This window comes from Nicotiana sylvestris, chromosome 11 (assembly GCF_000393655.2).
Source record: "Nicotiana sylvestris chromosome 11, ASM39365v2, whole genome shotgun sequence".
Classification (NCBI taxonomy): Eukaryota; Viridiplantae; Streptophyta; class Magnoliopsida; order Solanales; family Solanaceae; genus Nicotiana; species Nicotiana sylvestris.
In genome coordinates, this window is record NC_091067.1 from 158,219,800 (window position 1) to 158,287,538 (window position 67,739).

Here is a 67,739-nt window from a genome sequence, read left to right on the forward strand (position 1 = left end):
TCTCTGTTTCTGATTGTTTGGTGTCAATTGTTGTAGGCAATCGGTTAATTAGTTTTCGTCGATTAATTCATTCTTGTTTGTAGACCAGTAAGTTCGTCAAATGGTTGTTGTGTGTGCTGATCTGTGGACACTTAGTTTCAGGGCATTGTCAATAGGTTGACAATGATCCTGCATTCATGTTGATTCTGATTTTATTATTCAATTTCAGCTTTAAGGATTCTGTTGAGTTCTATGTTGTGTTAAGTCTGGTTTTGATTTAATTTCAGTTCATTTGTTCCAATTGAATTCTAACCTCAGTCATTCAGTTATCAGAAATAAGTTTGGTTATAGCTGTCAATCAGGTTTAATCTTCAAATCTTTGTTAGTTGAAAACAGATTTCAGAATTACTTTAGTATAGTTGAATAATTGTATTAGGGGCAATAATATTAAGGGGTTTCAGGGGTAATTTGGGAATGAAACAGTTAGGATAATATTTTAATGTTAGTGGGATATTAATGTCTTTAAATTAATACACTAATGGGGAACAAAAGGGAATGAGGGGCTGAAATTAAGGAAAAGCTTTCCTTAGTGGGATTTTAGTGAAAAATTCAGATTTCAATAAGAAAAGGGTCGGGCAGTAGGTTGGAAGGGGGCAGACTTGTATAAAAGGGTGTTGAGGTTGGAAATTGAGAAGAAAAAAAAGTTTGAGAGAGGGAGGAGAGATAATTTTTCCAGAGAAATAGAGTGCATATAGGCTAGATTTTGATTCTAAAAGGTTCAGAAAATAGTTTAAGTGCTAAGGCTAGATTTTTGAGAGAAAAGTCCAGAGAGAGATAGAGTGTTAAGGCTGAACTTTTACATTAAGAGTTTCAGGCTGCTTTTCTTGAGTGTTTGACAAATCAAAAACTACTGTTTCCTTGCATCTGTCTGTGTTTTATTTTGGTACTGCTGGGTTTCAGTTTAGTATTCCATGGGTTTCTGTTGGTGGAGTACTGATTACATTGAGTTCATGGGTTTTCCTGCTTGGTTTTAATCTTTCCTAGGATTTCTGCTATTGTTGGCTACTGGTTTACTGGTTGTTGTTGTACTGTTGTGTATGCTACTGCTGTTTTCTGCACTGATCTTCCTCTTCTTCTCTTTGCTTTCCAAATACCAGGTACACAAATTGATACACTGGTTCTTGTAGGCTGAAACTTGAAGCATGAATACAAAGAAATGAAGAGTTGAAGTTTTAAATTCATTGTAGTTGTCTACTTATTTGTATATACATTAGAATACCTCTTTCATTAGAATCATGTAGGTGTTTGTTTATGTATAACTGGACATGCCTTTTGTAGTAGTTTAGTGAGAAAACTGCCCATGTATGCTTAGTTAGAATGATTGATGGTATAGTAATTCCTGTTCTGTTACTTCAGTATTAATTGTTAAATAGTATATATCAAAAACATGTTAGGCCATTTAGATTATTCTTAAACATTCAATAGTTATCTCATTGAACAAATGGCATGTTTCTGAAATTGGTTTGTTTAGTTAGATACCATTGGTTAATTTCATGCATGTAAATGGTTTAGGATAAAAAATTAGATTTCCAAATTCTTTCATTCCAGTAGAATGCCACTTTAAATTTGCAGAAATCTGCTAACAAAATGACACCATTTTTTTGCAAGCTATGAATATGTGTAGAAACCATTAACTAGACCCTATTGGATTAAGGATGGCCCGGGTCCAGTTTTACCCAGTATACGTTGGACCTAGGCCCATAAATGGCAAACGGATCGCCCTTATTGCATCATTTTCAGAATTAACGAATCGTATTCGAAACTTAACTATAATAACCCGCAAGCATGTAAATAAATTAGGTATTTTTCTTCTTTTATTTTAGAGACGGTCGGAAATAGAAAAACATAGTTACTATAGGACAATCCTTTGAAATAAAATGAGGCGTGCCTCGCCAGAGAAATCACAAGTTGCGGGGCCCTCGATAAAAAGACATAATAAATGGATAGACTTCGGGATCGGCCGCTTAGTGAACTCCATGGTCCTTCCCCAAAAATAACAATACGCTAGTCTCTTTAGGACACGTCTTTAATAAATTACGCCCTTAAATACGAGTGTGCATTTATGTAACCCAAATCCAAATCTCAACGGAGTTGAAACGTGTCAATAACCACGGGTACATTGATTATGACGAGGTTCGAGATACGTTTTCACAACTTTGCAATTCCTTGTTAAAATAACAATAATAATAATAAAAGCGGTAAAAGAGTCATAACTTGCACCAAGTGCATAATTGTTAAAATCAGATAAATAAGCCGAATATAACAGTTGAGCAACTGTGCTAGAACCACGGAATTCGGGAATGCCTAACACCTTCTCCCGGGTTAACAGAATTCCTTATCCGGATTTCTGGTACGCAGATTGTAATATAGAGTCATTCTTTTCCTCGATTTGGGATAAAAACCGGTGACTTGGGACACCATAAATCTCCCAAGTGGCGACTCTGAATTTTAATAATAAATCCCGTTTCGATTGTACTTTAATTGGAAAAACTCCTCTACGCCTTTGCGGGTGCGGGTAAAAAGGAGGTATGACACACACTACCTCAAAAATACCCTATGGACTTACTCATGCGATCAAATTGCCAAAATAACATCAACAACTATGATTTTAGCATCAAAATCATGAAATCACTTAAGAACTTCAAATTTTTCAATTTTCTCAAATATGGTCCGATTCACGTCATTTCAAGTCCGTTTCTTACCAAATTTCACAGACTCAACTTAAGTCACATACAAGACCTGTACCGGGCTCCAGAACCAGAATACGGGCCAGATACCATCAAATTTTAAACACATTTCATTTCAAAAAACTCATGAATATTCTAGAAAATAATTTTCTTTAAAAATTTATTTCTCAGGCTTGGGACCTCGGAATTTGATTCCGGGCATACGCCCAAGTCCCATATTTTCTTACGGACCCTCCAGGACCGTCAAATCATGGGTCCGGATCCATTTACCCAAAATATTGACCGAAGTCAACTTAAATTTATTTTAAAGTCAAAATTCATCATTTTTACAGATTTTCACATAATGGCTTTCCGACTACGCGCCCGGACTGCGCACGCAAATTGAGGTGATGCTGAAAGAGGTTTTTAATGCCTCAGAACACAAAATTTATTTCTAAAACAAGTGATGACCTTTTGGGTCATCACATATACTATGGCTAAAAGGAAAAATAAAAGTTTTATGGTTCAAGGAATCTAATCACATGCATTACTTTGGCACACATAGTACTAGCTGAAAAACTATTAAAATAACTGTATAATTTTACTTTTGGCTGTATGTGTTGAGGTAAATTATATGATTGCTGTTCAATAACATGACATGTGTCTTCGAAGCTGCACTATTTTGCGGAAGCCGAATATATAAAGAGTGATTAAATCATAATTACTATATCTAAAGGTAGCTAATAAATATTATATGAGACAATAATAAAAAGAACACCAGAAATTAACGAGGTACGACAAAATTTGATTTTTGCCTAGTCCCCGAACACAATCAAGTCAAACATTATTTTACTCCAAAAATACAAGTAAAATACTATAAGAGAGAAAGAAGATTCAAATGCCTTAGGAGATAAGAAGGCAAATGAGAGATGTTTTACAAATGAACAAAAACCTTGCTATTTATAGAAAGAAAATTGCCTTAATAATGTCATGCATGACATCATATTAAGTGTGATCATGCAATGTAAATGTATCTACCAATTTCTTCCAAAAAAGGAAGCTTCAAATATTCACACTAGTTCACATTAATCTTGTCAAATTCAACAAATCTCCACCTTGGCAAAACTCCACTTTTTCAATTTTCTCTTAGTGATAAATTTTGATCGTGTCTTCAACTTCAATTTTCAAAGTTCAACAATGTTGATCAAGTTCAAACAATGTTGAAACTTGATCACAATTACTACTTTTGTTAGCATATCAGCAGGGTTATCCGTAGTCCGAATTTTCTGCACCATGACTCCACCTTCTTCTATTATATCTCGTACAAAGTAATATCGAACATAAATGTGTTTCGTCCTTACACGATAAACTTGGTTCTTTGCTAGTTAGATAGCACTCTGACTATCACAAAATAGTGTGATGCTTTCATGACCAATACCATGCTCTCTAAGCAACCTTTGAAGCCAAATTGCCTCCTTTACAGCCTCTGTAATTGCCATGTACTCTGCCTCCATAGTAGACAAAGCAACTGTTGACTGCAAAGTAGACTTTCAACTAACTGGTGCATTTGCAAAAGTGAAAACATAATCAGTAGTTGATCTACGCTTGTCCAAATCACCTGCATAATCCGAGTCACAATATCCAACCTGATACTGACTATCTTCCTACTCAAAAAATAATCCAACATCTACAGTATTATGAATATACCGTAAAATCTATTTCACAGCTTGTCAATGCTCCTTTCCTGGATCATGCATATACCTGTTTATAACTTCGATAACATGTGAAATATCAAGTCTTTTGCAAACCATTGCATACATCAAGCTACCAACGACATTCGCATATGGCACTCTTGACATATCCTCTCATTCAGTTTCATTCTTTAGCGACATAACAACACTAAGCGTAAAGTGAGGAGCAAGAGGAGTTCTAACCGACTTCATATTCTCATTCATGCCAAATCGATCTATTACTCTCTTCAAGTATTCTTTCTAAGATATAAAGAGTTTCTTTGAATGTCTATCTCTTTTTATCTCTGTGCCAAGAATTTTCTTCGCATCACCCAAATCCTTCATCTCAAACTCCTTCCTTAGTTGAATCTTCAACTTCTCAATTTCTTCTTGACTTTTGGAAGCTATCAACATATCATCAACATATAGGAGAAAATATATGAAGGATCCGTCTTTAAGCTTGTGCAAAATACATACAATGATCGTATTTGCTTTTTTTGTACTTCTGCTGGAACATAAACTTGTCAAATCGTTTGTACCATTGTCTAGAAGATTATTTCAATCCGTACAATAATTTTACAAGTTTGCACACCATATTTTTCTTTCCAGCAACTTTGAATCCTTCTGGCTGAGTCATATAGATTTCCTCTTCCAAGTCTCCATGTAAAAATGCATTTTTTACATCTAATGTGCTACCAAACTCTAATGGATGAGTGTTTCACGACTGAAGAAAATACCTCATTATAATCAATTCCCTCCTTTTGAGTGTATCCTTTTGCCACCAATCTTGCTTTGTAGCGAACATTTTCTTGGTTAGGAAATCTTTCTTTCTTTGCAAATACCCATTTGCACCCAATTGCTTTCTTTCCCTTCGGGAGGTGGGCCAATTTTCATGTGCGATTCTGATGAAGGGACTGCATTTTTTCATTCATGGCAATCCTCCACTTATCTTCTTCTGAACTTTGGACTGCATCTTTATAAGTGGTAGAAACAACATCAGTTACAATTGAGGTCACACATGCCACTGTCTCAATAAGATGAACAAGTTTCTTTATTGTTCTTTTTGGCTTGCTGGTTGCTATTGATTCAAGTTGTTATTGAGGTTCGTGAGTTGGAATCTCCCTCTCTACTGGCTCTACTTCCAGAGGAAAATCTTTTGTTGTTTCCTCGTTTTCTCCCTGTGTTGGAAAAATTAATTTTACTTCAAACTCCACTTACTTTGAAGCACCATCAATTTGTTTGACATCTTCAACTGTCACCTTATCTATTATGGCAGATTCATCAAAAGTAACATCTCTGCTGAATATAGTTTTTCTTATCTCTGAACACTATAAGCAATATCTTTTGACTCCAGAAGTAATCCCTATAAATATAGCTTTCTTTGCTCTCGGATCCAATTTTGACTCTTTCACATATAGTATGCAATTGAGCCAAATACATACAAAAAATTATAATCTTCAGTAGGTTTTCCATACCATTTTTCAAATGGTGTCTTTCCTCTAATAGCGGTTGATGGTAAACGATTAATAAGGTGACATGCATATGTTATTGCCTCAGCCCAAAATTCTTTGCCCAAGCTAGCATTGGACAACATACACCGAACCTTCTCCAGCAAAGTCTGTTTCATGTGTTCTGCCACTCCATTCTGTTGTGGTGTATTTCTGACGGTGAAATATCTCAAAATGCTATCATCTTCACAAATCTTATTGTAAAGATCATTTTTGTATTCTTCACCATTATCTATGCGGAGACACTTTATCTTTCTGCCTGTTTGATTCTCTATCATCGCCTTCCATTTGAGAAATATTCTAGTACCTCATCTTTGATTTTCATAGTATACACCCACACTCTCTGGGAAAAGTCATTAATAAAGGTTACAAAATAGTGTTTCCCACCTAATGAAGGTGTTTTAGAAGCACCCAAACATCAGAGTAAACATAATCCAAAAGACCTTTATACAGAGTTATATATTCTATGCTAACTCAACTATTCTGGTATTTTCTTAATGGGAGTTTTTGGTGTTGCTTTATACGGTTATCATGAACCAAAAATAAATTTTGAAACATTAGTTAATCAGAAATATCTATAGTTTTAACTTGGAAACACACTAGTGTTACTTATGGAGAAAAGGTTATATCAGGGTTAAAAGGTTTTTTTATGCTCTTTCTCTCTCTCTTTTGAGTATTTGCATTATTCAATTTAAACAAATAGTCTTGCATATGTTCCATAATCAAGTGTAGAAAACTCAACAACTTTTTAAGAGAACCTATGACTATCTTGGATTTTGGTGATTGTATGGGGTTATATATTCCTCTTGAACCAAGTATTATTCCCAAGTAATTAATTCCTATTATACCTCTCGTTACTACAAGCAAGCTTTTCATACGGTTTTCTTGTGCACACTGTAATCTTATCTCTGGTTTGTCAGTACGATACTAATATTCTAGTCTAGCAAACTAGAAAAGATTTCAGTCGGCAGAAAGTAATCACATATGATGGTGTCATCCAGTATGCTTGCTCGTGTACCTCTCTCCTAGCTAAAAGAGTAAGATAAGGGGCCGGGGGGGGGGGGTTGGAAGGTAGAACTTGTTATGATATACAACTCCTTTTGTGAGAATTCTCACAATTACCTAGTGCATACAGTACTTCTCAGAATTCTCACAATCAGGTAGAATCTATATATGTTAGATTAATCAAGTGTGGCATTTACATGGTATCACGAATCAAGCTAATCCAAATCCACCGGCACCACGCAAAATAAATAGTATGGAAATTACCAATAAATTAAATTCGTGAGTTACCTTAGCTAACCATTCAAAAAAAAATCTGCTATAACACAAATTGGTTTGTTTATAAACCCAATGTTTTCCATCACTAAGAATCTTTCTAATATTAGGTTCAAGTGCAGGGAACACTTCAAGAAGCTTGAAAGCAAGATTAATTAATTGTAAGGGAGAGAATCAGTTATTTCAGTATCTTGTGGAAGATCATGTTCAATACTATTAAAGAGTATTTCAAGAAAATGAATTGAAAGAATTTGAAGGGAGTGAAAATTTGAGTCTGTCGAATTGAAGAGTTTCATTTTTATATTTTATACGTTCATGTAAATAGAATACATGTTTCCTCTCTTTCTTATGTTTAGTGAAGTGATGATAGGTAGAATGATGCCTATTTCTTTTGTTTCTCAAAATTTTAGTATTTATTAAGATTTTAATATTAGAAAAACAGAGACCTCTGTGCGGCATGGTAATAGGTGGTTGCATGGCGATACACTGTACAAGAGTTTTATACGATATATATATATATATATATATATACATACTAGTGCGGCTATGTCCGAGCTAAGCCCGGGCCCAATGGCAATGTGAGTACTTTGTGTCTAAGTATATTTTTTGATTTAATTTTTTCTTTGTTGAATCCTACAACTTGTTTGGATGCTTGTTACATGTTGTATTATATCGTATTGTTACTTTAAATAAAATATTTATTTTGATTGTTACTTAAATTTTATTATATCGTATTATTTCTCTGTTGATTGTTACTTAAGTATGCTTTATTTACCATAAATTATTTATCATAATAGTTTAATTATTTATTAGTTCCTTTTTCTGTTGATTCTTACACCATACTGGTACCATTCAGATACTTTTTAAGTATGCTTTATTTACTATACATTATTTATCATAATAGTTTAATTATTTATTAGTTCCTAAGTAAATTATATTCGAATTTGTAATTTTAAATTAGAGATAATTTGAGTGTTTTCAAATTTTAATTATTTATTTCATCTATTCTAAGGAAAGACAAAAGAAACTAAGAACAACTTTATAATAATTAAAAGTAAAAAATAACTTAACTCTAACATTTTTTCAAATGCTATTGGTGTCAATTATGCGTACACTCAATTATTTTTATTTTTTAAAAAAATGATTGGTGATGTTACTTCATTCTCTTTCAAATTAATAAACCATTTAAATTCTTCAAGTACAGAGTATTTAATATAAAAGTTAGCATTTTGCACTCAAAAATGCCCTTATCATGTTTGATTATAAATGTAGAGCACGCTGAGATTTAAATTTTCCTACTATGCTTTTTTTGATGAAAAATCTTAGTATTTTAGAAAGAGATAGTTGACTTACTCCCTTGTTTTAGTAAATAATGTTATGATTAATATGATATTTCGCATTAAATAATTAGTTTTTGTGTATACTTAGTGATTCTTCCTTTATCAGATTTTCTAAGCACTCAAAAATGCCTTTATTATGTTTGGTTATAAATGTAAAGCATGTTGAGATTCAAATTTTCCTACTGTACCTTTTTTAAGGAATTTTTACTTCCTATGGCAAAGGTTAACACCTTATTTATTTTAAATAAATTATATTCTATAGATACCTTTTAAGGTTTATAGCAAAATATTTAATTTTGGTTACCTCCTAGCCCTAAGCCACTAAATACGCTAATCAGTTACAATATTTTCTTTCTCTCTCTACTTTGATACATCCCATTTTCTTCCCCCATCACATTAAAAATTTCGATTCTCTCCCTTTTCTCTGTCTAGCCAACGATTCTTTCCCTTTCATAAAATAACCAAAATCCTTACGAAATATTCGAAGACCAAGAGGAGTAAACAAATTTTTTGACAGATGGAATATGGAGAACCCAATGGCCATACACGGGAACCCCTCCCTGGAGAAAGAAAGTGACGTTTGTGGGCCCACGGCTTGACTTTGAAGGATCACTATATGATGATTATGACTTAGTTGAGCCTTCTACCAACTTTGATCTGGATGATGATGTTGCTAAGAAGATAGAAGAGCTCATACGTGATATGTACGGGAAGACCGTTGCTCTGCTTAGGCAGCACAATGCGATAGTGGCGGCAGGGATTATAACCCTAAAGAAGATATGCAGATGCTCATCATGAATTTGAAGTATTTGAAACGCAAGACCCATCCCCTCCACCAGATTGTTATCTAAAATATTTTATTTCTTATTCATCCTTTTCTTTTTGCTACTGTTCAAAATCATGCTCTAAGATTCTTTTTTCATTGTAATTCAATGTATCTCGTTGTATTCCATGTATTTCATTGTATTCACTGTCTTTTTTCTCATTGTATTTCAATGTATCCCGCTATATTCTATGTATTTCATTGTATTCACTGTCTCGCTATATGCCATGAATGTATTCATATATTTTTTAATTAATATAATTTATGTATTCAGATGTATTATATAATTTATCTAAAGATTGCTATGTTTTGGGGTATTTTTTCGGTTGAAAATCTTTTTTATAACTGAAAATACAATTTTTGTGTGTTATAATTGAGTTTGTTGAGTTATATTAGGAGTCTATTATGTTAATTGATTCACTTTCCCTTTTAAAAATAGTGTAATCCCCTATTTCACGCCATGAATACAGTCGAATACAATAATATGTCCAACTGTAATTTCATGTTTCACTCCATTAATACAGTTGAATACACTCGAATATAACAATTGATTAGCTGAACTTCCCTGATTCACGCCTATTTTTGCTACTGTATTCATGAATACAATAGCTTAAATACATCAAATATATCTTATAATCACATAAAAGGTATCTATAATCCGTAATATAACAAATGGTATCTATAGATGACTAATTACTACTAAAAGATAGTGCTTTATAAAATTTTTCCCTTTTTTAATGAAAAATCTTAATATTTTAGAAAGAAATAATTGACTTACTCTCTTGTTTAATAAATAATGTTATAACTAATATGATATTTCGCATTAAATAATTATTTTTGTGTATACTTAGTGATTCTTCCTTTATTAGATTTTTTAAATTTTCGCCATCCTTTATTCCATTAACTTTGAAAAAGGAAAATACTTCTTGTTGCATTATCTTTCAAACTTCAATATAAAATTAAATGATCTCTTCGTCGTAGAGCTTTGACAGTACAACAACAACAACAACAACGACCCAGTATAATCTCACAAGTGGGGTCTGGGGAGGGTAATATGTACGCAGACCTTATCCCTACCACGAAGGGTAGAGAGGCTGTTTCCAGGAGACCCTCGGCTCAAAAAAGCAACATGAGCCGATATATTAGTACCATAAAAATGCATAATAAAATAATAACAATATAAGAGATATGAAATACAGAATACGAAATACGAAATAGATGGCTGATATAGTAAAACTAGAAGGTAAAGCCCTGCATCAATAGACGACCAATGACATTCTTAGTCTAACTCCTAACTGGCTAGTCTCACTCTATTGTGCTGTAGAAATATTCACAACTTTCCCCTAACCTACAACCTTAATGCTCGACCTCCATAATTCCCTGTCAAGGGCCATGTCCTCAGTAATCCTAAGTCGCGCCATGTCCTGTCTGATCACCTCTCCCCAATACTTCTTAGGTCGCCCTCTACCTCTCCGCGTGCCCACTACAGCCAGTCGCTCACACCTCCTCACCGGTGCATCAGTGCTCCTCCTCTGAATGTGCCCGAACCATCTGAGTCTTACTTCCCGCATCTTGTCCTCCATGGGGGCCACACCCACCTTCTCTCGAATATCTTCATTCCTAATCTTATCCATCCTTGTATGCCCGCACATCCACCTCAACATCCTCATCTCTGCTACTTTCATCTTCTGGATGTGTGAGTTCTTTACCGGCCAACATTCAGTTCCATATAACATGGCAGGCCTAACCACTGCTCTATAAAACTTACCTTTTAGTAACGGTGGCACTTTCTTGTCACACAAGACTCCCGACGCTAACCTCCACTTCATCCACCCCACCCCTATACGGTGTGTGACATCCTCGTCAATCTCCCCGATCCCCTGAATAACCGATCCAAGGTACTTGAAACTACCCCTCTTGGGAATGACTTGAGAGTCAAGCCTCACTTCAACTCCCGCTTCCGTCGGCTCAACTCCAAATTTGCACTCGAGGTATTCCGTCTTCGTCCTGCTCAACTTGAAACCTTTAGACTCAAGAGCATGTCTCCAAATCTCTAGCCTCTCGTTGACGCCGCCTCGTGTCTCGTCAATTAGAATAATGTCATCAGCAAATAGCATGCACCATGGCACCTCCCCTTGAATATGATGAGTCAGTGCATCCATCACCAGGGCAAATAGGAATGGGCTGAGCGCAGACCCTTGGTGCAACCCCGTAATAACTGGAAAGTGTTCAGAGTCGCCTCCTACTGTCCTAACCCGAGTCTTAGCTCCATCATACATGTCTTTAATCACCCTAATATAGTTACTCGGGACCCCTTTATCCTCTAAGCAGCTCCATAAGACCTTCCTAGGAACCCTATCGTACGCTTTCTCCAGATCAATAAACACCATGTGGAGATCCTTCTTCCTATCCCTGTACTGTTCCACCATCCTCCTAATAAGGTGGATAGCTTCTGTGGTAGATCGCCCCGGCATGAACCCGAACTGGTTGTCTGAAATAGACACCGTCCTTCACACTCTCATTTCTACCACTCTCTCCCAAACTTTCATGGTATGACTTAGTAATTTGATGCCCCTATAGTTGTTACAGCTCTGGACATCACCTTTGTTCTTATACAATGGGACCATTGTACTCCACCTCCATTCTTCAGGCATCCTATTAGTCTTGAATATAACACTAAACAATGCAGTAAGTCATTCCAAGCCTGCTCTACCCACACACCTCCACAGTTCAACCGGAATTTCGTCTGGCCCGGTAGCTCTGCCCCTTCTCATTTTACGCATTGCCTCCATGACTTCATCGATCTCAATGTCCCTACAATTACTTAATTCATGGTGACTGTCGGCATTCCTAGATTCCCCAAGTATAATATCATGATCCCCTTCTTCACTTAGAAGTTTATGAAAGTATGTCTGTCACCTCCTCTTAATCTGGTCATCTCCCATCAAAACTTTGTCGTCATCATTGTCACACCTCCTTTTTACGCACCCGAGAGGGTGCAAGGGAGTTTTTTCCAATTAAAGGACAATCGAAACGGGATTGGTTTATTTATTTCAGAGTCTCCACTTGGGAGATTTAGGGTGTCCCAAGTCACCAATTTTAATCCCGAATCGAGGAAAAGAATGACTCCATATTACAGTCTGCGTATCAGAAATCCGGATAAGGAATTCTGTTAACCCGGGAGAAGGTGTTAGGCATTCCTGAGTTCCGTGGTTCTAGCACGGTCGCTCAACTGTTATATTCGGCTTGATCATCTGATTTAATACCTGTTGAACCTATGTGCAAAATTTAGCTTTTAACCGCTTTTGTCATTATTATTATTTTACGAGAATTGCAACGTTGTGAAAACATATCTCGAACCACGTTACATCAATGCACCCGTAGTTATCGATATATCTTGACTCGGTTGAGATTTGGATTTGGGTCACATAAATGTGCACCTGAATTAAGGGAAATAAATTGTTAAAGGCGCGCCTAAAGCATTAGCGTCTTGTTATTTTGGGGAAGGTCGTAAAGATCCGTTAAACGGCACATCCCGAATTCTAAACACTTTAATATATACATACATTTAAAGGGCCCCGCAGCTTTGTACATTTTTTGTTTGTCGAGGTTCGTCTCATTCTTACTTTTAAAAGGAATTTGCGACGTCATGGACATGCATCTCGAACCACGTCACAATCAATGTACCCGTGATTAGAAACACATCTCGAATCCGTCGAGATTTGGATTTGGGTCACATAAATGCGCACCCGAATTTAATAAGGTGAAATTATTAAATACGCGCTTAAAGAGGCTATCGCGTTATTATTCCAGGAGGGTCGTGAGACTTGCTAAACGACCCGCCTTGGAAACTGAATGCTTCGATATATACATTTAACGAGGGCCCCGCAGCTTGTGCGTTTTTATTTGTCGAGGCTCATCTCGTCCTTATTTTAAAAGGATATTCTATAGCAACTACGTTTCTTGTCGCGTTTGTCTCTACTAATTGAAAACAGAGATAGTCCTAGTTGATTACATGCTTGTAGGCTTATTTATAGCAGGATTCAAAATGCTTTTACAGAATAAGTAAACGTGATTACGCACACGGACAGCTGATTGAACATTACGGCCCAAATTCAGCTCATGCGGGATGGGCCAGACCTGGGCCACTGTTTGTTCGATGCGGGCCTGCTTGGTCTGTCTTTACCTAGGCTCAACCTTCATGAGGTTGAGATTGCAAGCTTTATGTTCTTTGTTCTAAAACATGGTTTACCAGTTAGATGAGGCAATTTATCGGAAGAGAAAGAACTTAACTAGTAGTGTACAGTTTTCATGCTTGGCATACATTAAAGAATTATACTACACAATTAAACTAAATCCAAGATACAACCTACTGCATTGGGAATACCTTTATCTAACAGCATACATATACAACTATCATTCAATCCCCTACATTGACATCAGCTAGGCTTGTAAGCTACCTTCAGTATCCCAAACAAAAATGTGAGCTATTAGACACTACATGACATTTAACACAACAGTCCATGTATATAAAAAAACATCTGCAGATCTTCTATTTTACACTCATTGCTCAAACTTTCGAGTTACATTGGTAGTGTAATTGTGTACCTGGTAAGGAAAGCAAAGGAAGAAAGGAATGATCAGCTGAGTAGTATGCAACAAACACAACAACAGCAGATACACAGCAACAACACAGCAACAACAACCAGCCAACAATGATGAAACTCAAGAGCAGTCGAGCAACAAACAAACAATCCCAGAACCAGAATAATGAATCAACAGAAATAACAGAGTATTCAATGCAGCAACACCAGCAGTTCAACAATCACAAGCAGCTCAATTAGGGCAAACAACAGAACTTGGCCAAGACAGCTTGACCAATGTGAATTCTTATGTAGTTTACAGACAATGTTTGGTTACAATATCCTCTGAATTTATGTTTCTTTCTTTCAGTTTTTTTTAAAAGAAAACCTTCTTTTTTAGGCTCCAAAAAGAATCTCCTTCTAAATGGAAGGTCTACCTCTTTTATAGCCTGAATTCAGCACTTTACAGGTTGTGTGACAACTCAAAATTCCCCCTTCCCGTTGTTTTTCCACTCAGTTATTTTAAATAACCAAACTCCCATGAGATCCCTGACAGCCCCCTTTTAACATTTATTAAACTAAAACAGGCCATGGGCAGCAAGAATATAATCTGATAGCATGTGCTCTCAGACTATTTTAATCCGAAACAGCTGACCATACGCATGCTGCCCACAATCTGAACTAAGTGAACATGGCATCCATTTAAGCTCAAAGTCTGAACTGCCATTATAACCTACCCCCTAGATGTTCTTTAATTCAAATTGAACAAAACCAATAGGCAATACAATTAAGTTCCTAATGGGATTCAAATACGATCACAGCAGAAATAAACAACACGAATCAAGTTGTTACCATTAATGACTGAAACTAATTGACGACATACATCGACTCGACTATATTAATCGTAACACATAACAATCAATCGTTCATATAAACAACACGTACAGAGTCCCGAATGACTTCAGACAACTTTGTTCAATCACTGGGAACCTATATGAATTAACTCATTTGACGACTAATCTAATTGACGATCATGTATACCACAGAATACATTCAGAACACACAGAAAATCAACTGTCCAAATAAAAGGTCTTTGACAGAGATGGAAGAAATCCGAATGAAAAATAACAAAAAATAACAAACAAACACAACGAAACATGCTGACAACTTAATTAGCAGTTGAATAAAACCAAAAGGACAAGAAAAACTTACCGGAAAATGTCCAAACCAAATTGACCCAAATTTGACTCAACTTTGAGCCCTTGAGGCCGAACAAACTTTAATCAGGGTGTTCTCACACGAGAACACCTTGATTAAGGTCTATTAGACCTCAAACCCTGTTAAGACTGGCCGGTTTCCAAGGCTATTCATGTTCTAGGTTTTGGATTCTCAGATTTGAGATTCTAAGAGTTGTGGGTAGATTCGGACCAAACCAAGCCTGGTTTGGTCACGAGGGGGTCGGGGAGTGTCTGGTATGAAGATGGTGAGGTTTGGCATTGGTCAGAGTTCGACTCGAATCTTCATTTGAAGATTCGAGACGAAGGAAGGTGATTCGAGGCTAGGGGGTAACAGATCCATGTTCAGGAGAGTGAGGTGGTCCTAGAGTGTTCAGGAGGGGGTCATCGGCGTTCATGCCGCCGGGTTCTGATGAAAGGGAAATCAGGGCGGCTGCTAGGGTTTGGGGGGTTTCAGTGTTTTGGTGAGGACGATGAGTGGAGGGGGGTTCGGATAGGGGGCGTGGGGTGTTAGGTTAGGTTTATATATGGGGAGGGTGATTCAATCCTGGCCGTTGGATTGATTACAATTGATGGTCCGGATTGGGGAAGCTTAACAATACGGTGCCGTTTGGTTAAGTAGGGGGTCGGTTAAAATGGGAATGGGTCGGGTCATGAGGGCCAATAAGGGCCATCGGATCAACGGAGATGAATGGCTCAGATTAACCGTCCCTAAAACGACGTCGTTTGGGTCCGTACTTGGGCAGGCCGGACTTGGACTGGACGGGTGTGCCGGTTTTGGGCCTTTTTTTTGTTACATTTCTTGGGCCCAAACTGATTTTCATTCACTCTTTTCTTTTGTTTTTTTTTCTAATTTTAAAACCAAAATGAAATAATAATAAAAAACAATGAAATTAAAACAAACAACAATGTAACATTTTAACACAATTATCACAAGAATATTTAAGTAAGTTAAATCACAACCTAGAACGAACGATGCATATATATATATTTTGAATTTTCTTTCAACGACCGAATTACGGTTTTATTACCATGACAGACGTACTTTGTATTTTGATCGATAAGATTAAATGCAAAATGGACCGAACCACAAATGACTAGCAGTACGTGTCATGAAAAATTGAAAATTTGTACAGCGAGGTCACTGGTCACTATTTTTGTTTTCTTTTGGAGTGATTGTCCGTGAAGCAAAAATCACGTGCTTACAGCTGCCCCTCTTTGCACGAAGACACGAAGGGTTTTCGCGCAAAGATAAAGGGGCGATTTTTGCTCGTCCGAGTACTCCGTGTGAAGCATTTTTTTGAAAAAGATTTGACCGAACCTTTGCTTCAGAGGTTTCCTACATATCCTGGGCTGAACAGGAATCAGGTCAATGTAGTTCGGGAAATTTTGGTACTGTAGTGCTCGCTGTTGTTATGCGTTGTTGCATGCTGCTGCAGGATGCTACCGCTCGCCGATCTCCTTGTTACATTGTTCTGAAAGGAAAAACAAGAAGCTAAGCTAGACTATGGGTCATGAGGTCTCATCTATCTTCAACTTGTTCTTGTTGCCTTGCTTTCCTGTCGGCTAATGCTTTCCTCCAATGCCTTTATTTTGTGAACTTGGGGGATGATACTGGTCCTTCGCCTTTTCTGAGTACCAGTTTTCATCACCTCGCTTGATCTGCTGGGAACATGGCCCTCTTCTTTAAATCTTTCAATGGTATGGCTCTCTTCATCAAAATTGCTATGATGGGCATGCTATTACGTTCCCAAACTGCTACTTTTGAGACGCGTTCCTTCTTCCTTTTGAATCGCGTGCTTGCCTTTGCAGCCTTCTGCTTCTTGGTGCTGGGGATTTTATTGTTTCCTGCTTGGGGATCTCTATTGTAACCTTCCGCCTTCAGGTGGGGTTACTGATTCCAGAATCTAGAGCTGAAAAGTATTCCCGCGTTTTACTGGTGGGCGACCTAGAACTTAAATGTATTCCCGCATTTTACTGGTGGGCGACCTAGAACTTAAATGTATTCCCGCATTTTACTGGTGGGCGACCTAGAACTTAAATGTATTCCCGCATTTTACTGGTGGGCGACCTAAAACTTAAAAGTATTCCCGCATTTTACTGGTGGGCGACCTAGAACTTAAAAATATTCCCGCATTTTACTGGTGGGCGACCTAGAACTTAAATGTATTCCCGCGTTTTACTGGTGGGCGACCTAGAACTTAAAAGTATTCCCACATTTTACTGGTGAGCGACCTAGAACTTAAATGTATTCCCGCATTTTACTGGTGGGCGACCTAGAACTTAAATGTATTCCCGCATTTTACTGGTGGGTGGCCTAGAACTTAAAAGTATTCCCGCATTTTACTGGTGGGCGACCTAGAACTTAAATGTATTCCCGCATTTTACTGGTGGGCGGCCTAGAACTTAAATGTATTCCCGCGTTTTACTGGTGGGCGACCTAGAACTTAAATGTATTCCCGCATTTTACTGGTGGGCGACCTAGAACTTAAATGTATTCCCGCATTTTACTGGTGGGCGACCTAGAACTTAAATGTATTCCCGCATTTTACTGGTGGGTGACCTAGAACTTAAAAGTATTCCCGCATTTTACTGGTGGGCGACCTAGAACTTAAATGTATTGAAATTGTTTCCCCGTTCTTCCGAGAAAATTTTCGACAATCGGCAGAAAATTTTCTGCCCCGGTTTTTTGGTGATTTCCCTGGCGTTGCGTCTTGCTGCCATCATCAATCCTTTGTTTTCCTATAGCAGACAAAAGGATTTAGTTAGTTTTAATCGTGGTGGTAGGAGGTGCCTTTCCGGCGGATGATTTTTCCTCTCTTCCCCCTTTCTTGCTCTATGTCCCCATAATTGGTTGGTGGACAAAATTTCTTGCTGGGGGTTTCTAGCCTGCTGGGGGTTGGTTTTCAATTTATCCCCTTTTCTGCTTTATCTTTAAGCACATGCTGTGGGAGTCTGCTTTTACTCCCGAAACCACTCCCTTTAGGAGCTTACTTCCTCCAAAACTGCAAGGCACGATCATTGCATTGCCTGGGGCCGGCCTTTAAGACTGTCTGTGTTATCCTGCATTGGATGAATTCCCCTTCGGTCTCTGGTAGTAAGCTTTGAAAAATCCTTTTCAAGACAAATTTTTAGGAAGAGAGATAAAAGATAGAAAAAGGAGAAAATCTTTCTGAACCAATATTTGGTGGGAGAAGAAACTCAGAAGAACTTATCTGGAGGACATGACTGGTCCCCGTGATCATGACATGCACCATAGATTCCCGACCCAGTCTATTCGTATCAATCGTTTTCCCAATGGTCTGACTTGCTGGGGATGATAAATGAGTGTCCATTTCGTTGTGAATGTGGTCGCTTTTGTTGATCTAACTTGTCGCCTCATAGTGCCCTTCGAGGGGTTTTCACTAATGAGACTCTCTCTTTTCTCTCATCTCCCGGTGCCTTATGGTGCCTGTGAAGGTTTTCACCAATAAGACTCTCTCATTTTATATCCCTCATCTTACGTCGCCTTTCGGTGCCTGTGAAGGTTTTCACCGATAAGACTCTCTCATTTTATTTCTTCATTGAGGAATCGGGGTGTTGTCGATACGACCCTCTCTTCTGGAGATTCCTTTGACCATCAATTCATTCCCAGTCTTATGATCCTCTTCTTTGTTGGGGATCGGTGTATTATTCTCGGCTTTATTTGCCTGACTTGGCATCTCTTGGATATTGATCGGGAGGTCTTTTGGACGTCGATGTTGGTTTTGGTATGGGGCTAAAGAAAGGCTATCAAAAATGAAAATAGTTTTGATGGGTGATCTGCTACAACTTTTGGAATCAAACCTTTGTTGGAACTTAAAACATAACCTCTGCCCCAGTTTTCTTGCTTGGGGAATTTTATTTTTTACACTTATATTGGGCTGCATGCGTTACGCACACTGTGTCTATTATGCACACTATGTACATTATGCATCCTATATATACTATGATGCATACTATGACCGAGCCGTGAGGCGCCTACGTATCCTCTTCGAGGAATCAGGTCAAACGTAGTTCCCACGGTTTTGTATTTCTTATGATTTTATCTTCTTTTTCTTTTCTTTCTCCTTCTTTTCATTTTTTCCTTTTTCTTTTCTTCTCTTTTTTTTTCTTTTTTTTTCTTTTCATGTCCTTTCCATTAGTGATTCCAAAAGAGGGGTATGAAAGAATAACTTAAGGCTCAAAAGGGGAAACAAGGGTTAAAGTGTTTGGATAGAAGAAAGAATTGCCTCCGTCATCTTATTATCCAATAAATACCAGATACAAACAAACGAACCAAAAATTGCCATAATTAAAGAAATTACGCATAATATCTCTTGACTGCATCAGAATTGATAGTCATGTCGACACATCTCCCCTCGATATCTGTCAAACACAAAGCACCGTTGGACAATACTCTGGTCACAATATAAGGCCCTTGCCAATTTGGGGCGAATTTGCCTTTTGCCTCGACCTAATGTGGGAGGATCTTCTTCAATACATGCTGTCCTACTTCAAACTTCCTGGGGCGCACCTTCTTATTATATGTTCTCGCCATTCTCTTCTGGTACAGCTGACCATGGCATACTGCCGCCAATCTCTTCTCGTCTATCAAGCTCAACTGTTCCAATCGAGCTTTGACCCATTCATCATCATCAATCTCAGCTTCAGTGACAATCCGGGGGGATGGAATTTCGACCTCCGCTGGTATTACGGCCTCAGTTCCGTATACTAACAAATAAGGAGTTGTACCTATGAAAGTCCGGACAGTAGTGCGGTAAACTAACAAAGCAAAGGGTAATCTCTCGTGCCATTGTCTGGATCCTTCCACCATCTTTCGTAGTATCTTCTTGATGTTCTTATTGGCTGCTTCGACCGCTCCATTCGCCTTGGGACGATATGGGGTGGAATTGCGGTGTGTAATCTTGAATTGCTGGCATACCTCTCTCATCAGGCTGCTATTAAGATTCGCACTGTTATCCGTGATGATCACTTTTGGGATTCCAAATCTGCAGATGATATGGGAGTGAACAAAGTCCACCACTGCCTTTTTGGTTACCGACTTGAAGGTTTTGGCCTCAACCCATTTGGTGAAGTAATCAATGGTTACTAGAATGAACCTATGACCGTTGGATGCTGCCGGCTCAATAGGTCCAATGACATCCATGCCCCATGCCACAAACGGCCAGGGTGCTGACATCATATGTAACTCTGTTGGCGGAGAATGGATCAGATCTCCATGTACCTGGCACTGATGGCATTTCCTCACGAAAGTGATACAGTTGTGTTCCATGGTGAGCCAATAACACCCTGTTCGAAGGATTTTCCTTGCTAATACATATCCGCTCATGTGTGGCCCACAAACTCCAGCATGTACCTCTACCATAACCGTCGTGGCTTGACCGACTTCTATGCATCTCAACAATCCCAAATCCGTGGTTCTTTTGTACAACACTCCTCCGCTGAGAAAGAAACCATTCGACAAACACCGAAGGGCTCTTTTTTGGTCTCCAGTGGCCTGTTCTGGATATGTCCCCATTCTGAGGTATTCCTTGATATCATGAAACCAGGGTTCACCATCTGGTTCCTCTTCTACGGCGTTGCAATAAGCGTGATGATCACGGACCTGGATGTGTAGAGGATCAACATACATTTTGTCAGGGTGGTGCAGCATTGATGCTAAGGTGGCCAAGGCATCCGCAACCTCATTGTGAACTCTCGGGATATGTTTGAACTTCACCGATCGAAATCGCTTGCTCAGATCATGCAAGCATTGTCGGTATGGTATGAGCTTTAGATCTCGCGTTTCCCATTCACCCTGAATTTGATGTACCAAGAGGTCCGAGTCTCCCAAGACCAAGACGTCTTGGACATCCATGTCCGCAGCCAATCGTAGACCCAAAATGCAAGCTTCATACTCGGCCATATTATTGGTGCAATAGAAGCGTAGTTGAGCCGTAACAGGATAATGGCGTCCTGTTTCAGAAATGAGTACTGCTCCTATTCCAACCCCTTTCGCATTTGCAGCTCCATCGAAGAAAAGCTTCCAACCCGGTTCCTCAGGTAATTCCAACTCATTTGTATGCATTACCTCTTCGTCGGGAAAATACGTTCTTAAGGGCTCGTATTTTTCATCAACGGGATTCTCTGCCAAATGGTCGGCCAACGTCTGGGCTTTCATGGCCGTCCTCGTCACATAGATGATATCAAACTCTGTGAGCAGAATTTGCCATTTTGCCAACCTTCCCGTGGGCATAGGTTTCTGAAAGATATACTTCAATGGGTCCAAACGGGATATGAGATAAGTAGTATACGAAGACAGGTAGTGCTTCAACTTCTGAGCTACCCAAGTTAAGGCACAACATGTTTTCTCGAGTTGAGTGTACTTGACCTCATGTACTGTGAATTTCTTGCTAAGATAGTAGATGGCCTGCTCCTTCCTTCCTGTGTCATCATGTTGCCCCAGTACACAACCAAATGAATTTTCCAGGACCGTCAGGTAAAGAATTAAGGGCTTCCCAGGCTTAGGCGGGACCAATACGAGTGGATTAGACAGATACCCTTTGATTTGGTCGAAGGCCTCCTGACACTCTGCCGTCCAACCTACCGCAGCATCCTTTCTCAGCAGCCGAAATATGGGCTCACAAGTTGCTGTGAGTTGAGCGATGAACCTGCTGATGTAATTGAGTCTACCCAGCAAACTCATTACCTCTGTTTTGTTCCTTGGCGGTGGCAAATCTCGGATGGATTCAATTTTGGATGGGTCTAACTCAATCCCCCGTCGACTGACGATGAATCCTAGCAGCTTTCCTGATGGAACCCCGAATGCGCATTTGGCCGGGTTGAGCTTGATATCATACCTTCGGAGTCTTTGGAAAAATCTCCTTAGGTCTGCTACATGGTCCTCCTGACGCCAAGATTTGATGATCACATCATCGACGTACACCTCGATTTCTTTGTGTATCATGTCATGAAACACAGCAGTCATTGCTCGCATGTACGTTGCCCCGGCGTTCTTCAATCCGAACAACATTACCCGATAGCAGTAAGTTCCCCATGGCATAATAAATGCTATTTTTTCCGCATCCTCCTCGTCCATTAGGATCTGATGATAACCCGCATAGCAATCCACAAAGGATCCGATCTCGCGCCCAGCGCAATTATCGATCAGGATATGAATGTTGGGTAACGGAAAATTGTCCTTGGGACTTGCTTTGTTGAGGTTGCGGTAGTCGACGCACACCCTGATTTTTCCATCCTTCTTTGGGACTGGTACCACATTGGCCAACCACTCGGGATATCGAGTGACCCGAATGACCTTTGCCTGCAACTGCTTAATCACTTCTTCTTTGATCTTTACACTCATTTCTGTTTTAAACTTCCTTAGCTTTTGCTTGACCGGAGGGTATGCCGGGTCAGTGGGCAATTTGTGAACCACTAAATTGGTGCTTAATCCCGGCGTATCGTCATATGACCATGCAAAAACATCTTTGAATTCCCTGAGGGTTTTGATCAATTCTTCCCTGACATTTGGCTCAATGTGGATGCTGATTTTGGTTTCTTGGATGTTATTAGCGTCTCCTAGATTTACAGCCTCAGTGTCATTTAGGTTAGGCTTGGGTTTTTCTTCAAATTGGCATAGTTCTTGGTTTATCTCTTCGAAGGCTTCACCTTCGTCACATTCAGATTCATCGTCACAAACGACCTCTTGCATCATTGAGTCGGATTCAGATTGATTTATTAGACTAGGTCGAAGATCCACTGTGCATGCCATGTCATTAGAACCAGTAAAAAGAGAATTGTTCAGAAAGAAAAGGAACAAAACAAAAATTAAAATGGGACAAAAAGAGAGAGCTTTATTAAACTTGCGGGATAAAAGGGTTCACACTTTTACAAGACAAAAGTAAAATTTGGATTACACCCTGAAATAATCCGAACAAAATAAAACAAACAAAACATAAATCAAAGCCTACTACCAAGACTCCCCTCAGACCGGAAGAGGAGTAACAGTCCAATTATTGGTTTTGGCCTCGGGCCCCACAAACTGTATCTCTATTCTGCTGGAACCTTCTCCAGCTTCTACCACACTGACATCCGCGAACATCCTCTCAAAACTCTGATTCAAGTCCTCATTTATACCGATCAACGGTCCTAGAATCTTTGGGACCGGTGACCCCTTGGCACTTGCTTTGACAAAAGACCTTGAGAGACGCGGCACTGGTTTAGGCAGAAACCAAACCCTCTTCTTCATTTTTCGCGCTTGCTTCCTATCCGCTGCGGTTAGTTTGAACCCCAATCCGAAAGTTTCCAGATTTTAGGAAGGGAGACAGGTTGGACAATCCCTTGAAGCTCGACTCCCAGGCCTTTTCCTGGCACAAATCCATTACCCAGCATTTCTGAGACCATCATGACTGTTGCGGCAGCTACCCTAGGGTGCGGGATGATTTCTCCTTCAGAAATTTTGTTGGCCGACCCTGTATCGAAAATCTGGTAGACCCAAGGACCTTTGTCATCAGCGGTCTCTATGAAAGGTACAATGGTTCCGCCCATGGTGCACGTTGTATCCTCGCCGTGTAACACGACCTCTTGTCTTTCCCACTCGAACTTCACCATCTGATGTAGGGTGGAAGGCACCGCTTTGGCTGCATGAATCCAGGGTCGTCCCAACAGCAGGTTATAAGATACTGTGGCGTCCAACACCTGGAATTCCATGGTAAACAGGACCGGACCAATGGTCAGTTCAAGTACAACATCCCCTACAGTGGCTGTTCCGTTTTCGTCGAATCCTCGGACGCAGATGTTGTTCTTGTGGATTCTTCCGTGGTCGATCTTTAACTGGTTCAGGGTAGATAGTGGACAAATATTGGCGCTTGAGCCGTTATCTATCAATACTCGAGTTACCACCGAGTCTTCACATTTGACGGCTAGGTATAGAGCTTTATTATGCTCCGTACCTTCCACCGGCAGATCATCATCTGAGAACGTTACCCTGTTCACCTCGAAAATCTTGTTGGCAATGGTTTCAAGGTGGTTTACAGAAATCTCGTTGGGTACATGAGCTTCGTTCAATATCTTCATCAAAGCCCGTCGATGCTCCTCAGAATGGATCAGTAATGACAGCAACGAGATCTGGGCCGGTGTTTTTCTCAGCTGTTCGACCACGGAGTAGTCCTGCACTTTCATCTTCCTCAGGAACTCCTCAGCCTCTTCTTCGGACACAGGTTTCTTGGTTGCAACTGGGTTGGTTCTTCTTAGCTCCACCGGAGCAAAACATCGACCTGATCGAGTCAGCCCTTGCGCTTCACAACTGACTTCTTCCACCTGTTTTCCTTTGTACATCACCACCGCCTTTTCATATTTCCAAGGCACAGCCCTGCTGTCAATCATCGGCAGCTGGACCACAGGCTTTATGGTCACCCGTTCTCTACATACCCCTTTCAACACGACCGCCGGTGTGGGCGGGATCCCTGGTATTACCAACTTGTTTGGCTCGGGTTTGCTTGTTATGGCGGACGGGCTCTTTCCCAATATCACTACCGGCTTGACGCCTCTTCCCTGCGACTGTATACTCGTTCCTCCACTGGTTGAGACTTCTTTCGGGGCGGCCTGGATCATCATCACCGTTTGTGAGGGTTTTCTCAACTCTCCTCCCTCATACACCAACTCAATCATGTGAGTCTCGTGGTGCGCTGGCAGTGGGTTTTGGTTGATGTTAGGAGCCTCCGGTGTCTGAACCTCGATCTTATTGGTGTCAATAAGATCCTGTATGGCATGCCTCAATTTCCAACGCTTCTCGGTATCATGCCCGAGCATCCCTGAGCAGTATTCACAACTTATTGATCGATCCAAATTCTGAGGTGGGGGATTTGGTTCTCGAGTCTGGACAGGACTAACCAAACCCAATTGCCTCAGCTTGTGGAACAAAGCGGTGTAGGTTTCTCCCAACTCCGTGAAAGTTCTCTATTTCCACAACCTGTCATTTCTAGCATCTGGGTTTCCCCGAAAACCTGCCCCTGAAGGGTTTCTATATGCCCTCGGTGGAGGATAGGTGTTTTGTGGTGGTGCATATATGTTCTGGGGAGCCGGCGTGCACCATTGCGGGCGAACCGGAGGCGGAGTGTATGCCTGGGCCTGGTGTACGGAACAATGTGGTTCTCGAGGTGGATAGAAATTTTGTGGTGGATTGTATGGGTAGTTTGGCCTGTTAGGTCTGGGTTGTTTGTAGTGCGGCCTGCCAGCCCTGGACCAACTGCCTGCCTCGATCGTGGCAACCTCTTCTTTCTTTCTTCTCAGCGCACCTCCCGTGCCGCTTTGAATAGCCTGGGTTGTGGCTTTGAGTGCCGAATAGTTCAAGATTTTGTCAGACCTCAGACCCTCTTCTATCATGACCCCTATCTTGACCACCTCGTTGAAAGATTTTCCAACTGTTGTCACCAAGTGACCAAAGTAGGTTGGATCCAATGTTTGCAAGAAATAGTCCACCATCTCTCCCTCTCTCATGGGAGGATCGACTCTAGCTGCTTGTTCTCTCCAGCGGAACCCGAACTCGCGAAAACTTTCCCCGGGTTTCTTCCCAGTTCTTAATAATGTGAGACGGTCAGGGACTATCTCGAGATTGTACTGGAAATGACCTGCAAAAGCCTGCGCCAGATCATCCCACGTGTACCACCTGCTGGAATCCTGCCTGGTATACCATTCTAGTGCAGATCCGCTCAGACTTTGGCCGAAATAAGCTATCAGCAGCTCATCCTTGCCGCCTGCCCCTCTCATTTTGCTACAGAATCCCCGCAAATGTGCCATGGGATCACCGTGCCCTTCATATAAATCAAACTTAGGCATCTTGAACCCAGCCGGGAGTTGGACGTCTGGGAAAGGGCACAGATCTTTGTATGCTACGCTGACCTGGTTGCCTAAACCGTGCAGGTTCCTGAAAGACTGCTCCAGGCTTTTGAACTTTCTCAATACTTCATCTTGTTCAGGGGCCTTAGCCAGCTTTTCAATCTCTGCCGGCACTTCCAAATGTGGATTGTAAGCCTGTGGTTCGGGGGCATGAAACGTAGGCTCGGGGGGATAGTATTGTGTATCGTGAGCCTGAAACAATGGCTCACTGGTCGTTCTTTGCAAAGGGGCTGATGTTGGTCCCACAAAAATGGGAATATTGGGTGTTGGGAGAGGTTGATGGGGTGGTGGAGCTTGGGAATCATGAGGGCTTCTTTCTTGATGATAAAGGGGATTTGGGCGGCTTGTGGAAGGGCCGGAGTGAGGGTACTCCGGCGTGTGTCCCAGTGTTTCAGGGCTCTTTTGTGTTTTGGCTATGGCTAGCTGCATTGCGTTCATCTCTAGTCCCATCCTTTCAATCTTTTCCATCGCTTCTTTTAACAACTGGCTCATCGGCCTCTCTTCCTCATTGCTATTCTCTGAGGTTTGCCATCGGTCCTTTGGATCTGGTTTGATAGGAGTGTGTTGCCAGAGTTCTTTAACAACTAACTTGTCTGGAACAGACAACAACAAACTTTGTTAGCGTTAGAGCTTAACAGATTTGATCATATCACATAGAGGATGCAATGCTCCTAGGCATTTAACCGTTTCTACATGCTTTGCTTCGAACAACATGCGTCATCCCGACTTTCTTTTTAGGCTTCTGGCTATGTTTTTATTTTGCGGTAAAAATGCGACCGGATCTGATGAGGATTGCCTACGTATCACGATGCCGCGTGAATCAAATCATTACGTAGTTCAAAACACCAATGAGCGTAAAAGCAAACAACCTTTTATTGTTGAAATGGTCTATTACAAACTACATTTTGCAAAAGAAAGAGCAAACTTTGAAAATAAAACTAGACTCAAAAAATAGACCAAAAATCACCCTGATGAAAAAAACAGGCAGAAGGTGCTAAGATACAGACTTGACTTATGAGTACATTATGATTTTGAAAATTGGTGTCCGCGGGGTATCGTTCAGCCTTGCCGCGGTCCTAGGTGCGAGATCCCTCTCAAGTTGCTCCAGCTCATGCATAGTCTGCTTGACATAACCCATCACTGCCGAGAGGACGGTAACGCTGGTCATGTTCTCACATCGTAGACATCGTCTGGTGATGGCATGGGCAATGGCCTTGATCCTATCTCTGGTTTGCTTCTTCTCCATGAGTAGGCGTTTTATCTGATCGCTACATATCTTGAATGCCTGAGCATCCTGTACATGCTGATGCTTCAGTTGCCTTACTTCTAGCTTCATCTGGGCCAACAAGTCGTACCAGTATCTGCTCTTAATTTGGAGATCCTTGGCCTGATTAGCTGCTCTAATCTCAAGTGTAGCCATCTCTCTCTTCATTTTAGCAACAGTTTTCTCGTGGTCGCCTTCCAATTGATTCAAGTATCGGCGATGCTTATCTGCTCTTGTATCCCACTGTGCCCTGAGCTCTGTTATGACGTTTTTAGATTTCTCTAAATCCTCTTGCCATTCCCTGACTTTGCCTTTTAGCCTTTTTATCAACTGCTCATCTGATCGACGCCTTGGCTATTTATCCGCATCCATCCTTATCTGTTTGATCTGTGCTCTGAGCATCTCGTTTTCCTGAATTAACCTGTTCTGCTCTCCCAGATCAGTAGCAACTTGCACGTTGTGCTCATATTTCAAGCTTTCCGCTTGTTGCTTCAACCTGCTGATTTCGGCGCAATAGCCTCTTTCTTTCGCTAACCAATCCCACTGCTTTCGCGACGATTCGGCGAAATTCAGGATATGGGGTCTCTTAGCCGGCCTTTCATGCTCAAGTTCCCTTCTATACCATGCAAGGTAACCTGGTGCCGTCTCACCTTGGGCTCGATCCCGTACGCAAGTATCTGATTTCAAATATTGACACTCACTCCAGATTTGGCGAATTTTCGCTTCTGGAAATTGTCCGTCAGGACTTATCTCAACTGCTTGAGTGCTAAGATCTTCCTCATGAGGTATTGTCTGGCATCTTCCGAGCTGTCTCAAAACTCGGCAGGGCGTGTAAGGTTGAATGCTCTTAAGCCCCATCAGTAAGAAATGAGTTTTAGCTGCCGGCATATATATGACCTCATCAACAGGCAACCATCCCAGCGTCCATTGTATTTGGCTGGCAGTAAGAGCTTGAAAGAACGAGGTCCATGCCAGGACTCCTTTGGGCAAACTGATCTCTTTGGTTCTCGTGTAAAATTCTTCTATGCAAGTCTTTTCCGGGGAACCATGGCTCAAAATCTCGGAACGATGGCAGAGGTGCTCGGTCATCCACATTTGTAGGAGCAAGTTACAACCTTCGAAGAAATTTCCCCCAGCTTTACAAGCTGTGAGGGCTCGGAAGATGTCAGATACCACCATAGGCACGAGAGTACTGTCACTTTGCGTGAGTAAGGTGCTGATGACCCCGGATATCTTCAAATCAATGTTTCCGTCTTTCCTTGGAAATACCAGAAGGCCCAGGAACATCATCATGAAGGCTACCCGTCTGTGTTTGTCCCACTTCTGACGAATACCTTTGCTGCACAGTTTGTTGATTGGATTATTGAATCCCTCTTCATGACCGTACCTATCATATATGAAGCATGGAGTGCAAAAACCGGCAGCCAGATCCGGGTTTTGGACCGTTCTGGGTATCTTCAGTGAATCGAGGAACCGATGTACCGTGACAGCTCTTGGGGCGACCAAGTATTTTTGCTTTAACGGAAGTTCAGCAATTCCGATATACCCAGCCATTTCTTCCAAAGTCAGGGTGAGTTCAAAATCAGAGAAATGGAAAATATTGTGCGCCGGGTCCCAGTAGGTAACCAAAGCTCTTATGATATCTCCCCGAGGTTGGATTTCCAACAAACCCACGAGACCTTTCAAATATTTCTTGACCTCATTTTGTCCTTCAACACCTAGATCATTCCACCATAGCCGTAACTTGACAGGGATTTTGGTCATTATTGAAAAATGTTCATTTTGCATCGTGCTCATCCTGCACATTTATTAAGGTGGTTTTAACAAAATGACTTGACTCAATAATATTTTACAAAGGGGATCAAGTTTTGAACACGGCCTTTAAGTACTTCGGGGACGAAGATTTTAAGGCCGTGTGGGTTAACTGGACAAAAATACTAAACAAGACCGAAAGGTGGCTGTTTTATGCAAAGTCAGCCTTCCGGCGTCCCTTTCGGGAACATTCGGATTTTTATGACAAAACAACATCACCTGACTTATTTTTGACACATTTTTTTATTTTTTATTTATTGATTTTGGCTATTTTAGCAAAAATGGGGTTGAACCCGACGAGGGTTGCCTACGTATCTCACATCCGGTGAGAATCAAACCGGCGTAGTTCGGTACATCATGAATAGAAAAATCAATTAAACCCAGAAAGCAAGAATATATTTTTCTTTTTGAAAAAAGACTAAAGAAAATATATTTTTTTTTTGAAAATATAGAAAATGTATATTAAAAGAAACAGCATTTTTTTTTTGAATTACGAATTTTCCATTTTTTTTTCTTAAAAAAAAAATAAATACCCCTTTTTGAAAGTAATTAAAGAGAATATTTTTTTTAACCCAGGTTATTTTTTTATTTTTTTTTAGAAACCGGTCAGCATGCGGAACTGAAGCAAATAAATGCGCAAACAAGTAGGATGCAGCAGGATGGTCTTTTCATTTCAGGTTGCCTGTCCTAGACGGACCCAACCCCTGTGTTGAGTCCCCTAAGTCAAATGCAACATGATGCAAATAAGCGTTCCTACTAGGGATCCGGCATGAAGTTTCGTTATACTAGGTTTATAATCTGGGTATTTGTTCTAGACTGTGTACCCGAGCGGACAACTCGAGTCGAGGAGGGGGCTACGTACCGGGGACCCACGAGATCGTCCGGCTTTGTAACTTGTCCGACCTCTTTCTTATTTCAGGGTATGACACTAACAGAATAGGGAGTCTCGACCAGCGAGCTTCTCCCCGGAGGTAAGAAGAGAGGGGTTTCGGCACAGTTTATATACAGTTTAGATAATATCAAAGCGGTAAAAGACAAAATTTAGCACGTTATGCAGAAACATGTAATAAGGATCAGATAATAAAGCCAAATATAACAATTATTCTAAGCTCGAATTCTTGAACCTTGAACCAGTGGTTCTGGGTTAAACATTCTATCCCCAGCAGAGTCGCCAGAGCTGTCACACCTCCTTTTTACGCACCCGAGAGGGTGCAAGGGAGTTTTTTCCAATTAAAGGACAATCGAAACGGGATTGGTTTATTTATTTCAGAGTCGCCACTTGGGAGATTTAGGGTGTCCCAAGTCACCAATTTTAATCCCGAATCGAGGAAAAGAATGACTCCATATTACAGTCTGCGTACCAGAAATCCGGATAAGGAATTCTGTTAACCCGGGAGAAGGTGTTAGGCATTCCCGAGTTCCGTGGTTCTAGCACGGTCGCTCAACTGTTATATTCGGCTTGATTATCTGATTTTATACAAATATGAACTTATGTGCAAAATTTTATCTTTTTACCGCTTTCTTACTTATTGTTATTATTTTACGAGAATTGCAACGTCGTGGAAACATATCTCGAACCACGTTACATCAATGCACCCGTAGTTGTTTGGCATATCTCGACTCGGTTGAGATTTGGATTTGGGTCACATAAATGTGCACCCGAGTTAAGGAAAATAAATTATTAAAGGCGCGCCTAAAGCAACTAGCGTCTTGTTATTTTGGGGAAGGCCGTAAAATTCGCTAAACGGCCTGTCCTCGAATTCTAAGTATTTTAATATATACATTTAGAGGGCCCCGCAGCTTGTGCATTTTTTGTTTGTCGAGGCTCGTCTCATTCATTATTAAAAAGAATTTGCAATGTCATGGAAATACATCTCAGACCACGTCACAATCAATGTACCCGTGATTAGAAACACATCTCGAATCCGTCGAGATTTGGATTTGGGTCACATAAATGCGCACCCGAATTTAAGAAGGTGAAATTATTAAATACGCGCTTAAAGAGGCTATCGCGTTATTATTCCGGGAGGGTCGTGAGACTTGCTAAACGACCCGCCTTGGAAACTGAATGCTTCGATATATACATTTAACGAGGGACCCGCAGCTTGTGCGTTTTTATTTGTCGAGGCTCATCTCGTCCTTATTTTAAAAGGATATCCTATAGCAACTATGTTTCTTGTCGCGTTTGTCTCTACTAATTGAAAACAGAGATAGTCCTAGTTGATTACATGCTTGTAGGCTTATTTATAGTAGGATTCAAAATGCTTTTACAGAATAAGTAAACGTGATTACGCACACGGACAGCTGATTGAACATTACGGCCCAAATCCAGCTCATGCGGGATGGGCCAGACCTGGGCCACTGTTTGTTCGATGCGGGCCTGCTTGGTCTGTCTTGACCTAGGCTCAACCTTCATGAGGTTGAGATTGCAAGCTTTATGTTCTTTGTTCTAAAGCATGGTTTACCAGTTAGATGAGGCAATTTATCGGAAGAGAAAGAACTTAACTAGTAGTGTACAGTTTTCATGCTTGGCATACATTAAAGAATTATACTACACAATTAAACTAAATCCAAGATACAACCTACTGCATTGGGAATACCTTTATCTAACAGCATACATATACAACTATCATTCAATCCCCTACATTGACATCAGCTAGGCTTGTAAGCTACCTTCAGTATCCCAAACAAAAATGTGAGCTATTAGACACTACATGACATTTAACACAACAGTCCATGTATATAAAAAACATCTGCAGATCTTCTCTTTTACAGGGGTTCCCCACGTGTCCTGGACACGGTTTATTATGGGCTAGGTCCGAAAATTAGGCCTAAAACCGGGTAGTTTGAACCCGAATATTATTCTTTTGCCCGGACCCGAGAAATAGGAACACGTTGCTTAACTAGTCCTATGTAAGCAAAATAACTACCAAAAATAAGACTAGTATTTAAACAAAACTATATCTTTTTAAATATTTTTCAAGGTTTAAAATAGCTACAAAATATTAATAAAACTATTTTTTTGTAATTTTCGTTTTTAAATATTAAGATAAAATATGAGGTAATATTTTTGTATTTTTCAAAGTTAAAAATGACTACAAAACCTTAATAGAATTATATTTTTTGTAATTTTCGAAATTATATAAAGTACAAAAATAAAGTGCAATTTTTGATTTTTTCAAGTTTATGAGGGATACATAAACTAAAATTTATATATATATTTTTTGTAATTTTTTTCTTTTGCGAGAAAAATAAAGTAAAATTAGTCAAAATAGCTATATTAGTCCTAAATTAAATATTTAAGCTAAGAACGTAAAAATTCCCGGGGAGGGTCAAAAATCACGTGCTTACAGCTGCCCCTCTTTGACTGGAAACACGAAGAGTTTTCCGACAAAGAACGACTAGACGTGTTTTTGACCCGACCATTACTTGGACGGACTACACTTAAGGAAAGGGAGGGAATGTGACCGAGCCCTGGTATCTGAGCTGCCTACATATCCTTGGTTATACAGGAATCAGGCCACGTGTAGTTCGGGAATGAGAGAGATGGTAGAGTGTACCGAAGTGAAGAGCCGATCGAGGTGCCGTTCCGTTGAGGTTCCGGTCCGCGGTCCTGTCATTACAACAAAAATGAAAACTGAAAAAGACTAACTGAGCCTATCAGCTACTTGTTACAAGGATTCCTATCTTTAAGTCTTCTGAAACTTGGTCTTGAGTCTTGAATGGTGCTTCATACAGACTTTGGATTTGAATCTTGATACTTGCTAGTTGTAGGCGCTAGTTCTTGAACAGATCACATCTGTTCTCCACTTCCGTATTTTTCTCCTTTTTTGTTTTTCTCTTTTCTTGTTCTTCTTCTTTTATGTTGTGTCCAGCTTTTGTCGACCATCTCAGATGTTGACTCGCATTCTTGAGGCGAGCTTCTGCTATTTATAACTTGGTTGAATGCTGGGGATTTTTGTTGTAGCCTTCTGCTTCCTGGAGCTGGGGATTCCTGTTGTAACCTTCTACCTTCCGGTGGGGTTACTGATTTCCAAAATCTGCAGTATAAGACTAAAAGGTATTCCTCTTGTTATACAGGTGGGCGCCTGAAAAGAAATTTAAAGACTGAAAAGTATTCCACTCGTTATGTAGGTGGGCGCCTGACAAGAAATTTAAAGACTGGAATGTATGCCTCTGTTCTATGGGCGGGCTCCCAATTTCAACACTTGAAAGTAAAGACTGAATGTATTCCTCTGTTATTATGGGCGGGCTCCCAATTTCAACACTTGAAAAGTAAAGACTGAAATGTATGCCTCTGTTATCTGGGCGGGCTCCCAACTTCAACACTTGAAAGTAAAAACTGAATGTATGCCTCTGTTATTATGGGCGGGCTCCCAATTTCAACACTTGAAAGTAAAAACTAAAATGTATTCCTCTTGTTATACAGGTGGGCGCCTGGAGAAGGTTCATCAGACTAGGTCATTTTTGTTTTTTGGTTATCTTAGGAGAAAGATTCATCAGACTAAGATTTTGATCCTAGGAGAAGGTTCGTCAGACTAGGTCTCTATCTTAGGAGAAAAATTCGTCAGACTAAGATTTTGATCCTAGGAGAAGGTTCATCAGACTAGGTCATTTTTTGTTTTTTGGTTATCTTAGGAGAAAGATTCATCAGACTAAGATTTTGATCCTAGGAGAAGGTTCGTCAGACTAGGTCTCTATCTTAGGAGAAAAATTCATCGGACTAAGATTTTGATCCTAGGAGAAGGTTCATCAGACTAGGTCTTTTCTTTTTGGTATCTTAGGAGAAAGATTCATCAGACTAAGATTTGGATCCTAGGAGAAGGTTCGTCAGACTAGGTCTCTATCTTAGGAGAAAAATTCGTCAGACTAAGATTTGGATCCTAGGAGAAGGTTCATCAGACTAGGTCATTTTTTTGTTTTTGGTTATCTTAGGAGAAAGATTCATCAGACTAAGATTTTGATCCTAGGAGAAGGTTCGTCAGACCAGGTCTCTATCTTAGGAGAAAAATTCATCGGACTAAGATTTTGATCCAAGGAGAAAGTTCATCAGACTAGGTCATTTTTTGTTTTTGGTATCTTAGGAGAAAGATTCATCAGACTAAGATTTTGATCCTAGGAGAAGGTTCGTCAGACTAGGTCTCTATCTTAGGAGAAAAATTCATCAGACTAAGATTTTGATCCTAGGAGAAGGTTCGTCAGACTAGGTCTTTTCTTTTTGGTATCTTAGGAGAAAGATTCATCAGACTAAGATTTTGATCCTAGGAGAAGGTTCGTCAGACTAGGTCTTTATCTTAGGAGAAAAATTCATCAGACTAAGATTTTGATCCTAGGAGAAGGTTCGTCAGACTAGGTCTTTTCTTTTTGGTATCTTAGGAGAAAGATTCATCAGACTAAGATTTTGATCCTAGGAGAAGGTTCGTCAGACTAGGTCTCTATCTTAGGAGAAAAATTCATCAGACTAAGATTTTGATCCTAGGAGAAGGTTCATCAGACTAGGTCATTTTTTGTTTTTGGTATCTTAGGAGAAAGATTCATCAGACTAAGATTTTGATCCTAGGAGAAGGTTCGTCAGACTAGGTCTCTATCTTAGGAGAAAAATTCATCAGACTAAGATTTTGATCCTAGGAGAAGGTTCGTCAGACTAGGTCATTTTTTGGTATCTTAGGAGAAAGATTCATCAGACTAAGATTTTGATCCTAGGAGAAGGTTCGTCAGACTAGGTCTCTATCTTAGGAGAAAAATTCGTCAGACTAAGATTTTGATCCTAGGAGAAGGTTCATCAGACTAGGTCATTTTTTGTTTTTGGTATCTTAGGAGAAAGATTCATCAGACTAAGATTTTGATCCTAGGAGAAGGTTCGTCAGACTAGGTCTCTATCTTAGGAGAAAAATTCATCAGACTAAGATTTTGATCCTAGGAGAAGGTTCATCAGACTAGGTCATTTTTTGTTTTTGGTATCTTAGGAGAAAGATTCATCAGACTAAGATTTTGATCCTAGGAGAAGGTTCGTCAGACTAGGTCATTTTTTGTTGTTGTTTTTTTTTTATATCTTTAACAACCACTTAGGAGGAAATTCATCTCATATGGGTAAAACATAAACTTAGGAGGAAATGCGTCTCCTATGGGTAAAAACAAACTTAGGAGGAAATGCATCTCCTATGGGTGAAACTAAAACAAACCGAGGAGGAAATACGTCTCCTATGGGTAAAACAAACTTAGGAGGAAATGCATCTCCTATGGGTGAAACTAAAACAAACCGAGGAGGAAATGCGTCTCCTATGGGTAAAACTAAAACAACCTTAGGAGGAAATGCATCTCCTATGGGTAAAACTAAAACAACCTTAGGAGGAAATGCATCTCCTATGGGGTGAAACTAAAACAATCTTAGGAGGAAATGCGTCTCCTATGGGTTGAAACTAAAATAAACTTAGGAGGAAATGCATCTCCTATGGGTGAAACTAAAACAAACTTAGGAGGAAATGCATCTCCTATGGGTAAAAATAAACTTAAACTTAGGAGGAAATGCATCTCCTATGGGTGAAACTAAAACAAACTTAGGAGGAAATGCATCTCCTATGGGTGAAACTAAAACAAACTTAGGAGGAAATGCATCACCTATGGGTAAAAATAAACTTAAACTTAGGAGGAAATGCATCTCCTATGGGTAGAACTCTAATGATTTCAAACTAGGAAGTGTCTCCTATTAATGAAACCTTCGCTTTCTTTTTTTTTTCTTTTTTCTTTTTTCTTTTTTAAATTATTTACTTACCTGTATTGTCCTCCCTCGAAACTGTTGGGGATTATTTAGATGGGGATGACTTTTACCCTTTTTTTTTCTTTTCATTATTATCTTTTTATTCTTTTTTTTTTCGCATAGCTTCTTCCTTCGAAGACTACCTCCCTTGAGAGTCGCTTTGCCTTTCCCCGAAAGGAACCGCTGAGGATACCGACTTTCCAACCTTGTGTTGGACTCCTCGCAACTGCTAGGGATAACACTGTTGGGGGATTATTTACTTACCTGTTGGGGGGTAAAATGTTATCAGCTGGGGGTACCTGACTTCCAGAAAATTTTCTAAATGGAAGGAAAATTTTCTGCCCCAGTTTGATAATATCCCTTGTGGCATGCGTTTCTGCATCAATGCCATTTCCTTTACCTGTTTCAAATCAAACAAAATTTGTTAGTTTAAAACATGGTGGTTGGCTGTGATACTCCTATTGGGATTGCTTTCCCTTTCTCCTTCATTGCGCTGTGCTCCACGACTTGTTGGGGATGATATTATGTGCTGGGGATAATCCCTTCCTGCTGGGGATATCCCTCTTCTTTTGTGGCATAGCTTGGAAACTGGCATTTCCCCGACCTTTTAGTCTAGTATGGATTTCGCCAAATCATGCTCACTGCTCTCCTTGCTTTGTTCACGGGCCTTGTCTTTGAGGTTTATAACCTTGGTTTTGGCAAGGATATCCCTCTTGACGCTCGTCAATCCTTTTGTCAATTCCCTTTTGCTGGGGATATCTTTATTGACACTGGCCTCGCGCTTGTTCCTTGCTGACTATACCATTTGGATGTACTAGTCAGATCTCATCTTGAAAAGCTGATGGCATATTTGAAGTCATTTCATACTTGTTCTGACCAGACAGACTCTATTGAGGATTTTTCTATGAAAGGAAAGAGATAAAAGGGAACAGAATAAAAAGACAAAGGAAAAAAATGACTCTTTTACAAAAGAAACTATAAATAAAAATCTATCAAACGCAGATACCGACTCTAATGGCCATGACATGCGTATGTGGCCTATCCTCTACCGTCAATCATCTTTCAAGATCTTCAATTGGCGATTCCCCATCTGATTCTCAATCTTATTCGACTTGTAGTGCCCGAAGGGTTTTCACTATCAAGTCTCTCTCATTTCTGGTTTTTCTCTCAGCTTTCATCGCCTTATGGTGCCTGTGAAGGTTTTCACCGATAAGACTCTCTCATTTGTATCACTTTCCAGCTGGGGGTTTGGAGTGTCGCCGGTATGACTCTTTCCGCTGGGGATCAGAGTCCTTTCTGCTGTGGAACAGAATGTTATGCTCACCGGTGAGACTCTCATTTGTCTGACTTGGCATCTTTTGAAGACTGATCAGAAGGTCTTTCTTTGGACCGTAATGTGGGTTTTGGATAGGCTAGAAAGAAAAGGTATAAAAGGCTAAAAAATGCATTAATTTTGGGTTATTAGTTACAACCTTCGGAATTAGATTTATTTACCACAAACGCAATCTTTGCCCCAGTTTCTTGCTTGGGGATATTTTAATTGATTTTTTTTCATTTTTCAAAACTATGACCGAGCCGTGAAGCGCCTACGTATCCTCTTTGAGGAATCAGGTCAAACGTAGTTCCCAATTCCTCTTTTTCATTTGATTTTTTTTCTTTGTTATCAATTTTCTTTTCTTTTCTTTTCTTTTTTTTTTTCTCTTTTTTCGTTGTTGTTTTCTTTCTTTCTCTCTTTTTTTTTCGTTGTTACTGATTCCGAACGAGGGGTATGAAAGAAAAATAAATAAGGCTCAAAAGGGGTAACGAAGGATAAAGTGTTTAGGTAGCAGAACAAAATGCCTTCGTCATTTCAGTCTTCAAAACATGCCAAGTGCAAACAACACACTTTAAATTTGTAGTCTCTTCTGATGGTGCTGGACTTGACAATTATGTTAAACATTTTATTTTTCCTTTGTCATTTCTAAGCACCGTTGGGCGACACTCTCATTATCATGACCGACCCTCATGCCAATTTGGCGAATCTTGCTTTTAACGGTTTTCTTTGTGCTTAACTTGCCCCAGTTCCACATGACTCGAGCTCTGAATAATCTCAAACCGTCCTTATTTTCTTTAAATGGTCTGATCGCCTTTCCAGGGTTTTATGATTAACTTTAAAGACTAGGCCCAAAGTGTGTGCGCATGTCATGTCCCTAGAATCGGCATTGAACGAAATGATAAAAGGACTAAACAAAAGACGACTGGAACTAACAAAAGACCGACTTTGTATTAGACTACCGGCGAAATGGTTTGAATAATAAAACAAACAAAACAACCAGAATAAAATCCTAACACAAACTGGACAAAATTTAAACAAACTGCTATGACAAAATGGAAAGATAAGAAGGTTTGACACAGGACAAAATCCAAATTACAACCTTAATAATCCGGACAACAGAAATGACAACAAAATAAGCCACCACAAGCTTCTCTCTTGCTAACCAAGGAACGGAGCGTCCTCCCACTTTATCAAACTGGCATCTTAGCCACTGAGCTTTGCATCAATACTGCCAAGACCATTACCAGCTTCAATATCATCAACCTCCGTCAGCAAGTCCCCAATAGGATTCGAGTGCTTCTGTTATCAGGCCTGATCCCAGCAGAGTGTGTATCATGAGATGCAAGTAAAGGATTCTGGGTGTCATTGTCTGGCTTACCACAAACCAACCACCTTAACTTTATTTTGCAAAACAAACAGGTTAGAATGGACTCAGTCGGTCCTCATTATTGACATTTTTTTTTCTTTTTCGATTTTTTCGATTTTTTTCATTCATTTTTCCCTTTTTTTTCTTTTTTTTTTCTTTTTTCATTCTCTTTTTCATTTCTTTTTTTTCATTTCTTTTTTTTGGCTTTTCTTTTTGTTGTGGTCGAATCTTATGGAGAATGCCTACGTATCATGACCCCGCATGAATCAGACCTTGCGTAGTTCGGACCAATAAGAGATAAACAATAACAAACCATTTTTCAATTTTCATATTAAAACAAACCGAGTTTCAAAGTTTTGAATATGACCTACAAACTCGAAATCAAATAACCCATATACTTCAATCAAGAGATTTATAAACTCAAAAACAAAAGGCTAACTCCCTTTCTCTGTTCGACAAATGCAACCAAATGGTTATTTTTTGCAAATGTGGCCCCTTCCGAATTTCACATGAATTTTGAGGTCGGGGAGGATTATTTTGACACTTTACAAACTTGTCCATTCTTTTACGAAAATAACCTTCCGACAACTGAAAGATACTCTAAGGCTATTTCGGCAAGAACAGTTTAAGACGCGGCCGAAGCTGGCTCGGCTTATTATGACAAAATTCAAACGGTATTCACCTGACCGCTGACTCTTTGTTTTTTTTTTCAAATTATAATGAAAACTTAGTGTTGCAAACACGACCCTTCAGCGCCTCGGGGACGAAGATTTTTAAGGCTGTGTGGGTCCATATCTCAAAATGACCCAAAGGTGGCTGTTTACGCAAAGTCAGCCTTCTGGCGTCCCTTTCGGGAACATTCGGCTATTTATGACAAACATCATCTCCTGACTTAGTTATGACTCTTTTATTGTTTTTCAAAAATAGGAAACTCAATATTGCAAACACGGCCTGTCAACGTCTCGGGGACGAAGATTTTTAAGGCTATGTGGGTCAACTGGACCAAATCTTAAAACGACCCAAAGGTGGCTGTTTATGCCAAGTCAGCCTTCCGGCGTCCCTTTCTAGAACATTCGGCTATGTCTTGATAAAACAACGTCACCCAACTTCTTTATGACAAAAACTAAAATTTGACATGTATTTTTTGTTATTATTATTATTATTATTTGTTTTTTTGGCTTTTTAGCAAAAGGTGGGGTTGGACCCGATGAGGGTTGCCCACGTATCTTACATCCGGTGAGAATCAAACCCGCGTAGTTCGGGCAATCAAGGATAAGTAGATGAACTAACTTTTTTTTTTAATTATTATTATCTTTGTGAAAGAACTACTTTAAAAGAAGAAAGGAAGTATTGATTTTCTTTTTAAAAGAAAGACTTCTAAGATATATTTTTGAATTTTCATTTGTTGTTTTTTTTCTCTTATTCTAAAAAGAAAATATTTTTGGAATTCTACTTTTAATAAAAGAAATGCTTCTAAAAAATATTTTTGAATTTTGAATTTTCTTTTCAATATTTAAAGAAGAGGGAAAATATTTTCGGATTCTTTTCATTATATGTATATACGTTTTTTTTTTTAATAATTAAAAAAAACTTTCTAAAGAAGTCAATAACGGAAAATATTTTTGGATTTTTGTTTCGAAAACTGGGAGTCTAAAAGAACTTTTCTAGACTTTGCAAGACAAACATTTTCGCAACAAATAAAGATATATATACATTTTAGGAAATAATGAAAAACCTTTGGATTTATATATATATATATATATATATTTGCAACTAATAACAAACTATTTTTTTTTAAAAAAAAAACAAACTATTTTATTATTTTTTATTTTTATTTTGGCATTTTCATAAACAAATAAAAAAATAAAAACCCATTTCAAAACAAGACTCTTTTTTTTTATTTTCATTTTTATGGCAAGACAAACTATTTTTTTCTAATTTGTTTTTTTTTTTGAAAAACAAGACAAAGCCACTACTCTTTTTTCTATTTTTCCCTTGCTTTTAATAAAACAAACTAATAAGACACTTTTTCATTTTCTCAAAATTTTGGCAGAGTTTTGACAGTATTTGTGTATTAGGTTTTTTTTCAAAAATAAACAATCAATTCCCTAACCGCTATTTTTTTTTTTTTTCAATTTCACAATATTCATAATATTCAAACACCGGTCAGCGAGACAAAATAAATGCACGGAAAACAAATAGGATGCCTCAGGATGGTCTATTATTTTCAGGTTGCTTGTCCTAGACGGACCCAACCCCTGTGTTGAGTCCCCTAAGTCAAATGCACATGATGCAAACAAACGTTCCTACTAGGGATCCGGCATGAAGTCACGTTATTCTATGTTCAAAACCTGGGTCGGTGTTCTAGACAGTGTACCCGAGCGGACAACTCGAGCTGAGGAAGGAGCTCCTTTCCGGGAACCAAAAGGCCAGCCGGCTTAGAAACTTTCCGAGCCTCTTTTATTTAGGGTATGACACTAACAGAATAGGGAGTCTCAACCAGTAAGCACATCCCCGGAGGTAAGAAGAGAAAGGTTTCGGCACAATTTATATACAGTTCAAATAATATTAAAGCGGTAAAAGCATCACTTAGCACATTGAGCCCAAACATATAATAAAATCAGATAATAAATAAAGCCAAATAATAACAATTATTCTAAGCTCGAATTCTTAACCCTGAACCAGTGGTTCTGGGTAATAGAGGTCCCCAGCGGAGTCGCCAGAGCTGTCACACCTCCTTTTTCCGCACCCAATGGGGGCAGGGGAGTTTTTCCAATTAAAGGACAATCGAAACGGGATTGGTTTAATTATTTCAGAGTCGCCACTTGGGAGATTTAGGGTGTCCCAAGTCACCAATTTTAATCCCGAATCGAGGAAAAGAATGACTCTATATTATGGTCTGCGTACCAAAAATCCGGATAAGGAATTCTGTTAACCCGGGAGAAGGTGTTAGGCATTCCCGAGTTCCGTGGTTCTAGCACGGTCGCTCAACTGTTATATTTGGCTTGATTATCTGATTTTATACATGTTAAAACCTATGTGCGAGTTTTAAACTCTTGACCGCTTTTATTATTATTTTTTACGAGAATTGCAACGTCGTGAAAATATATCTCAAACCACGTTACATCAATGCACCCGTGGTTATTGACATATCTCGACTCGGTTGAGATTTGGATTTGGGTCACATAAATGTGCACCCGAATTAAGAAAAATACGTTATTAAGACGCACCTAAAGCAACTAACGTATTGTTATTTTGGAGAAGACCGCAAAATTTGCTAAACGGCATGTCCCGAATTCTAAGTATTTTTAATATATATATATATTTAGAGGGCCCCGCAGCTTCTACATTTTTGTTTGTCGAGGCTCGTCTCATTCATTATTTTTAAAAGAATTTGCAACGTCATGGAAATGCATCTCGGGCCACGCCATAATCAATATACCCGTGATTAGAGACACATTTCGATTCCGTTGAGATTTGGATTTGGGTCACATAAATGTGCACCCGAGTTTAGGGAGATGACATTATTAAAGGCGCGCCTAAAGCAACTAGCGCATTATTATATTGGGTAGGGCCGTGAATTTTGCTAAACGGCCCGTCCCGGAGTCTAAGTGTTTAATACATATATTTTGTGAGGGCTCCGCAATCTGTACATTTTTATTTTTGGCGAAGCTAGTCTCGTTTTTTTTTGTTTATTTATTTGTTTGTTTTTATTTACCTTTTTTATTTTTTAAAAGGATGCCATTTTTACGCCTTTAACAATACTAAACCTTACGACTTTTTACAACCAAAATCTCATAACTTGTCAAAAAAAAAAATTAATAAAATGAGTTTAGTGAACGAGTGTTTCGGGCGTAATAAGAGCATGTACTAATAATAATTTTGTCCGAATGACCTAAGCAAAGGAAAGGACGAACAGATTAACGTCAAACTTGTGTCATAGAACAACTAATACAACTAAATCAAATGACATCAAGTAAACAATAATAACATAACGCAAAATGATCAAAATGCATACGGTGAAACATAAGCAGAGAATTATCATACGAATTTATATATTGCGTCTTCGAACATTTAACGTAACATTTCCTTATCTAACACTTGAGGTTCACTAACCTGAACAAACAAAAACGGAAAGAGCCATGGACCAAACCTCTACATCGACCTCAACGGACTGCCTCGACATACCGGACCTCGACGAACCAAAAGCGACCTCAACGGACTGCACGACGATGATGAAAGAACAACGATAACTGGGCTGATGGGTTCTCGACTGGTGGTGTTTGACGATGGGGCGGTGCAACGATGGAGCTAGGAGGAGAAGTGATGGTCGTGGGCTGTGTGAGACGATGGAGGGAGCTGGTTGTTGCTGTTGGTCGTGGTGCTGGGGAAGGTGACGAAGCAGCAGGGCTCACCGGATTTAATGGAGGACGGAGGCGATGGTGGAGCTGGGCGTCGCTGGGTGGGTAACAATGGTGGTTTCGTTCACTGCTGGGTGGGATGGCTGGAACTGGTGGTGGTGTTTGGACGATGGTCGTTTGGTCGCGGTGGAAGGTGACGGACTGGAGCTGGAGGTTTGTTGATGGAGGTGGTGTTTGGACAGTGATGACGCTGCTGCTACTCGTCGGGCTGGGTAGTGATGATGGTCGAGCTGGGAGGAGGAGGGTGGTTCCTTGGCGACGGGGGGTGCGACGGGCTGTTTGGGCAGTGGTCGACGGAGTTGGGAGGAGCCGGGGTGGTGTTTGGACGGTGTCGAAGGGCAATGACGAACGGGAGGGAGCTGGGGTTTAGGCGTTGGGGGGGGGGGGGGTCTCCATCGTTAGGGTTTTCAGTTCTTCTTCCTTTTTAGGAAGAAGATGAGTGAACAGTACTTTTTCTCCAAAAATTCAAAAGTTCCCCTGTCCAAATGTTTTCATCCGTGTTTTGTAATGGGTTTGCCCAGAAAAATGAGCCCCACGCGTGGTGGGGTTCGAGACTTATGTCCCCCACGCGTGGTGGGGTTCCCCATGTGTCCTGGACTCGGTTTATTATGGGCTAGGTCCGAAAATTAGGCCTAAAACCGGGTAGTTTGAACCCGAATATTATTCTTTTGCCCGGACCCGAGAAATAGGAACACGTTGCTTAACTAGTCCTATGTAAGCAAAATAACTACCAAAAATAAGACTAGTATTTAAACAAAACTATATCTTTTTAAATATTTTTCAAGATTTAAAATAGCTACAAAATATTAATAAAACTATTTTTTGTAATTTTCGTTTTTATATAAAGATAAAATATAAAGTAATATTTTTGCATTTTCTTCCCAAATTAAAATGACTACAAAACCTTAATAGAATTATATTTTTTGTAATTTTCGAAATTATATAAAGTACAAAAATAAAGTGCAATTTTTGATTTTTTTCAAGTTTATGAGGGATACATAAACTAAAATTTATATATATATTTTTTGTAATTTTTTTCTTTTGCGAGAAAAATAAAGTAAAATTAGTCAAAATAGCTATATTAGTCCTAAATTAAATATTTAAGCTAAGAACGTAAAAATTCTCGGGGAGGGTCAAAAATCACGTGCTTACAGTTAGTATACAAAATTACATATACACAGATATCAATTTGGTACTTTATGAATAGGAAGTATATATGTCAGATTCGTTAAGTTGTCTGATGTATGAACTTTTCTTTCCAGCTATGCATTAATATGTATTTCAGAAGATTGTGATTGGAGGTTTAAGGCTTCAAGCATTAACAAATCGGAATTATTCAAGGTGAGAGAATTCAATGACAACCATACATGTTCGCTGAAGGATAAAGTGTACGAGCAACGACAGGCTAGTAGCAGCCTTATAAGTGGTATTATAAGGACAAAGCTTACAAACCATAAGAGGAAATACACTCCGAAGGACATTATTGATGACGTGAAATCAGATCTAGGTGTTGATGTTAGCTACATGTTGGCATGGAGGGCTAAAGAAAAGGCAATGAATTTTCTTAGAGGTGAACCGGCTGATTCATACAAAAAATTACCAGGATACTTATATACAATGGATAAGACATATCCAGGTTCTCACATAAGAATGGAAAAATCGTCAAAGAATGAATTCATGTACGTGTATATATCATTGTATGCATTTATAAGGGGGTTTGATCATTGTAGACCAATTGTTGTAGTGGACGGAAGTCATCTAAAACCCTACTACACATGGACATTCGTTTCTGCAAGCACGTTGGATGGTGCAGGTGAGTACCTCAATAATAATACAATTTGTTAATATTTAAAGCATTGGAAAACATGTATTTAAAAACAATTATATTCAATTATATTAAACAGGTTATATATTGCCACTAACATACGGTGTTATTGATTCAGAGAACGATGCTGCTTGGACGTGGTTCTTTGAGCAATTCAAGATAGCATACGGTGTAAGGGAAAACATGTGCATTGTTTCGGATAGAAATGAGAGCATCATTAAATCTGTATCGAGAGTATATCCGGATTTACCGCATTGTGCTTGCATATGGCATCTATGGAATAACGTATACAAGAAATTCAAAAAGAGCCATGCCAAGTTGAGTGAGATATACTTCTCGATGGCAAAAACATACACACAAACTGAATTTGATAGTCTGATGGAGAAGGTTGAGAAGGTAGATATTAGGGTGAAAGAATACTTAGAGTTAGCTGGTTACGAAAAGTGGGTTAGGTTGTATGCACCTGTTAACAGGGGATGGACAATGACGTCAAATATTGAGTCAATCAATGCAACACTAGTTTCAGCAAGGGAATTGCCAATATATGACTTCCTCGAAGAAGTTAGGAAGATGTTTGGTCGTTGGAATTGTAGTAACCGTAAAGAAGCTACTCAGACATACAAGACGCTTGGGAAAAAATACCAGGAAATGCTGGAGTTGAATGAGACCATGTGTACCCGTATGACTGTAAGTTAATTTTTTATGGCATTGTTGTATACAACTGAATACATTTTTTTAGGCAGAACTACCCGTTAATTTTTATGAATATTGGCTTGAACTAGTAAATAATATAGATGAATACAGGTAAATACATGTTATTATTAAGCCTGTATGCACGTGATAATGATTACAATGGAATTCAGGTGATTGATACAGTTTAAATTGATTGGAAATACCTGAATACAGTTGCTAAAAAAAGGTTGAATGCAAATGCATACAAATGCAGACTATAGAGTAATACAGTTGCATACAGTTGCTGGAATCAGCTGAATTTAACTGAAATTGGATGAAGTTGCAATTTTTGAAGTTGATAGTAACCATTTAACTCAGTAGTATATATTTGTTAATTCATGTAAATGTGTTCAAAACTTATATTTGTGTTTTTAAATGTAGGTAGTACCCTCAACTGAATACTTACATACTGTTAACGATGGTGGGAGGAATTACACAGTCTGCTTGCTCAAGAGATAATGTGTTTGTGGGAGATTCCAAATTGATGAATTGCCATGCCCACATGCCTGGGTTGTATTGAAGAGCAAGTTTTTAATGCCTGAAGAATATTGCTCTAGCTATTACAAGCCAAGTACAATTGTAATGACATACGATGTGCCAGTGTACCTGCTACCGGACAAAAATGACTGGAATATACCAGAGCATGTTGCAGAGGAGGTTGTACTACCACCCAAATGGAAAAGACCTCCTGGAAGGCCAAAGAAGAAGCGCGACAAAAATTTAAGTGAATTGCTGTTGCCGAAAAATCAACATTCATGTAGCATATGTGGGCAGGGAGGACATAACAAGCGAACTTGTAGGAATGCTCCACGTAATAAATAGTTGTATTCTGACATGTATTGGTGACTCGACAATTTCTCAACACTTATTATGACATTATCAGCTATAATGAATTCTTTTTTCGAAGTAATATATTGTGGAATAACTTTCGTTAATATTTTCTGAATTTATTTAGTTGAAGTATTTTTATATGTATAAATATATATGATTTGGCTGTGAGAGTATCTTAGTATAGTTGAATACAACTATATCAATTCCTTAATACAGGTGAATACAACATGTTGAACATAGTTGAATATAGGTTAATAATACAGTTTAATTCAATTGACTTTGGAGGAATACAATGTAATACAGTTGAATACAGATCCGGACAGCTGGTTGAAACAGTTGAATTTAACTGACATTGGATGAATATAGGTAATTCAATTGTTCAATACATTTGAATACAACATGTTCAATAATGTTGACTATAGGTTAATACTACAGTTCAATTAAATTGACTATAGCTGAATACATATGAAATCAGAGAAAAAAACAGCTGAATACAGTTGAATAATACAACTAAATACAAGTTAATCAATATAACTTGTATTGTTTCTAGTCAATTCAAAGTTACATTTGAATGGATGCAGCTGAATATACTTGCATACCAACTGTATACAACTGATAAATACACTTTAATACAACTGAATTGAACTGAATAATATAGATTAATACAAAAGCTAAACAGAATAATACAACTAAATACAATTGCTTAATACTGCAAGATAAAGCTGATCTTATGCAGCTGAATACAATTCAAAAATTGGCATTAACAAAAATCATTCAGCATACATAAAGTTTCAGAAATTGTAACTAACATGTGCGTTAATTAAAACCTGTTCAAGCAAACTTAACCAAATTTCAGCATGTAAGTAAATAGCATCTACGACCAAAACCACTACAATCAGTATCATTGTTCAAGCTAAACTAAAAAAAAACCTAAAGCTATTCTAAAACTATCTGCATCTTTGCCTCCGACTCAGAGATTTGCCTTTCAATCTTTGAAGGTGCTTCACTCTCGCTTATTGCATCAACATCTATCTTGTGCATAGCATAGTCCCATAACAGAGCACCATATCTTTGACGGAGAAGAGTGGCATCAAATGGTATTTTTTGTGTAATCTCTCCAATAGTGCTCAGAAACTCCGCGAAGGCTGCAACATGCACTCCACAATCCCTAAACAATAATTGATTGAAACAGAATATAAAATAATTAATCCATATACAGTGTATACAACATATAAGAATGATGATTGGATACTTATATGCTGCCCGCTTTCTGTTGAGGCAGATTTGGAACGAAGATAACTTCAAAAGGTTCGTTATGATCCTTGTTTGTGTATGCGGGATAAGCATACCAGTCAATGCCTTGACTATCTCTGTAAAAGCCACTAATTGACAGATACAGAGGTAATAGCTTAGCTAGCTTTACAATCTCAGAGACTACGTATGCATCATGACCGGAAGACGTGTACGAGTCGTACACTTTGATACATCTATCTTTGAAAGTCACAACAACCAACACCCAATGAAGTTTTTCCTTCAAGTTCAATGGTATCAAGACATTATCCACTGTATGCCAGGGTACATTAGCATGCATTCTGTAGCCCCTAATATACTCACATACAACGTCTTCTTGTTTGGATACATTAGCATTACTATCTGTATCTTCATACCTGTCATATATTTCATCTATTCTTGTCTTGAATATACAATCAACAGTAGTAAATGTGAAGTCCCTATGCTGATTGTACTTGCCCATCTTTCGCAAATAGTAGAATATGACATCCATATGCTATAAACAAAAGAGGTTGGTAGATAGTGTGAGTTTATTTGCTTGAACTAAGAAATAATATATATGAATACCTCAATACAGATGCTAAAAAAAGTTGAATACAAATGAATACAGAAAATAGAGGAATACACTGTAATACAGGTGAATACAACTGTATTCAGATTATGGACTACAGTTGAATTCAACTGATATTGAATGAATACAACTAATTCAATTCCTTAATATATGTGAATACAACATGTAGAATAGAGTTGAATATAGGTTAATAACACAGTTCAATTCAACTGACTTTGGTGGAATACACTGTAATACAGTTGAATACAGAACTGGACAGCTGGTTGAAACAGTTGAATTTAACTGTCATTGGATGAATACAGGTAATTCAATTGTTCAATACAGTTGAATACAACAGTTTCAATAAAGTTAACTATAGGTTAATAATACAGTTCAATTTAATTGACTATAGCTGAATACATAGGAAATCAGAGAAAAATACAGATGAATACAGCTGAATAATACAACTAAATACAAGTTAATAAAACAGCATGTTATTATTTGAAGATAAGATTATCATTTTTGGGAAAGACTCACATTGTCATCCCATAACTTCCTGTAAATGGATAGAAGGTAAAACCAGTTTTTGGAATCAACTTGATCAACTCCAAAATCCAATGGAATGTGAAGTATAGACTTGTTTTTCTTGTAATGGTCGTCGAGATTACCTCTACAAGTATGATATAAAACTCATTATGTACATACCTTAAAAAAATGAAAACATAATACAATGAACGGGGGAAAACTCACTTCTGATCATGTCTTGCTAGAAGACCTTCACGAACCCACTTGTCATATTCTTGAATGAGTAACATAGGATGTGGACCCGTTATTGGATCTTCCTCAAACGGGTGTCTTTTTTCAAAGATGGGTGTCAACTTTACAGAGGAACATGCTGTAAATTGAATTTGTGTTTATGGACTACTATAAATGATTCAATCACGATGAATGCTGATTATTACGTTTGTAAAATCACTTACCTCCTGAGTCGAAGTTAGACTGATAAGGCGAAGAGTTCCATCTACTTGGTCGCCTATTTCGTTGAGGTTGCACTGGTGTGGCTTTATCTTTTTTTGCACTTGCGTGAACAACTATTCTAGTTTCTGGAATTTGACTGGGTAGAAACTTGTCGTCCAGTTCAAATTGAGAAACATAGAATTCTTTAGATACATCATCTTGGTTTGTGGTAGATGGTATGATGGACGGTACCTCTGAAATAGTTTTCTGGTAGTTGTATGTATCATTGTTAGCATGGTAACTTAATGTTAGAAAAAAAATTAAATACATATAAGTAGCTAGTATACATTATAGAAAAAGCAGATTAACCAAGCAGAATACATGTAAATACAGTTGAAATAAAAATAAATACGGCAGTTTAAAGTGATATTACAGATTAAGTGTAACACAGTTATGAATACATTTAAAAAAATATGCTCAATATGTTAAGATTTAAAAGTCAGAATACATATATATAAAGCTGAATAGCAGTTAAATACATCAGTAAAATGGCTAGATTAAAACATATATGAATACAGCTAAATACATATGTTCAATATGATAACTGCTTTTATACCTCATTATTATCTCCGACATCTGTGTCAATGCCACCATCATGTCTCACTATGGGTTCAGTTTGCTGATTTTGTTGAAGTTGGTCTGAAAGCATCTTGAAGTTATCATTGATCAATGTCCTTAGAGACTTGAACTCTCCAACAACCTTAACAGTACAAAATAGTTAGAAAAATACTAAAACACATAGCTATCAAACTTTATTGATTAATCGGTGGGTAAATACTCACGTATTCTTTGAATGATTTTAGGTCTTTCCTCAAAGAAGATACTTCCTCATTTTGGCCTTCTGGGAGCTGATGGTCATGCACAAGTTTATGTCCAATGTCAGAAACACAAACAGGAGGGACTTTGGGCTGATATTCTGGTTCTTTTGTAGGAATCTTGGGTTGTTCCTTGACCTTCTTATGTGGCGGTGATGAAGATGAACCAACACTTTCAACATGTTTCTTCTTAGATTGAAGATTGGGTGTAGGAGAAAAGTCATCTGTATCCTGTCCCGATTTGTCTGAATGCGCAGGAGTAGGTATTTTCTCAATATCGGCGCACACTTGAGGAATCTGAAAAACAGCAAGCTCTATATCTAGAGGAGTGATGTCCTTGAACACAATCTGTGAACAAAAATAAGTTATGACTTACAAAAAACATATTAATTCATAACTGTATAATGCTATATTCAGGTGTATTTAACTCTGTTGTATTTAGAATGTATTAATATGTATGCAAGTATTCATGTATATAAGCTTATGAATCCAATGTATATTACAGTAAGCTTCCCTCTAACTGAATGCAAATGTATGCAAATTATAGATGTATTTGTGTTCAATTATCTTCAGAATATTGATAACATTTGTATATTACCGTGTTTCCGGTGTCTTTGAACATGCCGTTCGTCAGATAAGAAAATGTTGGCTGATTTCCGGTGAGACTGCAATTCTAGAATCAACAGAAGGACAACACTCATAAAACCATACCTGCATAGCTAGGGGCATCACAGCTATCCTGTAATACTTCTTCAAAGCATCCATCTTCTTGCTAATCGAGTTTATCAACAGCTCAAATGCTTTAATACCCCAATGATATTCAGAATAGCGCCCACTCTCTACTAAGTCAAAATCTAGCCTCGGTATAGTTGCACTATTCTTCTCAGATGAAAATATAAAGGTGTGGATGAAATACAACAAAGATATCTTCAAAGCATCCTCATCATTGTCGGGGCCCCATGCCTTGTCATTGAAGCATTGTCTCAAGTGTTTCTTCTTTACAATATTAGCACTTCCAAAATAAGTCGCAATAAGCCGGTTAGGAGGAGTTTCACTAAACTCAAAATCTTCATCTTTACCTACACATTTGAGGCCAGTCACAAGCGCAAACTCCCTTAATGTGAAATGTAATTCAGTACCATTGACGTATACTGCAAATACATTGTTTGGAGTGCCGTTTAACTGTCGAGCCATGAAGCATCTGAAGAGTTGATGTTGAACATCAAATCGCTTCATTTGAAGAAATGAGCCAAAGCATGTATTGCCGAATTGTTGGAAGTGATCGGGAGTAAGCTTATCTTTTAGCTGGGATACTATATCAGTGTTAGTGTAACTACTAATATGGGGTGCTAATTTTGGCTGGTGTTTCACAAACAAATCAATTCCCTGCAATGAACATTGAAAGATACATGTTAATACAGATGAATACATTGCAAAAATACATATTAAGATTTTTTGGAATACATGTAAGACATGATACAGTGACAAAGCCAAATGCATGTCAGACAACTACAAACACTTACAGAAGACTAGATACAGTGACAAGGCTAAATATATGCTAACATACTTTGTAACATACAGATATAATACAAAATATTTAAGATGAATACAACTGAATACATATGAATGCATATGAATACATTTGAGGTCAAACTGGACAATTGAATTATCGCAAATATACATTAGCAAACGCTAAATACACATGAATACATATGAATACAGGTAAGATTACATTAAAAATGAACTGTTGGAAACAACCAAATACATATGAATACATAAACATACTATAGAAGAAACAGAATACACTATACAAAAAGGTACAAAAATACAAGAAGATACATATGAATACAACAGAATACATGTAACAAATACCAATTACCTTTTGGTTTTTTGAATCTTTCATAGGTTTTTTCCTCTTTGAGCCAACTTGATTTTTGGTTTCTTTTGAAGCTTCATCAACTTGGACTTCTTTCAACTTGTCATTGTGTAATTTACTTCTTCTTTCATCAACTTTGGATGCTGATAAACCTGCAAAATCTTTCTCCGCTTGAGTCAGTTGCAACGAGAAAGAGGGCCCATCAAAATAGAGAATTTTGGTGGGTATACCTCTGGGTAGTCTGTTGAGTAGCGTTGCATCCGACATTAGAGAGAAAACTCAAAGAATCCTGGTGATTAACAATACAAATGGAAGATATATCAGAAAATTGTGTAAATTCGCTAAAAAAACTTATAGAAACAAACTAATGAAAAAGCAATTTCGAAGTAGTTGAATTACCTACGGGGAGAAGATTTCCAAAATACAACTGTGAAGCTTGCGAAGAAGAATGGCGTGTGGGGCGATAATGGCGGAGGAGGGTTTTTGAAGTGTATGGAACGTGTGTTTGTGGGAGAAGAGGGAAAAGTGTATTGAAGAAGAGAGAGAAAAGCTGATGAGAGGAGATATACGCAAATTAGATGAGAGAAAATAAAAAAAATGAGATAGAAAAATATTTTGTAGCATATATTAAGCCTTAATTTTAGGATGGAACTAAATTTAAATTTTTTGCTATAAACTAAAAAGGATATTTATAGAATATAATATTTTAAAAGGGTATTTATAGAATATAAATAGGGTACTAACCTATTCTATAGGTGGTAAAATTTCCATTACAAAACATATATGGTCACTAATCTGGTAAGCATGGATAACTTAACCAGACAACACACCTTAGGAGAAGCAATTAGAAAAGCCCAACACCTAATATAACTCAAATCTCAGTCCACCCCCCTTCTTCCCCCTTCCCCACCCCCACCCAAAACACAAATATGATCTCAATCCTGGTCACTACCCGGCTCAGATTGCTCCGAATCAGCTTCATGAACCATCGGAGGTTTATACTCCCTAGTCCAAAATACCTCTGCTTTAGCCCACATTTTCTCATTATAGAAGCCTAATTTGAATTGGCCCACTTTTGGTCTCTTGTGTTGCTGCAAGCCCATAAATTCATATGTGATGCTAGTTGAACGATTCGGCTCAATGTTTCGCAAAGTGTGAGCAACATTATCAACCACTTAAAATAAGTAGAAATAATTTCTTTATTAATAACACACTAGATTAATTAACTGCGTTGAATTCAGTCCTATATATATATATATTTTTATATGAAAGACCATTATTTCTTACCACGGTCGCCTTGAATAAGGGAGGATTCAAGTAACGAACTGGGGTAGCATTCCCGACAAGAAAACCCATGATAACTCCAAAGTATGGAACCGTTTTATATGCCTGTGTACAAGGCTTGCACACCCAATCTTTCATGATAACCGAGTAGATTTGATTACAATGGGGACACTAGAAAGAAGGAATATTAAAAAGTTAATAAAAAGAAGAGGAAATAAAAAAGGGAGGAATTGAAATGAACCAATTTGTACTTACTCCACCTCCGAGATGAACTCGATCTTGTTCAGGACCTTCATTGAGGAAATGGATCGCAAGAATACCCATACTCTGGTGACAAGAATCGCATATCCACTGTGTAAAATGATGAAGAGAATTATTAGGGAGTTGAAATTAGGTTGGTGTTTATATTAGAGAAATTTAAATTATCTCAATTTGCATAGGTTCTTCGGCGGCACTTTTGTAATCCCAATCTGGAATGAGATCGTCACAGTTTTTCAAGTCGACATGGACATAGAGCCTGCACAGTTGTAATAAAGCTCCAATCCATTTAGGATCCTCTACATAAGAAGGCGGATCCTCCTCTACATCAGCCTGCTCAGCATCATTTTCAGTGTCTTCTCCTCCATCTCCAGATTCATCATCCTCATTTTCTTCTTCTCCTCCTTCGTTTTCTACTTGCTCTTTATCATCCTCATTTGCTTCTTCTTCTCCTCCTTCGTTTTCTACTTCATCATCTTCATTTTCTCCTCCTCCTCCTCCACTTTCATCCTCATTTTCTTCATCTTCGGATTCATTTTCTTCTTCATTATACCCTTCTCGAGAGTATTCCACTTCGCCAGATTCAGTTTGAACTCCAACACGCGAAAAATTCCAACATAATATACTGGAGATTGAAGCACCTGTGTATCAACTTCCAACATATTATATTGGATCGATATATTATACTGGAACTCCATTATAATATACTGGAGTTCCAGTATACTTATGTTGGAACTCCAGTATATTATGCTGGAGTATTTTTCGGATTTTGAACAGTGTTTTCGTTCAGATTTATCTTTACAAGAAAAGTAGCTAAATTTCGATTACTTTTGAAACTGTGGCTCTTTTTGAATAACCACTTGTAAATCTGGCTATTTTTTAATTTCTCCCCTCTTTTTCCAATAAATAAATTTTACAAACCGCAACAGTACTTATATATATATAAAAAAAAAATCAGACCTCTTAATAACATAATCCTTATATAACAACACTTCATATAAAAGTCAAGCTTTTTCTGGAACCAATTTTTATGTTAAGTTATAATACATGTTATTTATACCAACATTTTGTTATAATATTAAGAAATATTCAGAACAAATAAAACTGTTATAGAGATTAAGTACTGTATATCACATGAGTCACTATTACAAATACAAACATTTGGAATTTTCACTTATAAGAAATAAAACAAGGAGAAATGAAAAATGTTTTTGATACAACTCCTTGTGTTAATTGGTCTATCTATGTCGTGCCAGCATTTCTTCATTATTACTGTTACTGCAACGCAAAGTCCTTTTTGACTATCATCATTTTCACTACTGCAACACCGATTTTTACTTTTTCTGTGTAAGTAATAACTTAGAAGCTTATTTGTACTTGGATAGCGCTGGGAAACTTTAATTAATTTGTACAAGTATTATGGACTTTCTATAGAGATATGCAAATACAGGGTATAATTAATTAAGGTTTTTTTCTTTGTGGGTTTATTTATGTACTTGGTAGAGAGCACTTTCCCCGAATGTGACCTTATACGGCGTGAATTCGGATATAATCGGAGCCTTCAATGCGAGTTCCGAACATCAGGTGGAAAACCAAAAAAAAACTGCAGAGGAAATTATGTTTTAAACACTGTATGCAGAGGAAATACACTCCGGGCTTCCTCCAAAAAGACGTCAACGCCAAATATAGTTAGAAAATGGGAACTGTTGTTCCCAAATTGACGGGAGAGGAAAAATAGAAAGGGGAAGAAAGTGATGTTGGGTTGGACCACCGGACAGAGATCGACTTTACTAGTACTACTTTGTATCAGATGATCGGAAGAAAATATATGGTGCGAGTGGGATATTGACGATTGACCGGAGGAAATATTGTGTACTTTTTTTGAGTTTCTCTTTCTAATTTCAATGAAATGTTTGACATTTATTCTTATTATAGGGCACTTAGAATTCTAAGGGGAAGCTTATGTAAATATTATTATTATTATTATTAAAAGTGAGAGGTTTATATTTAATTAAGTATTTTTTAAATTAATGAATGTAGATTCAAATATTATAAAAAAAATTAATAAAGAGAAAGATATTATTCGAGTAGGAATAGAGAAATGTTTGAGGATAGTGGAATAGTGATATATATATGTTCTAGAAGGAATAATACCTGCTTTATTACAACAGATTCAGAGAAAATTATTTTGTGTTATTTAGCATAAAAAGGTTGAATATGTGAAAGGGATCAATTTGTTGGGCCATTAGAGATGTGTGTTTTATTTTTGCCTTTGATATTACCCTTTGGAAATGAAAGGACGAATTGAAATTACGAAGCCGTCAAAGAGTAATACTTCATCCGTTTATTTTTACTTTGACACGTTTTGACTTTTCACGCCTCTTAAAAAATATTAAATGAAGTGCATAATTTATCATGATACCCATATTAATTGATGCATATTTTATTAGATTTGAAATGAGTATTAAATACTGTGGGTATAACAGGAAAAAATAATTTATCTTCTCTTGATATGCATAAAATGACAAGTAAAAATGATTTTTTTTTTAGTATATTTGCCAAGTAAAAGTGAACGGAGGGAGTAGCAAAATGCCATAGTCCTGGATAATATGAATGATAAAGTATAACAAACTCCATATGGTCTTCACTCCTTGCTCTTGTTTCCCCTCAAATTTCTTACGTCTTCTGACAAATGGCGTACAAAAAGAGTTTTTGTGCGTTTGATTATTGTTTAAGATGAAGTCTGAAATTGATAATAAATAGCTGCATAGATATTCATATAGATTTTTCTAAGAAGCTTGAAAGCAATGAACTAGTTGACCAACTAATATTAAAGTTTAATGTAATTTGCCTCTTTAGCTTAGAGGTAAGAGTCAATAATCTACACTGTAATGAACGAAGCTAGAATGCTTTGTCTACCAATCCCATCTTCAATGAAAAACGTTAGTTGAACCACCCCTTTAATTACTCAAAATCCCATTGTTCTTCACTGTAATTGTAGAGCTTAATCGAATTGTTCCTTGCCCATAACACGTATAACGTGGATGGTATACATACAGTGTGAGATTAACGGTTAAGCTTATCCCTTAATGGTCCAAATTTTGCAGAGGCGACAGCAAAGTCATTAGCCATTAAAAGATTTTAGAACATTATTATTACTCCCTCTGATCCGCAATGAGTGACCAATTTGCTTTGGGCACACTCATTAAAAAAATACTAAATTTTAGATGAAATAGTTAGTGTGACTAAATTACCTTTCATTAAATGTTACACCATAGTTATAGTAGCACTTCTCTTCTCAAATGTGAGGAGCAAATAACTTTTTAGGGATACGTACATAAGGGTAATTTTGAAAAAATAAATTAATTTTTTCTTGATTATATAAATGGACACTTGTTTTAGACCAAAATAAAATAGCAATTGCTCACTTATTGTGGACCAAAGGGAGTAATTTTTTGTAATTAAATAGTGCTAATTAAGTACTCCCTCATGTCCATAGTGATTTTTTAGCCTTTGACACAACCTTTAAGAAAATACCAACTCTTAGAGAAAAGAGGTATATTAACTAAATTACCCTGATTAAAATTTGCATATTATTACTTTGCATATTATGATCAACGAGGTTTACTTCATGGCATCAAGGTGACTCCTCGGGCACCATCTGTTTCACACCTATTTTTGCGGACGACGCCTTGTACTTTTTTCAGGTAGAGATTGGCGAGGCAAATATCATTAAACACTGCCTTGATAGCTATCAGAAGGCTTCTGGACAACAGGTCAATTTGCAAAAATTCGATTTATACTTTAGTCGGAATACATCAGAAGATATGAAGACTGCGGTAAAACATGCGCTTGGAATGAAAGAGATTGCTACCCTGGGCAAATATCTCGAATTACCATCCATTGTGGGTAGAAAAAAGAAGGACATATTACAATATGTATTAGATAAAGTTTGGGAAAAATTGCAAAGCTGGAAGCAAAAATACCTCTCTAGAGCTGGTAAGGAAATCCTACTGAAAACAGTGGTGCAAGCTATCCCAAATGATGTTATGATACTATTTCTTCTCCCAACAAGCACCTGTGACTCAATCGAGAAAGCAATGAATGGGTTCTGGTGGCGTGGAAAAGGTAGTGACACTGGGGGACTAAGATGGATGGCATAGAAAGGGCTATGTAAACGAAAAGAAGACGGGGGATTGAGATTTTGAGAGGTGCAGAATTTTAATTTGGCTATGCTAGCAAAAACAGCATGGAGTTTGATGACACGACCGGAGGCACTAGTGAGCCGAATATATAAAGCTCGATACTTCCTTATAGGAGATTTGCTTTCAGCAACAGTGGGAAATAACCCCAGTTATGTTTGGTGCTCATTATGCGCGGGGTTACAGGTCTTACAAGGTGGATGTGTTAGGCGTATAGGAGATGGACGTATAACAAAAATATTCCATACTCCATAGCTACCATCCGAGCAATTGCAAGTTATTCAAAGTGTGTGCAATAATGGGATGGAGGAGATGGTCGTGTCAGAATTAATATGTGAGGAGACTCGAACATGGAGCAAAGTGAAGCTGGAGACAATGTTTAATGCACAGGAGATTGAACTAATACAAAAAAATACCACTAAGCTCGACCTCACAGCCGGATAAATGGATGTGGTTGTTCGATCCAAAGGGCATGTATACAGTCCGTGGAGCTTTATGATCAAGTCGGACATGAAACTGAGGCAAGTCGCGACAACTTTGGCAATCGTTGTGGCAGCTGCGAACCCCACTAAAGATAAAAAACTTTATGTGGAGAACGATGAACAATGTACTCCCAACATGTGATAACTTGACCAGACGACATGTGATGAATAATGCAACTTGTCCATTGTGCTGGCAGCACCCCGAAACCATTGAGCATTGCCTCCTTAATTGCACCATGGATAAGGCATGTTGGCTGCAATCTCACGTGGGATGGATAGAAATAATTTTGAATATGGAGCAGTGGTTTAACAAGCGTAATCATACATTGAACAAGAAGGAGATTGAAGAAGCAATCATGATATGCTGGGAGATTTGGAACTATAGAAATGGTGTAATCTGGAACCAAAGAACGAGTACGGTGGATCGCATACTAGATAAAGCTATTAGCTTCATCAATGAATGGCCCAATTACGCACATGGGCAGGATAACGAGGAGAATCAAAAGTGGAAACCCCCAGATGGTTTAGCCCTCAAGTGCAATATTGACGCATCTTTCAACCTTGCAACTGGTGAAGCTAGAGCAGGGATGGTTGTTCGGGATAGGCACAGTGAGTTTTTGAGAGGTAGATCGACATATATAGGGGCAACATTCAGTTCGATGATGGCAGAGGCATTGGCGGTAAAGGAAGCTCTTAGTTGGCTGAAACTTCACTACGATGACACCAAGATAGAGCTCGAGATGGATAGTCTATTTGTGAAGTTGCATTGGATAAGGTCGAAGATATTTACTCGTATTTATCTGACACGATTTCTGATTGTAAAAACCTTTTTAAAGGTTTTTAGTTTCTGTCTTTGTCTGTTGTTCGAAGGTCTGCGAATCAGGTTGCTCAGGCATTAGCACGAGTGGCTGATTCTATGTCAGGCTCGATGGAGTGGAATGCTAGCCCTCCATCCTTTATTGTAGATGCTTTATATTTTGATTTGAAAAATTAAGATGATGATTGTTTAAAAAAATATTGGGATATGTAAATGAGGCTAATTTTGAAAAAAATAAAATTAACTATTTCTTTATTAAGTAAAAGAACACTTATTATGGACCGGATGGGATGGAGTATTATTGATATGGAAGTTGGAAGCTGTATAGTCTCCCTAGTAAATTGAGCTTGTTACGTAGTAGTAAGTTATAATTAAGTCCAGAAACCTTTTCTTTTTCTTGTAAAAGTTATACAAAAAATATATTTGAACAAATCAAGAATGACCCAAATGTCTAGAATGGGGGTATAATAGTAACTTCGTATGGCTTTTGAGGGCATAATGGATATTTGTGCATTTTAATTTTCCATATATACCCTTTGGCAGATTTTTCGTTTTGATTTAATTTTTTTCAAACAATTGTCTCTCACTAATTTAATTGTCTTACATTCCCAAAATGCATGCTACATCATTTTCCATAAAGCACATATACATATACTATACTAATTAAATGAAACAAAATATAATATACTTATACTATACGAATTAAACTAAATACACTAAAATATATACATAATATATTAGAGGAAATACGTATAAAAATTAAACTACTAATATTTATGATTGAAGTGGTCACTTTCTAACCCTAAACACTTAATATATTTGGCCAAACCTAAAAAGCTTTTTCAGCCCCCATTTTTCTATCTTTGTTTTCTCCTTCTTCATCTTTTATCTTTCTTAGGGTTAGATTAAGAAATGGACCATGAGAAGAGGAATAATGCTTTGAAATTTTATGTAGTGTTTCATAAGAGGCCTGAATTGTACAACTCTTGGCATCAGTGTGCTCCTATGGTTATTGGTGTCACACGCAACATCTTCAAGGCCTTCAAAATGTATGATGAAGCCATAGAAGCTTTTAATGAATTTAGAAATGGATCTCAAGCTGATAATATATCGGCATCGAAGGTGTATGTTGTATTTTGTGGTAAAAAGCCAGGATTATACAACTCTTGGTGTGAGTGTGCTCCTATGGTTATAGGTTTCAAAGGAAACATCTTTGTTACACCTCATGTTCTCGTACGTTAGAGTATTCGTAAGTCAATTGATATAAGCTCAGAAATGAGATCAACTTTGAAAGTATATAAGGTAAGCTCAGAAAGGAAGCTCATTTTCTTCTTCCTCTCCTTCATTTTCTTCTCCTCCTCCTCCTCCACTTTCATCCTCATTTTCTTCTTCTTCAGATTCATTTTCTTCTTCATTATACCCTTCTCGAGAGCATTCTACTTCGCCAGATTCAGTAGAATACTCATCCTCGCTGTCAAGAGTTTGAAGACATAGTGCTGCTGCTGGCGGCTGTGAGTGAGTTATATGGGTGGTGATGTTCTCCGGCGAGCTAGAGAGTTCCATTTTATAGGAGGAAATACTCTCCCCCCTCCCAAAAGACGTCGAATCCATAGTCAGAAAATGGCAAAAATAGAAAGGGGAAGAGGAAAGGAAGAAAGAGATGTTGGGTTTGACCACTATGAACTGATCCGGTCGATGTTACATCGTACAAATCAGAAGAAGAAGAAAATATATTCTCTGAATGGGACATCAACGATCGACCGGAGAAATAAATAAAGGTTGTAGAGAGAGATGCGTAGTACTTAATTACATGCACAGAGAATAATGATGACGAAGACAGTACATCTCTTTGGATGTGGACGGGGGAAAATATTTGGGACTTCGGATTCAGATTCAACTTTGGAGAAACCGCTAATGCACCTCATGCATTAATTTCTTACATATTTCTTATTCCAATGTCCCTTTTTATGAGTTTATTTATATTCATCAACTTAAGCACAATTCTTTCAATAAAATTAGGCGTATCTTTCAAGATTCAATAAGCTCTTTTAGTATAAATTAAGAGCAAAAATAATAAATATTGAATAAAAGGAAATACAACACAAAAGAAAAAAAAAATATTCACTCTTGTTTCTCTGTTATTTATTTTTGAATATATATAGGATAAACCGATAGAAGTTTTAACTGTCAACTTTAGTAGCTTATAAAAGCTATTTTGAATCCATTAAAAATTCTAACCCAATTGTCAAAAGCCAACGTTAGAAACTATGAATAAATATCCATTAATGTTAATCAAGAGTAATAGTATCAAATTTGATTAGTTACAAAATCATTATTATATTTGAATGTTTATTGAAATTAATTATAGCAATTTAGTGGAAAAAATTTGGAGTATATATCTTGATTGCACAAGAAAATAATTTATCTCTCACATGCAAATTTAGTGAAATATTAAATATTTTTTATTAATCATTTATCGATGTCACGATCCAAAAACCACAAGTAGTGATGGCACCTAACTCAACCCACTAGGTAAGCCAACAAACATGAATAAAACACAATATGAGTGAGATAACAAGAAAATAGAGACTAGCTAACTGAACCTTTACAAGTTTACCATGACCTGATAGTACGAATCACAAGCTTCTATGATTTGAAATTTCAAAATTGATACAAATAAATGCACGTTCTGTTTGAAAGGTTACATAAACAGATTAACAATACTCTAAACTACCAAGGACAAGTGTCAGTTGTATCCAAACGCACGAACATCTTCTGAATCAACACTCGACGTCACAAGCAATTCCGTTCTATAATCTGCACGGAACATGCAGAAGTGCAGTATCAGTACAACCGACCTCATGTACTGGTAAGTATTTTGTCTAACCTCGCCGAAGTAGTGACGAGGCTTTTAGTTAAAAAGATGTTTATTGCAATAACTTGTACAATAGTTTAACAGTAAAGCAGTTCAAAGTATAACGGATAAAAGTATCATACGCAACTCAGCGAGATAGTCAATAATTACTAAAAAGAACCATAGTAGAATTTTCGTGGTTTTTACTTGCATAAGATATATGTCCAAAATGTCAAATCACATGGCGTGGTAACACCCTTCGTGCTTTTATCTCATCCTCACCATGTATAAATAAATTTATGTAACAATTTAATTAGTACGACAACACCTTTCGTGCGTTCAACTCATCTTTCCAAAGTGATCGTATAACAGAGCCAACCATATCACAGGAACACAATAATAGGAATTACTAAGTAGGAAATACGCAAGTAACAATAGCGGACAAGGATACACATGTGGGTCACAGTAAAGGACTAAGTGGAAAGCATGCGAGTAACAACAACAATTGGAAAACAAGGAATATCAACTTCAATTAACTAGCATATTGGAGACCTGAGTATAAATATAACAATTAAGAAGGAAACACATGTTCTTTACAAGTTAACAAGTAAGGGCATGAATGACTAGCATGGTGGAAGGCTTATACTAAAGTGCAACATAATAGATACAACATGAGTATAATTATAAAAGCAGGAATAGATATGGTAATTGTAAGTTAAGCAAGTAAAAGACATGGACAATGCAACAACAATTGAGATAAAGGTCAAGTACAGGACAATAACAACAAGTCACACCAAATATGTAAATACAATAATAACAACTCAAGGTAAGGGCGCAACTGTATATACGGGAAACAGATATCACATCATAATGCATGTCCCTCATCCTCACCTGCACGGACACCCTTCGTGCCATGACATCACCATAACATACAAGCATAACAATATAAATGAAATGGCACGGCATCACCCTTCGTGCTTTATACTTTCTCTCACATGATAATGTATAAACAATGGCACGACATCACCCTTCGGTTGTAGTAATGTAGTAATGATTTCGCATCGAGATGACCAAATTACACATCAATGTATTCTTACAATTTTCATCAAGTTTGATCAAGTTATTACAAACTAAGTCTTGACATCGATCATTTAATACTATGTCCTTAGTATCTAAGAGTCAAGGCATTAAGCAGAATGTTACGAAATTCTACAAATACAAATATAGCATAATCCACCTTCCGAGCATGATTAACCCTGACACATACATATACGCTCGTCACCTCATATATGTATCACCCCCTACATGTAGCAAACAATGACAAATATGAGGAAAAATTCCCTCAACAAAGCTAGGCAAAATACTTACCTCAATCCGATTAACTCAACACTCAACTTAGCCTTTTCCTCTACAAATTCGCCTCCGCTCGACTCAATCTAGCCAATGACGACTTGAATACACCACACAATGCAAGAGAAAATAATTTCAATTAATAAAGCTATGATTTTTATTCAATTTCTAAAAAGTCAACAAAAGTCAAACATCGGGCCCGCCTGGTCAAAACCCGGGTCCAAAGGTAGGTCTTGACTACCCATAGCCCCACGAGTTTAAATATGTGTTTTATTTTCAAATTCGACTCTTATTCGACTCTCAAATATCAAATTTTTACTTTTTAAAACTTTGACAAAATCCCAAATTTTTCCATAGTTTTCCCATGAATTTGATGTTAAATCTTGTATAAAATCATGAAATATAGTAGGAAATTGATTAAAGATACTTACCCAATGATTTGTCATGAAAATTCCCTCTCAAAATTGCCTCACCTCGAAGCTAGGGTTCAAAATACGAATAATGAAGCAAAAACTCGGAATTCCCAGCACTTAACAGGTTGCAGATGTCGCATTTTGCGAACCCCGCAATTGCGAAAAATAATTCGCAATTGCGAACCTGAAGGAGTTCTGCTGAGGTCGCATTTGCGACAAAAACTTCGCAAATGCGAAGACCAGCCTTCATAAATGCAGCTGCTTCATCGCAAATGCGAAAAGCTGCCTAGTCGCCCAGACTTCACAACTACAAGGTTTCTTCGCAAATGCGATGGCCGCATTTGCGACCAAAACATCGCAAATGCGAAGATATTAGAACCAGAAATCAAAAACTATGCAAAAATATTTCGAAACCAATCTGAAACTCACCCGAGCCCTCGGAGCTCCAAACAAAATATACACACAAGTCTAAAAACATAACACGAACTCGATCGTGTGCTCAAATCATCAAAATAGTTTAGAAAACCACGAATCGGATGCCAAAACACATGAAAATCAAACTAAACTTCAAGAACTTCTAGAATCACAACCGAGCGTCCGAACCATATCAAATCAACTCCGAATAGCGCCAAATTTTTCAGACAGGTTCCATATAACAAGATGAACCTACTCGAAGCTTTAAATCACACATGACAACCTCAAAATAATGAATCACAGCTCAAGCCGAAATTAATGAACTTTGAAACTTCAACTTTCACAACAGATGCCGAAACCTACCAAATCATCTCTGATTGACCTTAAATTTCGCACACAAGTCACATTTGACATTACGGACATATTTCATCTTTCGGAATCGAAATTCGACCCCGATATCAAAAAAGTTCACTCCCGGTCAAACTTTCCAAAATCTAACTTTTGCCAATTCAAGACTAATTCCACTACGGACCTCCAAATTACAATCCGCACGCGCTCCAAAGTTCAAAATCATCTAGTGGAGCTAACGGAACTGACGAAACCCCGTTCCGAGGTCAAATGCTAAAAAGTCAAACTTGATCATTTCTTCCAACTTAAAACTTAAATCTTGAAGTTCATTCTCCCAAATCGATTCCGGATAACTTAAAAACCAATACTGACGATTTACGCAAGCCGTAATACATCATGCGGAGATACTCGAGCCCTAAAAATACCAAGTGAAGTGCAGATACCCAAAACGACCAGTCGGGCCGTTACAATCGACTAGGATAAATTTGTTAAAAAAAATAACTTCTTCTTGATTTTAATATTTTACAAGATTAGAAAATCACTTATTATGAACTGAAGGAGTATATCATAGTTCAATTTACATCTTGGAGCATCAGACGGAATTGAAAAAGGATCAATTTCTTAATTTGTGATTACACGATCACATTTTGCTTTAGCAAAGAAAAAAGGTCCATCTATAGTAGCTAATTATACTAATAACATAGAAATAATGTTTGTCAGCGTATGCATTACAAAAGGTTTTTTGTTATATACCTATATAATATTATTTCTCTTCTATTTGTTAAAGGCATCATTTGAACGGATTTTAATATTTTACTTCTATCGAAACGTACAATATTTTCAGTTAACCTATATTCTATTATTTGCACATGAGCAACCTTTTTGTTTTAATTAGCTAGTGCATCCTAGTACGTACATACATTTAACATTCCAAATTGTACAGAATAAGATCGTAACTTTTTTGGGCATCAAAGTTACCTTAGACGGCTAATACACATTAATGATTGATGTTGTCTTGTTTAAGTATCAACATATGGCTAATACACATTAATGATTGATGTTGTCTTGTCATATAAATTCTCCATAATGTACCCATATACTCTACTATTTAACAATTTGAACATCTGAAAACTACTACGTAATTAGTACTTAGCAAATTTCGGACTTAAGTGGGAGAAACAAATTCTGCGTCACATTGTAAGAAGATAAAAGGAAGAAAAAAAAATTTGAAAAATAGGCTACTTGAAATGTGTGTATGCTTGTTTTTATTTTAATTCTAGTTATAAAACTATTTTAGAAATCTATTAATTTTCATTGGTCTAATACTGTAATAATTATATTTGTATGCAATATTACTTGTGATATTATTTACAGATTGTTTATGGTATATATATTCTTGATGTGCCAAGGGGAACAGCTATCATTCAGAAAATGGAACCTGTTTTCCATGCTGAACGCATAGTAGCACAAGAAGAAGAAGAAGGAGAATGGGACAGGAAAAGGAAAAGGAAAAGGAAAAAGGATAGACCAGGACAATAAGGATTTGGGAGATGTCGACCGAAGCAACACTTTTGGACAAAATAAGAGATACTGAAGCAGATAACATTACATATATGCATAAAATAAAGGCAAAATTATGGTCACTGGGATACTTAAACTTGCACCCATTTTTCAACCCGGTAAAAAATTTATATATTTTCCATTTGAACACTTCAACTCATTAATTTACACAATTTTAAACTCTTTTGACCGTTGGCTATGCTTTTGTGGCAACAATGTAACTGACGTGATAAAAATGTGTGATAATCACGCCTATGAAGCGCGTGTATATAATGAATATGAGAATTTCATTTACTAAAATTATAAATAATCTATATCTATTATATAATAAAAGGAGAGGCAAACACATATTATTAAGACAAGTGGCATAACCACAAAAAGTCAAGTGGCATTTTTAAAACAAAATAAACTACTTTTTTTTAACTAAAAAGACTTTTTAAATTTTGAATTAAATTAATTACTCTATTTGAATTAATAAATATAGATATCTTATAATTACCTATATTTTGAAAAACGAAAATATAAAAAAAGATAACTACCCATTCAAGTTGGGGAGTAGTTTCAAGTTGAAGTTTTAAAGTTATTTTAAAATTAAGGAAATGAAAAATAAGAAAAAAAATTTAATTAGCTACAACAAAAAAGCGAAAATATTAATTAAAAAAACTACCTATTCAAGTTGGAGAATAGCTTCAATTTGGAGTTTTAAATTATTTTAAAATAAAAAACAAAGATAGAAATAAAAATGCCAATTCAAATTGGGTTGTGGTTTCAATTTGGAGTTTTAAAATTATTCTAAAATAAAAAACAGAAATAAAGAAATAAAGATTGCTAATTTAAATTGGGGAATAGTTTCTTTCTAATATAGTAGTCTATATATATATATATATATATATATATATATATATATATATATATATATACACACAAAAAAAAAATAAAGAACTAAATAATTACATGATGCCAAGTGGTATAACCATAAGATGCCAAGTATAGATTTTTAGGACAAATCTCCAACAAAGTTGGTGTTTTAAAATTATTTTAATAAAAAAAAAGATAAAAAAATAAAAAACTGCCAATTCAAATTTGGCAGTAGTTTCAACTTGGAGTTCTAAGACAAAATAAACTACCTTTCTAACTAAAAAAATCTTTTGAATTAATTGGTTATTCTATTTGAATTAGTAAATATAGATATCTTATAATTAGCTTTAATAAAAACAAAAAGAAAATTACCATTCAAATTGGAGAGTCGTTTCAAGTTGGAGTTTTAAAACTATTTTAAAATAAAAAACAAATGAAAAAATAAAATATATAAATAAAAGAAATACCCATTCAAATTGGAAAGTAGCTTCAATTTGGAGTTTTAAAATTATTTTAAAATAAAAAATATATATATAAAGAAATAAAAAAACTTTCAATTCAAATGAAAAATACAAAAAAGTCAAGTAGCATTGTTAAGACAAAATATTTTTCAATTCAAAATGGGGAATAGTTTTAAGTTGGATTTATAAAATTATTTTAAATTTAAAAAACAAAAAATAATAAAAAAATAAATTAGCTACAGTAAAAGACGAAAATATTAAAAAAAAAAAAAAAAACTACCTATTCAAGTTGGGGTGTAGTTTTGGTTACTCCATTTCTAACTAAAAAAAACTTTGAATTTTAAATTTTGAATTAATTGGTTACTTTATTTGAATTAATCAATAAGGATATCTTATAATTAGTTATATAAAAAAAAGAAAAAATTACCCATTCAAATTGGGGAGTAGTTTCAAGTTAGAGTTTTAA

General features: G+C 37.5%; 2 protein-coding genes and 1 long non-coding RNA gene across 3 annotated transcripts; 2 read left to right on the top strand and 1 right to left on the bottom strand.

Annotated features, from left to right (window-relative positions):
- The first annotated feature begins 42,920 nt into the window (after positions 1-42,920).
- Positions 42,921-46,052, top strand: LOC138881902 (uncharacterized). The gene is made up of 4 exons (XM_070162202.1): positions 42,921-43,081; positions 44,299-44,849; positions 44,941-45,548; positions 45,975-46,052. Exons 1-4 carry the CDS (start codon positions 42,921-42,923, stop codon positions 46,050-46,052), a joined length of 1,398 nt encoding a protein of 465 aa, XP_070018303.1.
- Positions 46,053-49,439: 3,387 nt separating this feature from the next.
- Positions 49,440-50,101, bottom strand: LOC138882136 (uncharacterized). Its single transcript, XR_011403621.1, has 3 exons — positions 50,064-50,101; positions 49,838-49,981; positions 49,440-49,488 (listed from the first exon to the last, which is right to left on the bottom strand). It is a non-coding gene; the product is annotated as an uncharacterized lncRNA (long non-coding RNA).
- An 8,390-nt stretch (positions 50,102-58,491) lies between these two features.
- LOC104235275 (uncharacterized) lies at positions 58,492-59,192 on the top strand. The gene is made up of 2 exons (XM_009788995.1): positions 58,492-58,973; positions 59,069-59,192. Exons 1-2 carry the CDS (start codon positions 58,492-58,494, stop codon positions 59,190-59,192), a joined length of 606 nt encoding a protein of 201 aa, XP_009787297.1.
- Positions 59,193-67,739: the final 8,547 nt, after the last annotated feature.

Excerpts from the sequence above, each read along its gene's own strand:
- LOC138881902 (XM_070162202.1), top strand. The coding sequence starts at position 42,921 with ATGGAGCTAGGAGGAGAAGTGATGGTCGTGGGCTGTGTGAGACGATGG. Across the intron at positions 43,082-44,298 it reads AGCTGGGCGTCGCTGGGTGG|CTATGCATTAATATGTATTT; the intron begins GTAACAATGGTG and ends TTTTCTTTCCAG. Across the intron at positions 44,850-44,940 it reads AAGCACGTTGGATGGTGCAG|GTTATATATTGCCACTAACA; the intron begins GTGAGTACCTCA and ends TATATTAAACAG.
- LOC104235275 (XM_009788995.1), top strand. The coding sequence starts at position 58,492 with ATGGAGCAGTGGTTTAACAAGCGTAATCATACATTGAACAAGAAGGAG. Across the intron at positions 58,974-59,068 it reads GTGAAGTTGCATTGGATAAG|GTCTGCGAATCAGGTTGCTC; the intron begins GTCGAAGATATT and ends TGTTGTTCGAAG.